Below are 72,089 nucleotides of genomic sequence, written 5' to 3'. Positions count from 1 at the left end.
CACAAGAACATTTTTAATAACACTTGTTCAGATACTCTCAAGTTTTGTATACTACTGACAAACTGCTGTAGCTCTCAAATATCTCAACAGTAATTAAGAGTAACTACTGCCACATGCTGCAGTTCCCAAACTATAGTAGCAATGAGTACTCGATCAGTGAGGAGACCTGTTGCAAAGGGAACGCTATGGAGCGGGGCCTTAGCTTAAATACTATGAAGAGGTTGACGTCACCATCCAGGGCCGTGGCCAGGTTCCCGCCGCGGTCCCTACATAAGGATCAGAGATGGAACAAAAGAAAAGGAAGACATAAGCTGTTTCCATAAAAGCTTACTAGCTGCTGGTTTGGCTGCTTAAACATAATTAGCACTTCCCAATTCCAAAAAAAGCAAATAAATAAAAATATATACAAAAACCCAACCAAATCAACAAATGCTTTTCAGTGTTTAAACCTTCTCAAGATAGTAACTGATGGCGCCAGGTTTCTAAACATTTCTTCTAGTTTCTTTAAAAACTCTAATTATTTAGTTCTAATAAACCTTTTTTTATAGTCTTCCAGCAGTGTTCATCACCATGGTAAAATATCCCAAAACTACCATTTATATTCTTAAAATGTAGCAAACTCCACAATTCCCTTTCAGTTGTAACATTCCTAGTCACCTAAACCTTTAGAGGACTGTGACGGATGTTAAACGGCGCCAGAACACCAGGTGCCTGCGCACAGGGATGCCACACACCATCACCACCGGGCATCCTGAAATAACTAACAGTGATGAGAAAGACAGAAAGAAAGAAAAAAAGGTGAAAGAATCCATCTGGAAATGAGAGGGGAGGGGCGGTGTGTGATCCTTGATTGGGAGACCCGCCCCCTCTGATGTCACTGAGGACTGTGACAGACGTTAAATAGCGCCAGAACACCAGGCATCGCGCGCTGTGCGTCGTGCGCCGAAGGGGCGTGACAAAGGGGCACTCCCCTTTGTGCACCCTTCGTGCATCCCATAGTGTTAGCCATTCCCCATGTTCTTTTATATCCCTTGTTAACAATCCCCATATTTAAATGTTTAATGTATTTGACAAAGGTAACGCATGAGTTCCTGCAAATTTTGTTTAAATGTAAACCGATGTGATATGTAAAATTGAACACCGGTATATATATATATATATATATATATATATATATATATATATATATATATATATGTAAATAAATAAATAAATAAAATAAATAAATAAAATTTATACTTTCCATAGTTTCTGTACTCTTGCACTGCTAAGCTTCCCCAAACTTATTTCCCTATCTTTATTCTCCCTGAGCTCAATGTAGCTGAATGCAATAGCAAGTAGCCAGAATAAAAAAAAACCACTCCCCAGCTTTCTTTGATCATGGTTGGCTATAGCCATTCTAATTAGTCCATGCAGTGCTATAGGCTCTAAGAAGGCAGTCTTTTTATTTCTAATGCAAGGGAAAACAAAGGGAGAAAGGTAATCTTAAAGGCTAACTTAGCTTTAGGCTAGAGTGAAGTTTAGGCATAGTTCTACTTCTGCCTCAGCCATCCTCACTTTCCATGGGTGCTGGGAACAAGAGGCATACCTGCTACATCTCTGTGTATGACACTTGATCTCCCCTCTGTTTGTGTATCTGAAATGTACCTATCAATTAGGGTAATTATACTGAGTCATGACTGAGCTCTTCCCTGCTCATGTTCTCTGGGAAACTAAGGGAAAGGGATTATGGTAAATAATTCTATTTCCTTTAGAAACCAGTTAGATTCTACCTTGTAATTTAAACAAAAAGGTAACTTCTATGCAGGAACTAGTGCAGCTATTGCTTAAGCCATCAAACTCACACAAATAAACAGTTAAACAAACAGAATAAAAAAGACTGGGAGTTTGGAAAAACTGTTCTTCTCTTCAGTCTATCAGTGTGTTTCTGGCATAGTTAGACCACTGCAACAAAGAGAAAATCAGATACAGTCCTTTACCAGTGCCAAATCCAAACGTTTCTAAGCTTGTTTTAAAACTCTGTGAGACATTCTACAATCATGTCCTCCTCTGCCAAGAACTATAGAGGAAATACAGACTGCTTCTTGCATATGTTCAGACTTTAAAGTAGAAAGATGTCATCATCACTTGATCCAGATAGCAACTATAGGCTTGTTTAGAAATATGCTTCACTATGATTTGTCTTCTGCATGATTTCCTTGCCAACTTATCTTTAGCTATGACAAGGATGTGAGCTCACACAGGCAAGAGTTTGTTGCAAACTTAGCTGCTCTACAACCAACAAACAATCAAGGAAACCTCTTGATATGTGGCTTTTTTGTATGGTTGCTAGCTTAGAGTCAGCCTCTTGTTTTGGCTGACCCTTTCAGATAGCTCCCGTGTTTTTTATTCTTTAATTTTCTTTGTCAAACTTCTTTTTCTTTTCTTTTTATATTTTTTGTATGTCAATACTTCTTTAAAACAGTGCCTTATTGTGCTCCCGTTGTGCGGTCAGACCCGTTTTCTAATGTGAACTCTTGAAAAGCAATTAACTTAACTTTGTGTCTACTTAATTATTGCTGCTGCTGTTTGGGTCCGCTTCTGCTTGCCCGACATGGGCCATGTTTCGGCAGAAAATTGCCTGCTTCAGGGGCCACGGGAAACCTTTTTGGTATCCAAATTACGGATTTGCCATCAACAAGCACTTGGCTCCTGCTAAAATATATGAATAACCAATCAATATCATGCTTGTTCCGTTTTGTTAAAACTATACCACTACTCAAGTCTAAAGTACTTACTATTGCTGCGTCTGAACTCGTTACCGTGAGCGGCGCCTTCACTTTGAAATCCAGCGTCTCTCTCTATTCCTGCTCTAATATAGCTTTTCTAAGCCATTCACTGGGCCAATCACTTCGTCTCCCTTGGATCCTGGGTGCTAGCACCCTAGGGTGCTCTACTAATTATGCTAATTTGTGACGTCACCTATCTATTTTATTGTAATGATTTTAACCTGCCTGATTGTGTCTCTTAATGTGTGTTTTATGTTATTTGTGTATTTGCAGGCATGGGTACTTATTTTTAAAGCCAAAAAAATAAAGAACCAAAGCGCTTGTTTTGTCAATCAAACAATATGCAACCACAAAAACAAGTGAACTAGAATATGAACCGTATCTTCAATATGCTGTCATCAACCAAAATTTCAAAAAATCTTATATTTTACTTTGAAATTGAAATTGAAACCGCATCAGCAAGCCAGACAATGGCAGTGAGCTCACTTGCCGTCCGGACTACTCGTCATTTGCGGCGTGATGGTAAATAAGCTGTTTTTTTATATCAGCTAGGTGTAACTGAGAATGCCTTCTGAGTCCCGTATATAAATAATGTGCATCATATGCCCCGAAATGTCAAACAATGACACCCGACAACGGCCGGTGTTTCGTGATAAAAATCGCTTCCTCAGGAATAATTTATGCAAACATTGTCATGGCAGATGCTTTCTGATGGACACGAATGTCTCTGGTGTTTTTTCAGCAAATCGGGACTCAGAAGGCATTCTCAGTTACACCTAGCTGATATAAAAAAAACAGCTTATTTACCATCACGCCGCAAATGACGAGTAGTCCGGACGGCAAGTGAGCTCACTGCCGTTGTCTGGCTTGCTGATGCGGTTTCAATTTCAATTTCAAAGTAAAATATAAGATTTTTTGAAATTTTGTTTGATGACAGCATATTGAAGATACGGTTCATATTCTAGTTCACTTGTTTTTGTGGTTGCATATTATTACTTATTTTTAAAGCCTTGAAAATACTTAAGACTGCTTCACAGAAACTAGCATAAACACTTACTTTTTGGCGGACTTGATGGAGACCTACTGGATGCTCACTTTCTAAAAAATGGGCCTCTTTCCTATATTCTGCGGACCTGATGGGGAACTACCTTATTTGCCTTGATTTTCCCGCGTTAGTTCTTTTGCTTATTTTTAATCGATAGTCGATATGTCGAATACACTTGTTTATCTCTTGACCCCATGTGTTTACACGATGTTACTGCGGTCTCCCCATAATTTTTGTCCGTCTTTCGACCCCATCTATTTAGCTTTTTCTGCGGTCCCCCTGTGTCTATTTGATGTGCCGCATCATTATTTATGTGTTATTGTATCTACCTCTGTAATTACTCCATGTCTGCATCATGTAATGTCCCATTTATAGCGTCTTCTCTGTTTTTAAACCGTTTATTTGCCTAAAAACAGCTTTCAATACCGGGACCGGGGGACAGATTCCTTCAGCCGATTGTATAATGCATGTTTTCTTCACTTTTTTATGCGGCCGTTGATGTATATTGTGGCCAATGTCTTCTTCTTTTCATTGTTTCTTTTTAATGCATTTTGTTATTAATACTTCCCCCAGGCTTTTATAGGTGAGTCATTACATATCTGCTGAAATCTGTTTGTAGTATAGTGATCATGCACTGTATGGCCAATATTCCTTTTAATATGAAAGAGACCATCTTTGATCTCATAAAAACCCAACGGGTTGACAGATATTCACAAATTTATTTCAGCCAAAGATGGACCAATTTATCTCTTGATTTAAACCCTTTGGGGCTACTGTATCCCATGTGTAAATGAACCGTTGCTCCATCTGCATAAGTTTGAGGTTCAGATCACCTCCCCTGGGATGCTGCTTAATCTGGAAAATGACTGCTACTTTAAATTCCTGAATTTGATGTCCCATCTCTTGCCCGTGGACCACCAGCGGCGCCCCTTCTGTACGATTACGTAGGCGACTCAGGTGTTCCTGGATCCTTATTTTGATTTTTCGTGTGGCCTTTCCAATATATATCAAAGTGAAGGTGCCGTTCACGGTAACGAGTTCAGACGCAGCAATAGTAAGTACTTTAGACTTGAGTAGTGGTATAGTTTTAACAAAATGGAACAAGCATGATATTGATTGGTTATTCATATATTTTAGCAGGAGCCAAGTGCTTGTTGATGGCAAATCCGTAATTTGGATACCAAAAAGGTTTCCCGTGGCCCCTGAAGCAGGCAGTTTTCTGCCGAAACATGGCCCATGTCGGGCAAGCAGAAGCGGACCCAAACAGCAGCAGCAATAATTAAGTAGACACAAAGTTAAGTTAATTGCTTTTCAAGAGTTCACATTAGAAAACGGGTCTGACCGCACAACGGGAGCACAATAAGGCACTGTTTTAAAGAAGTATTGACATACAAAAAATATAAAAAGAAAAGAAAAAGAAGTTTGACAAAGAAAATTAAAGAATAAAAAACACAGGAACTATCTGAAAGGGTCAGCCAAAACAAGAGGCTGACTCTAAGCTAGCAACCGTACAAAAAAGGCACATATCAAGAGGTTTCCTTGATTGTTTGTTGGTTGTAGAGTTGTTGTACAAGGAAACGAGGTTGGTTGTTGATTAGTGCAAACTTACCTGCACCTGTTTTGTTACTTAGACAGAGCAATAGACTTGAAAAGGAAACATACGAATAAGACAATTTTTTTTTGTTTCATTTGTGAGACCCCTCCATTTATTTCAGAGGTCCACAAATGAAACAATTATGGACCCATTTGTCATGTTTTACCCATTCATTGCAAATGAATACACATCCATATCAGCTTTGGAATTCATGAGTAGGTAAGCCTTTTGATAGTGCACTAAAAGAAGATAGAGGCAGGCGTAACTTGCGCGTGCCGGCCAACTTCCGGCACGCAATCCCCCAGCCCATCGGCCTTGCAGAGGCCTCTGGCCATGCCCCCGCCTTGCCTCCGGACTGCCCCACCCCCAGACCGCCCATTTTTTCAAGCCCCGGGATATACACACATCCCGGGGCCTTATGCGCACCACCGGGCCTTTTGAAAATAGGCCCAGCACGCGTTGGGCTTTTAAAATCTGCCCCATAATGTGTATGCTAAAATAGGATTGGATGACATTAGTGAGTGCAAATTACAGTGGGCACAAAGAAACTATTGTGGTATGCTCTCTACCTGGATTTAGTGAATTTAGCATGCACTCCCTTAAAACTTAAAATGTAGTATCTGCCTCAGATTGTTTTAATATGTACTCTACTGAAAGAGCTCAACTACCAAAATGCATTGTCGATGAAAGATGAAAATAATATGCAAGAAATGAAATTCTAAATTTTTGCCCATAGACGAGTTAGAATACAAATTTCCACACTTCTCTTTTGAAAAGAGAATTACCAAAACACACTTTTATTTATAACTTCCTACACAAAATCGCATTTATGCTCACTAGAAAAATGTTTTTGCAAACAAATGGTCCATGACAAATGGTGGTGAAGCATTTTTGTACACTATAATGAATAAAGCACAAAGATTTAACTGTTTCTAATAATTCCAGTCTCATATAGAATAGCAAGATTGCAATGATCAATTAATCACTGCTGTTATGGAAGTAGTTAGTTAGTCCAAAGATCCCTGCAGGCTTACTGAGTCTTGCTCTGGAACAGTGGTCTGGGCAGCCATGTATTATAACTTGTCCACAGACCTTTCATGGGACTGCATAGCTCACTATTGAGAGTTTTGTAATCCTGTCTTCCTTTTTTTCTTTATTTCCCCCTCCCCCCCTCTGATGGCCTCAGTCTAAGCTGCAAGGGGGCGTTGACTTCCTAATATCTTCAGGTTGCCCACATAGAGCACCAATGGGGCTGTGGTTGGCCCTAACCAAAGCCTACAGGGTGCTTGTTAAGAATTGATCTTCAGATGCTGGTGCCCTCCAGAATCCAGGGTTGGCAGATTTCCTTCCATGGTGTCAACAAGATGGATGTGGAGGAGCTGGGTTACTTTGGAGTTTACAGATGAAAGAGATGTGGATGCTGCAACAGGAAATATTATGGGTCATGTGGAGTACAGAATAGAGGACAGATGGAAAAAGTGGTAAAAAAAACAACAGAGAAAAAGGAGAAAACAACACACTAGCATTTAAAAAATGAACCTGCATTTATTTACACAGTGCTAATGAATTTCCAAACAAAAGGTTAACAGAAGACATTTTATTCTAACACCTCTATAACAATGTTACAAATTGAAATAAAGGTTCATAGAGTTCTAGAGGCATTATGACATCTACCATTTTATTGGCCATTCCCTTCCTAATTAACATTATGTTTGCTTTTTTGATTGCCACAGCACACTGAGCTGACAATTTCAATCTATTATCCACTATGACACCTAGATCTCTTTCCTGGGTGGTAACTCCTAAGATAGAACCTAACACAAGGAATATTTTTCCATATATATATATATAACACTTTGCTCTTGTCCACATTAAATATCATCTGCCATTTAGAAGCCCAATCTTCCATTCTCACAAGATTCTCCTGCAATTTATCACAATCTGCTTGAGATTTAACTACTCTGCATAATTGTGTGTTATTTGCAAATTTGATTACCTCAATCCTTTCCAGATCATTTATAAATATATTAAAAAGCACTGGTCCAAGTACAGATCTCTGAGGCTCTCCACTATTTACAATTGTCGACTGTGAAAACAGACTAATTAATCCTATTCTCTTTTTCCTATCTTTTACCAGTTTTCAATCCACAAAAGGACATCGCCTCCTATCCCATGACTTTTTAGTTTTCTTAAAAGCCTCTCATGAGGGACTTTGTTGAATGCCTTCTGAAAATCCAAATACACTGTTGCGGTTCTGGCTGCGAGCACCGCGGCCAGGCCCTTACCTCCGGGCTCCCGGACCTGCTCCCGCTTCCAGAGGCCTGGTTTGCGGCCTGTTTGGCGGCATCCCCGCTGGGGCTGTTCCGCTTTGAGGTCTCCCATGGATGCCCGGCGCCTAGGCGCGCGCGCATGCACGCGCCACTTGGGCGCTTTTCTAGGCCGTTTCCCGCCAGTGGTGACTCCGCTCAACTCCTGACATCAGACGCCGCGGCCTTGATAAGCCGCCGCGGCCATCCAGTCTTTGTCTTGCAACGAGTTAGCCTCCCAGTTTCCTGTTGCGTTGTGCCCCGGAGTGACTCGCTTTGCTTCATCGCTCCATTCCTGCTACAGTACCTGCTTGGTTCCCGCCTGCCTGCTACAGTACCTGGTTGGTTCCTGCTTGCCTGCTATAGTACCTGCTTGGTTCCTGCCTGCCTGCTACAGTTCCTGCCTGGTTCCAGTACCCGAATCCTGCTACAGTTCCTGCCTGGTTCCAGTATCCGAGTCTTGCTACAGTTCCTGCCTGGTTCCAGAACCTGAGCCCAGTTACAGTATTGCTACTGTCCTAGTCTGGTTCCAGTTACCTGTCCTGATCCACAACCTGCCTAAGTCCCAGCGGCCGGGCCCCTACGGGCTCCTCCCGGGGGGGGGGGGGGGCTTCGGCTTCCAAGGGTGAAGCCACCTAAGTCCCAGCGGTTGGGCTCCTATGGGCTCCTCCCGGGGGAGTACCAGCTTCCAGGGTGAAGAGCATCTACGTCCTGCCTGAACATCTGCCTCCCGGCCTGCTATTCATTAGAGACATTGACCATCTTTCTCAGTCTCCAGCAGGTCGGCCCAAGGGTCCACTAAACAGAGACTCCCATAACAGATTGCAAGGCCATGGACTCGGCGGATGCACCCGCTCCCTTGGATCTGCCCGGGATGGCACCGTGGCTGCCAAGATACCTTGGCAGCCACGGTGGAATGGCTATCCTCGCGCCTGGAGTCCTTGCCTTCCGCTGGCAGGGCCCCCGAGGGTCACAGCTCCTCTGTGACTCAGCTACCAGCACCCTCTCGTTACGCTGGTGATTTAAGGACCCGCCGCGGCTTCTTGAACCAATATTTTGTACGGTTCTCCTTGTTGCCTCGGCAGTTTCCCTCGGATGTGGTGAAAGTGGCATATATCCTGTCCCTGCTTGATGGGAAAGCCTTAATCTGGGCTTCTCCCCTCTGGGAAAACAATGATTCTTCGCTAACGGACTTACAACAGTTCATCACGAACTTTCGCCATGCCTTTGATGAGCCCGCCCGAGTAGCCACAGCTACATCTGACCTGCTGCAACTTCGTCAGGGGGCTCGCTCCTTGGCAGATTATGCAATGGAGTTTCGGACTTTAGCCCAAGTAGTAGGTTGGCAAGATGGTAGTCTTAAGGCCATCTTCCTGGAAGGCCTCTCTGGACGCATAAAGGATGAAATTGCTGCCCGAGATCTGCTGGAGGACCTCAACGCCTTGATTGAGATGACTGCTTGCATTGACTGCTGCCTACAACAACGGGCCAAGGAGCAACGCTCCTCTCGCCATAGTCCTGCTCGTGGGCCGAGACCTGTGCCCTCATCCAAGATTTCACATCCAGACGCTCCCACCTGCAAACCTATGCAGCTGGGACGGGTCCCGCTTTCTGCTGAAGAAAGGGAACGTCGCCGTTCGTTGAAGTTGTGCTTGTATTGTAGCCAGAAGGGCCACTTCTTGGCACGCTGCCAGGAGCATGCGGAAAACGCCAAAGCCTAGGAGGTCGGGAGGAGCTCCTCCTAGGCTGTGCTACAGCTCCTCAATGTACTGTCCCTGTTACCTTGGAATATCCCAGAGGCTCCTTTTAGACGATGGCGTTCCTGGATTCCGGAGCCGGAGGTAATTTCATCCTGCAGGACTTAGTCTCCCAGTTGCGTATCCCTACGCATAGACAGGAGGTCCCGTTACGAATTACCTCTATCCAGGGGACGCTTCTTCCAGGACCTGTCCAAATGTCCACAGCACATAAGAACATAAGAACATAAGAAATTGCCATGCTGGGACAGACCAAGGGTCCATCAAGCCCAGCATCCTGTTTCCAACAGAGGCCAAAAACCAGGCCACAAGAACCTGGCAATTACCCAAACACTAAGAAGAACCCATGCTACTGATGCAATTAATAGCAGTGGCTATTCCCTAAGTATAATTGATTAATAGCCATTAATGGACTTCTCCTCCAAGAACTTATCCAAACCTTTTTTGAACCCAGCTACACTAACTGCACTACCTTCTCTGGCAACAAATTCCAGAGCTTTATTGTGCGTTGAGTGAAAAAGAATTTTCTCCGATTAGTCTTAAATGTGTTACTTGCTAACTTCATGGAATGCCCCCTAGTCCTTCTATTATTCGAAAGTGTAAATAACCGAGTCACATCTACTCGTTCAAGACCTCTCATGATCTTAAAGACCTCTATCATATCCCCCCTCAGCCGTCTCTTCTCCAAGCTGAACAGCCCTAACCTCTTCAGCCTTTCCTCATAGGGGAGCTGTTCCATCCCCTTTATCATTTTGGTTGCCCTTCTCTGTACCTTCTCCATCGCAACTATATCTTTTTTGAGATGTGGTGACCAGAATTGTACACAGTATTCAAGGTGCGGTCTCACCATGGAGCGATACAGAGGCATTATGACATTTTCAGTTCTATTAACCATTCCCTTCCTAATAATTCCCAACATTCTATTTGCTTTTTTGACTGCTGCAGCACACTGAGCCGACGATTTTAAAGTATTATCCACTATGATGCCTAGATCTTTTTCCTGGGTGGTAGCTCCTAACATGGAACCTAACATCGTGTAACTACAGCAAGGGTTATTTTTCCCTATGTGCAACACCTTGCACTTGTCCACATTAAATTTCATCTGCCATTTGGATGCCCAATCTTCCAGTCTTGCAAGGTCCTCCTGTAATGTATCACAGTCTGCCTGTGATTTAACTACTCTGAATAATTTTGTATCATCCGCAAATTTGATAACCTCACTCGTCGTATTCCTTTCCAGATCATTTATATATATATTGAAAAGCACCGGTCCCAATACAGATCCCTGAGGTACTCCACTGTTTACCCTTTTCCACTGAGAATATTGACAATTTAATCCTACTCTCTGTTTCCTGTGTTTTAACCAGTTTGTAATCCACGAAAGGACATCGCCTCCTATCCCATGACTTTTTAGTTTTCGTAGAAGCCTCTCATGAGGGACTTTGTCAAACGCCTTCTGAAAATCCAAATACACTACATCTACCGGTTCACCTTTATCCACATGTTTATTAACCCCTTCAAAAAAATGAAGCAGATTTGTTAGGCAAGACTTCCCTTGGGTAAATCCATGTTGACTGTGTCCCATTAAATCATGTCTTTCTATATGCTCTACAATTTTGATCTTGAGAATAGTTTCCACTATTTTTCCCGGCACTGAAGTTAGGCTCACTGGTCTATAATTACCCGGATCGCCCCTGAAGCCTTTTTTAAATATTGGGGTTACATTGGCCACCCTCCAGTCTTCAGGTACAATGGATGATTTTAATGATAGGTTACAAATTTTAACTAATAGATCAGAAATTTCATTTTTTAGTTCCTTCAGAACCCTAGGATGCATACCATCCGGTCCAGGTGATTTGCTACTCTTTAGTTTGTCAATCTGGCCTACTACATCTTCCAGGTTCACAGTGATTTTGTTCAGTTCGTCTGAGTCATCACCCCTGAAAACCATCTCCGGAACTGGTATCTCCCCAACATCCTCATTAGTAAACACGGAGGCAAAGAATTCATTTAGTCTTTCTGCAATGGCCTTATCTTCCCTAAGAGCCCCTTTAACCCCTCTGTCATCTAATGGTCCAACTGACTCCCTCACAGGTTTCTTGCTTTGGATATATTTAAAAAGGTTTTTATTATGAGTTTTTGCCTCTATGGCCAACTTCATTTCAAATTCTCTCTTCGCCTGTCTTATCAATGTTTTACACTTACCTTGACAATGCTTATGTTTTATCCTATTTTCTTCAGATGGATCCTTCTTCCAATTTTTGAAGGATGTTTTTTTGGCTAAAATAGCCTCTTTCACCTCACCTTTTAAACATGACGGTAATCGTTTTGCCTTCCTTCCACCTTTCTTAATGCGCAGAATACATATGGACTGCGCCTCTAGGATTGTATTTTTAAACAATGTCCAAGCCTGTTGAACACCTTTAACCTTTGCAGCTGCACCTTTCAGTTTTTTTCTAACTATTTTCCTCATTTTATCAAAGTTTCCCTTTTTAAAATTTAGTGTTAGAGCTGCAGATTTACTTATTGTCCCCCTTCCAGTTATTAGTTTAAATTTGATCATGTTATGATCACTGTTGCCAAGTGGCCCCACCACCGTTACTTCTTTCACCAAATATTGCGTTCCATTAAGAATTAAATCTAAAATAGCTCCCTCTCTTGTAGGTTCCTGAACCAATTGCTCCATGAAGCAGTCATATATTACATCCAGGAACTTTATGTCTCTAGCAAGTCCTGATGTTACATTTACCCAGTCAATATTGGGGTAATTTAAACTTGGGGGACTTTAAACTTTCCCGATTGTATTTTGAATGGAGTTGCCTGATCATTTAGATGAACTGTGATCCTTTGAATTTAAATAAATCACTTTTTTGAATCTTCAATGGGACTATATGTTCTTTCCTGCACCAGTCTAACTGGGTAATTGAAATCTCCCATTATTATTGCATTGCCAAATTGGTTTGCTTCCCTGATTTCTCTTAGCATTTCATCATCTGTCTGACCATTTTGTCCAGGTGGATGGTAGTATACTCCTATCACTATACTCTTACCCAACACACATGGGATTTCTACCCATATAGATTCTACTGAGCATTTACTCTCTTGTATGATCTTTATCCTGTTGGACTCTATACCCTCCCGGACATAAAGTGCCACACCCCCACCAAGTTGATCCTCCCTATCATTGCGATATAATTTGTACCCTGATATAGCACTGTCCCATTGGTTATCCTCCTTCCACCAAGTCTCTGTGATGCCAATTATGTCAATCTCATCATTTGCTGCTAAACACTCTAACTCTCCCATCTTACTTCTTAGACTTCTGGCATTGGCATACAGACATTTCAAAGTGTGGTTTTTGCTTGTTTTAACAACCTGCTTTTCGGTTGTTTGGGATAATTCGGTAATCATTAGCTTTGGTGATTTTTTACATATAGGCATATGAACTATGTTTGCTTTTGATGGAACCTCTCTGTTGGGATGCCCTAACTCTCCTGTTTCATTAGTATCCTTCAAGGATACATTTCTCCGAACCATGCACTGCTGAGTGACTGTCGGCTTTCCCCCTTGTTCTAGTTTAAAAGCTGCTCTATCTCCTTTTTGAAAGTTAGTGCCAGCAGCTTGGTTCCACTCTGGTTAAGGTGGAGCCCGTCCTTTCGGAAAAGTCTCCCCTTTCCCCAAAAGTTTCCCCAGTTCCTTACAAAGCTGAATCCCTCTTCCCTGCACCATCGTCTCATCCACGCATTGAAACTCTGGAGCTCTGCCTGCCTTTGGGGACCTGCACCCATTACAGTCCGCACCAGGGCGATCCATTCAGAGGAGATAGCCTTCCTAGTGTTGGAGAAGGCTGTCCACCCTGTGGTGCTAGGGTTGCCGTGGTTACAGAAACACTCGCCCACGATTCAGTGGGATAAGCTACAGATTGTCAAATGGAGTCCTTTTTGCCGAGCTAATTGAAAGTGCCTAAGACTCCCGCACTTCCCTTGATGCACTCTGCCGTGGGTCCTCCTACACCTTATGAGGACTTTACGGATGTATTCTCCAAGACCAAGGCAGAGATCCTTCCGCAGCATCGTCCGTATGACTGTGCTATAGACTTGCTACCTGGTACTATGCCCCCCCCCCCCCCCCGAGGAAGGGTTTATCCCTTATCCATACCTGAGACCCGGGCCATGTCCGAGTACATTGCGGAGAATCTGGCCAAGGGCTTTATCCGCCCGTCCAAGTCGCCTGCAGGAGCAGGTTTCTTTTTTGTCAGCAAGAAAGACGGCTCACTGAGGCCGTGCATAGACTATTGAGGCCTAAATTCTATTACCAAGCGAGACCGCTACCCGCTCCCGTTAATCCCAGAGCTCCTTGATCGGCTTCAAGGAGCGAAGATTTTCACAAAGTTGGACTTGCGAGGAGCATACAATTTAGTCAGAATCCATCCCGGAGATGAGAGGAAAACCGCGTTTAACACCCGAGACGGGCATTACGAGTACCTCGTGATGCCTTTCGGCTTATGTAATGCCCCGGCGGTGTTCCAGCACCTGATGAATGAGGTGTTGCGGGACCTTCTGAACACCTGCGTAATTGTTTACCTCGACGATATGTTAATCTAATCCCAGGATCTGTCGTCACACCGTTAGCATGTCCGTCAAGTGCTCCAGATACTTAGGGAGCATGGTCTGTTCGCGAAGCTGGAAAAATGTAGCTTTGAGAAGACGTCCCTGTCGTTCCTAGGCTACATAGTCTCTGCAGCTGGCTTTCAAATGGATCCTGAGAAAGTGGCAGCTATTAAGAATTGGCCCCGGACAAGGGGTCTTAAAGCATTGCAACGCTTCCTCGGCTTTTCCAATTTCTACCGTCACTTTATTCCCAATTACTCTCGTATTGTGGCACCGTAAACTGCACTCACCCGAAAGGGGGCTAACGCGGTGGATTGGCCTGCTTCTGCCTGTCAAGCTTTTGAGGCTCTTAAAGAAGCCTTCCTGTTAGACACCTGCCTTCGCCATCCGGATCCCAGCCGGCCCTTCGTGGTGGAGGTTGATGCCTCCAATGTGGACGTGGGGGCCGTACTGAGTCAGTACTTTGATTCTGGACAGCTGTTGCCCTGTTCATACTTCTCAAGGAAATTCTCCCCGGCAGAGAGCAACTACTGTGTTGGTGACAAAGAGTTGCTAGCTGTGAAACTTGCCCTGGAGGAATGGAAACAGTGGTTGGAAGGAGCCAACCATCCGGTTACGATTTACACCGATCACAAAAACCTAGCATTCTTGAATGGCCGCTGTGTCGGAGGCCTCTGGCCTCGCCCCCGGACCGCCCCATCCCCAGACTGCCCTTTTTTTGCAAGCCCTGGGACTTACATACATCCCGGGGCTTTAGGCGCATTCCGGGCCTTTTGAAAATAGGCTGTTGCGCGTAACCTTTTGAAAATCAGGCCCATTATGATTACTATTGCCAAGTGGCCCCACCATCATTCTTTTTCTCCAAATCCTGCACTCCATGAGAATTAGATCTAAAATTGTTCCCTCTCTTTGGTTCCTGAATCAATTTTTCCATAAAACTGTCATTTATTGCATCCCAGAACTTTCTCTTTCTAGCATGTTAAACTCACCCATCAATTCTGGGGTAATTGAAATCTTAATACAATAACTCAATATATATTGGCTAACGGACTGCCCCAGAAAAATATCTCAATACCTCATAAAGGGGAAGTACACAATTAGTTTCAAAAAACACCAAATAATGTACAATTATAAAAGCCTTATAGATTAAATCAAATTAACTATAGTTATAGACAAATGTAAAGAGATTTACATGTATGCTATTTATACATCAAAAACATAGAATATATACATGATGGGGTAGATTTTCAAAGGGTTACGCGCATAAGATATGCGTGTAACCCCCGAAAACCTACCCCTGCGCACGCCAAGCCTATTTTGCATAGGCTCGGCGGCACGCGCGTATATGCTGGGGCTTTCCAAAATGGGTGGGCCGTGGCGGGCCGGGGGCGTGGTGGTGGCCCGCGGCGGGGCCGGGGGCATGGCAGAGGTCCTGAGGCGGTCCCGAGTACTCCGGCACAGCAGCCTGTGCTGGGGCATGGTGCGCCGGCAGCCGGCCGGCACGCACAAGTTACGCCTGCCTCGGGCAAGCGTAACTTCGGAAACAAAGGTGGGGGGGATTTAGTTAGGGCTGGGGGGTGGGTTAGATAGGGGAAGGTGTGGGGGGGGACTGATAAAAAAGTTCCCTCCAAGACCGCTCCGATTTCGGAGCGGTCTTGGAGGGAACGGGGAAAGCTATCGGGGCTCCCCTCGGGCTTGGCGCGCGCGCGGTTTACAAGTGTGCACCCCATTGTGCACGCCAACCCCAGATTTCATAACATGCTCGCGGCAGAGCGTGCATGTTATAAAATCAGGTGTACATTTGTGCACGCCGGGTAGTGCGCACAAATGTACCCCGCGCGTGTTCCTCTAAAAATCTGCCCCATATATACATTTTTGGGTACTTGCCAGGTTTTTATGGCCTGGATTGGCCACTGTTGGAGACAGGATGCTGGGCTTGATGGATCCTTGGTCTGACCCAGTATGGCATGTTCTTCTGTACTTATGTACATAAAAGGTACCAGTTGTCATCTTCCATTATTACTGCACTTCCAATTTGGTTAGCTTCCCTAATTTGTATTAGCATTTCACTGTCTGTCTCATCATTTTGGCCAGGTGGACGGTAGTATACTCCTATCACTATACTCTTCCCCAACACGCAAGGGATTTCTAATTTCCCTATTGAGGTTAAATGGTGTGGCTTTTTTATACATTTGTATGCAAAACTAGCACTTCAGACTTATATGGTTGAATATAGAACATAAAAATAACTTTGCAGTTGTAGTGCTGTTTAAATTGACAACATATCTTTGAAGATTTGATTTTTACTGCAATTGATCTGGTTTCTCCATCTTGCCAGGGTACTATTAACTATCCCCTAGATTCATCAAAATGCCCTAGCTTGATGGACTCTATAACAGGGTACCATCAAGCTAGGATGAGATAACATAGGACAACATTTAATCTTTGTGAGACTTTCCTCACTCCAAATGAAGTCAAATCTTCACTGAGATGTACTGTGCTATTCGTTCGTCTCACTCTGCATGAAAAACGACCGTAAACTCTAAACCACCACCAACACCTCATCTCATCTCGAGCTATTAGATGCCCCTCCTATAATCAGGAAAATTGTTGCATACTGGGAGGGCCTCCTCAGAGGCTCTCTCTCTCTATACTCCACTCCACTGAACTCCCTTTCCCTCTCCCCTCCCAAGCCCAGAAATGGTGAAATGCAATTTGAAAAGTGTATCACAAAGTGTGTTACGGCCGTTTCGGTCATATCACACAGCTTAACACCAGGAAAAAAGGTGTAGTTATTTCTGGCATTAAAACCATGCGATAGCATGTTTATGCTATTGGAAAGTGTGGTATTGCCCCTCATTTTCATAAATCCCACCCAAACTTCTCCCTAATTCCGCCATTTCCCAGATTTGTATTCACGACGTGTGCTAGCATTATTATTGCATGCGTTAACTCATTATCATGTGCGTTAACGCCATAACGCATTTTGATAAATGACCCTATATGACAGTTGCCATCTTAGAAACTTAGAAACATGATGGCAGAAAAGTCCAATACAGCCTATCTAGTGTGCCCATTCACATAACTGCTCAGCTCTACAGCCTTTACCACTCCCTCAGAGATCCCCTGCGCTTGTCCAGGCTTTCTTGAATTCAGATACTGTCCTTGTTGCCACCACCTCCACTGGGAGGGTATTCCATACATTCACCACCCTTAAATTACTCTTGAATCTACTCCTTTCACCCTCATCCCCTGACTCCTTACCTACAACAAGAAGGGTAGATTTTAATTTACAGACTGTAATGCCACATGACCTCAATAGTGAAATTACTTAATTTTAAAAAAAACCAAAAAAAAACTTTTTGCAGATTTATGGTAATTTTTTTTCTAACTTTCAATGTTTCAAATTTGAGAAGTTATATTGTAAGGGATTGCATCCAAACCATGGAACTGGATGATTAGTTCATTACCAAAACACACTAGGTACATCTCCATTTAGCATTCAGTATTTGAACTATGGTGATGATAATTCAGTTCTGATACAGACACATCTTCTAAAGTCAGCTCACGATGTGGGTTAAATTGTGTATATATGCAACCCGGTGTTGAAATATTCTTGTGTCTTTAGAGCAATGGAGTTGCTGCTCTGATGAATTAAATAATCATATATTTGAAAAAATTTTGAATTTTTGGGACTGACTTTATTTTCCTGTATCTCCTTGGTGACTTGGTGTGTATATGCAACAGTCAGACATCAGCAGTACAAACTGTGAAATACAATGAGGTCAATATTCAGCCCAGATAACTTATTCAGCAGAATGTACCTGGAGAAGTGTTCCACTGAATATATTGGATAAAGCTATCTGAATAACTTTAGGACAAATATTTTTCCGCTCCCACTTACCTGGCTAACGTTAGCTTGGTAATGCTGAATATCAGCGCACACCAGCTGAAATCGAGCCAGGCCCATGGAGCACTCCCACTACAGCCTCATTTTATCTGGCTAAATTAAGTATGGGTAATGAGTTACCCAGATAAAATTTAGTCAGAGAGCAGGGGCAAATTTTCAAATCTCATTTTTTGGCCTGGTAACTTCAAAAGGCTTCGAATATTGATCTCACTCTAGATAAGTCAGGGTTGCTTTGATCCCATAAGACTTATCATATAGAGGCATCGCGTCTGGGATAGAAGATGCGATTGTACTAGCTTTTCAGTGAAAAAGGGAAAAGAGTTCATTGTATTGGGAAGAACATAAGAAAATGCCATACTGGGTCAGACCAAGGGCCAATCAAGCCCAACATCCTGTTTCCAACAGTGGCCAATCCAGGCCAGAAGAACCTGGCAAGTACCCAAACACTAAGTCTATCCCATGTTACCATTGCTAATGTCAGTGGCTATTCTCTAAGGGGCGGATTTTAAAACCCCTGCGCGTGTAAATCCAGCGGAGGGAACAGGCAGGCCGCGCTGGGCTCGGCGCGCGCAGGTTGCACAAGTGTGTACCCCCTTGCGCGCGCCGACCCCGGATTTTATAAGATACGCGCGTAGTGTTTGAAAATCCGCCCCTCTGTGAACTTAATAGCAGGTAATGGACTTCTCCTCCAAGAACTTATCCAATCCTTTTTTAAACACAGCTATACTAACTGCACTAACCACATCCTCTGGCAACAAATTCCAGAGTTTAATTGTGCATTGAGTGAAAAAGAACTTTCTCCGATTAGTTTTAAATGTGCCACATGCTAACTTCATGGAGTGCCCCCTAGTCTTTCTATTATCCGAAAGAGTAAATAACCGATTCACATCTACCCGTTCTAGACCTCTCATAATTTTAAACATCTCTATCATATCCCCCCTCAGCCGTCTCTTCTTCAAGCTGAAAAGTCCTAACCTCTTTAGTCTTTCCTCATAGGGGAGCTGTTCCATTCCCCTTATCATTTTGGTAGCCCTTCTCTGTACCTTCTCCATCGCAATTATATCTTTATTGAGATGCGGCGACCAGAATTGTACACAGTATTCAAGGTGCGGTCTCACCATGGAGCGATATAGAGGCAGTATGACATTTTCCGTTTTATTCACCATTCCCTTTCTAATAATTCCCAACATTCTGTTTGCTTTTTTGACTGCCGCAGCACACTGAACCGACGATTTCAATGTGTTATCCACTATAATGCCTAGATCTCTTTCTTGGGTTGTAGCACCTAATATGGAACCCAACACTGTGTAATTATAGCAAGGGTTATTTTTCCCTATATGCATCACCTTGCACTTATCCACATTAAATTTCATCTGCCATTTGGATGCCCAATTTTCCAGTCTCACAAGGTCTTCCTTGTGAGACTGGAAGTACACCTCTGAGGAAAGCATATTGTCCCAAAACACTAGTGTTGGGTTATATGATAGTGACAGTGGCACCATAGACATTTGGATTTCTATAGTAGCTGTGTTTTTTTAAAGTTTTTTTTGAGTATGCAATAACTATGTGCTATGGTAAATTATTTCATTGTGAGACTTGGTACCTGTAAAAGATAGAGCTGATACATAACTCTGTGTATGATGCCATAACATTGATTGATTTGAGTATGATTGTTATATAGCTATTACAGTTTACTTTTGGTGACCATTTACTTGTTTCTGCAATTTTGACTTTATAATTGTTGATATATTTTTTTGCAATCCACCTTTTTGGCATATCATACATTTTTGATGTGGGTTAGAGAATTCTTTTTTTGTGTGTGTTTGTTTGGGATCCTAAACCCCCATATTGTACAGGTTCTCAATCTCAAACAACTGTCTGAAGGTCATGACTCAGACCTTACATTTGAAGCAATGAAGCACATGCAAATTTGTAAGGCAGACTTCGCCATTAGTTAACTCTGACTGGCTGCTAGAAGTTAACCGATAATCCTGGCAATCTACTAAACAAGGCTATTTCTTTCCTGTAGCAGAATTTTAGTGAGAGCCATATAATCTGCTCAGTGTATAATATACTAATGTAGAGAATCAGATATACCCAATCAATTCACAGTGAAATCCCGAGGGCTTCATGCCAAGGACAAAATAGTGTATCCCATGGGTAAATATAGTTAGCACAGCTGCAACTCAGAATTTATTTCTTGTTTGGGATATCATTTTTAAAGTATGGCATAGGGAAAAGCTTTAAAAATGAAATTATAGCATGCAATAAAAAACCTCATAGGCACTGTATTCAAATTATGCAACAATAATATGCTGAGTTCATAAATAAACATTCTCTGATTAACCCTTCTCAACAAAACTGTCTGGCAGTGAAATAAGACTTTCTGGTGCAAACATTAGACTGGAGAAGTAGAAAACCCTTAGTAACAAGAAGTGCTGGTTAGTTGCAAATTTATGATACCTACATCCAAGGCATATATTTTATGAAGTCATAATTATAGATCTTCTTTGATGTACTTTTTGTAAAACAAGCAGGTTAGTAACCTGGCTTTTATGTCTGAAGGATCAGCACAAAGGAAGCTACACAGCCCATATAAAAAAATATGCTACAAAACAAAGGATGAACTAAATATTGTTCACCAACAATTCAAAATAGTTGTAGGCATCATAAAAGCAGGCCAGAATGTTGCTGGGTGGCTGCCCTACCATTATCTACTACAAGGCACCAAAGGACTGACAGCATATGCACTATTACAGTCATTTACTTTCAAGATTTTTCAAAAACATTTTCAGATACACAGAAAAATATTGGACAGTACAAACAGAAATTAACTTTCTCTACAAGCTACAACTTGAATCTAACTTATCCATTTAAGGCCTAATTTTAAATGGCCGGCACACATTAAAACTCGGAGACACAAGAGTGGCTGGGCCACGCACGAGCTGCAGGCATTTTCCAAGGCCCACAGCCACATGCATATCTCCCAGTATGTGCTGAAGACCCGCTTCAGAAAAAAGGGGCGGACCGGGGGCGGGGTCTGGGCAGGGCACAGGTGGGGCATCGCAGTCCCGCGCAACCTACTACTGCTCTGGAGAGCAGGTAAGTGTAAAAACAAAGAAAAAAGATAGCTAGAGGGGTTTTAGGAGTCAGGAAGGATAGGTGGAAAAGGCAGGCATGTTAGGGGGTTTAGGAAGTTCCCTCCCAGTCCATTCCTTTATTGGCGTGCGTATGTTATAAAATTGGCACATCCATGTGTACACACTGGGAACCGTGTGCACATGGACACCCACGTGCGGGTTTTAAAATTTACCCTTTAGTGTTTATTTTTCATGTAAGTAGTTCACCATTTCAAGGTAACAGAAAAAGAAGTAGTCTTTAGTAGAGATGTGAATCGTGTCCTCGATCGTCTTAACGATCGATTTCGGCTGGGAGGGGGAGGGAATCGTATTGTTGCCGTTTGGGTGTGTAAAGTATCGTGAAAATCGTTAAAATCGTGAGCCGGCACACTAAAACCCCCTAAAACCCACCCCCGACCCTTTAAATTAAATCCCCCACCCTCTCGAACCCCCCCAAATGCCTTAAATTACCTGGGGGTCCAGCGGCACACTAAAACATGGCACACTAAAACCCCCTAAAACCCACCCCGACCCTTTAAATTAAATCCCCCACCCTCCCGAACCCCTCCCAAATGCCTTAAATTACCTCCGTAGCGGCGGTCCGTATCTAAATCGGGGGAAGGGGGAGAGCAGGAAAACCGGCACGCTGAATCGTGTAGTCTTCAGCCGGCGGCATTTTGCAAAATGGCCGCCGCAAAATGGCGGCGGCCATAGACCAAAACAATTCGACGCAGGAGGTCGTTCCGGACCCCCGCTGGACTTTTGGCAAGTCTTGTGGGGGTCAGGAGGCCCCCCCCCCAAGCTGGCCAAAAGTTCCTGGGGGTCCAGCGGGGGTCCGGGAGTGATTTCCTGCCGCGAATTGTTTTCCGTACGGAAAATGGTGCCGGCAGGAGATCGACTGCAGGAGGTCGTTCAGACCCCCGCTGAACGATCTCCTGCAGTCGATCTCCTGCCGGCACCATTTTCCGTACGGAAAACGATTCGCGGCAGGAAATCACTCCCGGACCCCCGCTGGACCCCCAGGAACTTTTGGCCAGCTTGGGGGGGCCTCCTGACCCCCACAAGACTTGCCAAAAGTCCAGCGGGGGTCCAGAACAACCTCCTGCGTCGAATCGTTTTGGTCTATGGCCGCCGCCATTTTGCGGCGGCCATTTTGCAAAATGGCGCCGGCTGAAGACTACACGATTCAGCGTGCCGGTTTTCCTGCTCTCCCCCTTCCCCCGATTTAGCTATGGACCGCCGCTACGGAGGTAATTTAAGGCATTTGGGGGGGGGTTCGGGAGGGTGGGGGATTTAATTTAAAGGGTCGGGGTGGGTTTTAGGGGGTTTTAGTGTGCCGTGTTTTAGTGTGCCGCTGGACCCCCAGGTAATTTAAGGCATTTGGGGGGGGGTTCGGGAGGGTGGGGGATTTAATTTAAAGGGTCGGGGGTGGGTTTTAGGGTGTTTAGTGTGCTGGTTTTCCTGCCCTCCCCCTTCCCCCGATTTACGATTTTTTGACGATAAATCGGGGGAATTGGTATTGTATCATGGCCCTAACAATTTTTGACGATTTAAAATATATCGGACAATATTTTAAATCGTCAAAAAACGATTCACATCCCTAGTCTTTAGGAGGTCCATATTGAAAGTCTTTAAATGGTGGTGATGCCTTTGTACAGGTACTTGGCAAGGCCTCACCTCGAGTACTGCGTTCAGTACTGGAGCCCATATCTCAAAAAGGATAGATACATGAAGTTAGCGTGTGGCACATTTAAAACTAATCGGAGAAAGTTCTTTTTCACTCAACGTACAATTAAACTCTGGAATTTGTTGCCAGAGGATGTGGTTAGTGCAGTTAGTGTATCTGTGTTTAAAAAAGGATTGGATAAGTTCTTGGAGGAGAGGTCCATTACCTGCTATTAATTAAGTTGACTTAGAAAATAGCCACTGCTATTACTAGCAACGGTAACATGGAATAGACTTAGTTTTTGGGTACTTGCCAGGTTCTTATGGCCTGGTTTGGCCACTGTTGGAAACAGGATGCTGGGCTTGATGGACCCTTGGTCTGACCCAGTATGGCATGTTCTTATGTTCTTAAGATGGAAACAGTCCAAAGAAGAGCAACTATAATGGTAGGTGGTCAGCATCGGAAGACTTATGAGGAGAGACTGAAAGATCTGAATATGTATAACCTGGAAGAGAGGAGGTGCAGGGGAGATATGATACAGCTCTTCGGATACCTGAAAGGTTAAACCTTTTCCATTGGAAAGAAATCAGTAGAACTAGGGGTCATGAAAAGAAACTCCAGGGAGGACGACTGAGAACCAACATCAGGAAATATTTCTTCACGGAGAGGGTGGTAGATGCCTGGAATGCCCTTTTGGAGGCGGTGTTGAAGACAAAAACAGTAAAAGAATTAAAAGGGGCATGAGATGAACACTGTGGATCCCTAAAGGCTAGAGGATGGAAATAAAGAAGGGAGTGCATGGGGGTAACTTGCTTGTGTGGCACTTACTACACTTAGGGATAGATTTTTAAAGTTATGCGCGGGCGTAGATTTGTTCGCGCAACCCAGCACAAACAAATCTACACTGGATTTATGACATGCGTGCGCTCCCACGCACATATGTTATAAAATCCAGGGTCGGCGCGTGCAGGGAGATGCACAATTGTGCAACCTGCGCACGCCGAGCTGAGCAGCCTGCCTCCATTCCCTCCGAGGCTGCTCCGAAATCGGAGCAGCCTCGGAGGGAACTTTTTTTACGGTCCTCCCACCTTCCCCTCCCTTCCCCTACCTAACCCAACCCCCGGCCCTAACTAAATCCCCCCCCTACCTTTGTTCAGAAAGTTACGCCTGCCCGAGGCAGGCGTAACTTGCGCACACCAGCCAGCTGCCGGCGCACCATTCCCCGGCCCGGAGGATGGTTCGGAGGCCTCAGCCATGCCCCCGGAATGCCCCCGGGCTGGCACCATGTGCACTGCCCTGCCCCGGAACGCCCCCGACACGGCCCCCCAAGCAAAGCCCCGGGACTTACGCACGTCCCGGGGCTTTGCATGCGCCGGCGGCCTATGCAACATAGGCGCGCCGGTGCGCAAGTCCCCTGCGCACGTAAATCCAGCTGGATTTACGCACGCAGGGCTTTTAAAATCTGCCCCTTAACCAATAAGCTTTCATACTATTGATGCAACCAACATTGCTCTCTGCTTCAACAGCAGGGGGACAAGGGGAATTGGATTCAGACAGCAACCAACGAGGCCCAGACATTTACAGTCTGGGGAACAACTAAGCATGGGGGTAACTTGCTGATGCGGCTGTTACTATCATTAACCAATAAGCTGCATAATTTTGAAGGAACTTCAACGGCAAGGGGTAAAGGAGAATTAGATTCAGACAGCAAACCAACAAGGGCCCTGACTTTTACAATCTGGGAAACTGATAAACATGGGGGTGACCTGCATAGCACAGCAGATACTGCTATAAGCTTGCTGGAAGACTGAATAGACTGTTTGGTCTTTTCTGCCATCATTTCTATGTAAATGGATGCAGCTTTATATTTTGACTGCAAGATGGCCTTTATCACAAACCACAAATGCCAATTTGGATGCACAAAGAACATGTTTGGTTGCTCATTTCAGAAGGAAATCAAATCATTTCCAGCCCCTCACCATAATTTATTTTCACAATTTCTAAAACCAGCAAAAATATTTTAATCTGTGAGGAAAACCCATCATTGTATACATTTCAGACTTTGTTAAGTGACTTAACAAAATATCAAAAACAGTCACACAGAGAGGAATACAAGATTATGTAATAGGCTATACAATGAGTACAGTACCTAGTGGTTTTACAGCAGTGGAATATAGGATTTATTTTGGATAATCCTTTGGTATTCAATATGGTTATATTGATAAAATCAAGGTCTACAAAATAGAACTTTTGAGTTGCCCAAGTGTTTTCTGAAAATAGAGCTCCCAAAGACTTACATGGGGCTGTATGGCTGCGATGGGCGGGGGACATTTACTCCTGTCCTGCCTCAGGCAGTATTAATTATATTGTCTTTGGAGTCTACTCTTACTCAGTATTTTTACATTGTTCCTGCTGAATATATTCGGAAAATACAGACAAATATATTTCTGAGAGTCTAAATAAAGCTCAGATCTCAAATATCTGCCCAAGTCCACTCACTTGTGTATCATCTCAATTGGATAGACTTTATGAATGCATGTATGTATGAATGGAGAGGTTGCTACAACCCTAAACATCTTGCTGGGCAGACGGGATGGATCATTTTGGCCTTTTTCTGCTGTCATACACTACGTTACTATGCAGTTTACATGCATTAGTTAAAACAGTGTAGAAGCAAAAATACACAACTAAAATAACAGATTGTTAGACATCATAGAAGCAAAAATACATAAGAAAAATTACATGAATTATTTCAGATTATGTAAACTTGTCATAGTTAGGAAGCTCAGGACATTTGGAGGGAGTAAAAATTCCCAAATCATTTACAATAAAGCATTATTATCAATAGAAAAATAAGAGATAATCTCAGTGTGCACCTAGGCACAGTAGCATAATTATAGTTAGTAGACATTTGCATGAAATTCAGTTCCTCATGATGCAAGATCATCCTACTTTTTTAATAATGGCACTACTCAAACAGGTCTGTTAAATATTGCTAAATTTGATAGAAATGTGGGCATTACCTAGAATGGGTTGGTTCTATGTTACAATGCTCCTATTACACTGAATGCAAAGTATTATTTTGGAATGAACATAATCAAACATTGCATGGGAAATGGAAGAAGAAAGTTCCTAAACGTATCAGATTGAAACCCAATTAGAAAAAAAAATATAATGGAGGGGCTGTAATGACTAGAAATGTCCTGATCCAAAATCAAATGCAAAAAATAATGTGGATAAAAAAATTATTAACATTCAAAATGACATCTCACCACCAAGCCAATTAAAAAATAGAAAAACATTTTTAAAACCTGCTTCAAATATCAGTATTTATATGTATAAAGAACTTCATGAAATCTCTTATCGGTTTGAAAATCATCTCACGCTCAAGTAAGGAAAATTATGTGTTGTGAAAAGCTCAATAGTAAAACAAACAAAACCAGATATTCGAAACATATACAGTACTTCCTTTCAGATCTTGTCTTTGCTAATGAATGCCATCTGATGAAAAAGTCCCAGTATAATCCTCTGATATCAACAGTGTTTCACCACTGAGGCTGCTTCATGGAGACATAAACTGGTACTAATGGTATGTTTGGCATAGGTGGGATCCGATTGTCAGCTACTGCAACTAATGCCACTATCTCTAGCGGGTTTTCTAGTCTGTAAGCTTCCTGGAGCAGGGACTGTCTCTTATGTGCAGCTATATGGTGCTGCATATGCTTAGCAGCCTTGGTGAAATGTTAAGCAGTAGTAGTAGTAGAACAAGTAGTAATAGTAGAAAATGCATTGAAGCTCCAAGAATATAGATGAGTAACATTCTGAACTTCTCACAGAAAGGATGCTGAATGCCTGGACAACTTTTCAGTGGAGGTGGTGGAACCAAAACCAGTAACAGAATTCAAGAAATTCCATGTAGCTCTCACCCTTAGTCCTAGTTGGGATAAGACGATTCTCTTTCAGCTTCCCAGGGATCTTAAGGCTGGGAGGTGAAGAAGATACACATCCTGCATCACTATGCACAGATGCTGGATAATTCAGGGATGGAGAGTCTGGTATCTCTGGAGCCAATCAGGAGAGAGCTATTAGCAATGAGGACAGAAAGCGCATGTTCCATGGATCTGTACAGCAGAAAAGAGGGGAAAAGGCGCAGTGGCAGGACACAGCTGCATGTGATGAAATGAGTGAGAAAAGAGAGAGAGAGAGAGAAGGGAATCCTACAGTTAGTAGAATTATTACATTTTTGACAGCTTACAAAACTGATGACCCCCACCATGGAGCTGTTTTAGACCTAGATTCATCATTTTGCTATAAATATTAGAGATGTGAATCGGAACCGGAATTGGTTCGGTTCCAGTTCCGATTCAAATCGTGCATTTCTTTTCGTCCGGCCCAATCGTTTTTTATTTTATCGGCTGCACCCAATCCGATAAACAAAAATCCCACCCCGACCCTTTAAAACTGCTCCCTTAGCCTCCACCACCCTCCCGACCCCCCCAAAAATGTTTTAAAATTACCTGGTGGTCCAGTGGGCCCCGGGAGCGATCTCCTGCCAGTAATAAAAATGGCGCCGATGGCCCTTTGCCCTTACCATGTGACAGGGTAACCGTGCCATTGGCCGGCCCCTGTCACATGGTAGGAGCACTGGACGGCCGGCGCCATCTTTAAAAATGGGTGGTGGAGGCTAAGGGAGCGGTTTTAAAGGGTCAGGGTGGGTTTTTAGGTTGTGTCCTAACTCCCGTTAGTGTGCACTAACCCGATTAACGATTTTTTCATGATAAATCGGTGGAATTTCTATTGTATCGCACTCTTTAACGATTAATGATGATTTAAAAAATATCGGACGATATTTTAAATCATCAAAAAATGATTCACATCCCTAATAAATATAGCAAAAATAGCACCCGCAATAAAAAAGGGCATGGTTAGGCTAATTTTCCTGGTACCGCATAGGTATTTTACCTCAACGCATGTTAAATTTGCACCTGTGTTATTTTCACATCGCAAACTGAGTTCCTCTGGACCGGCTCTTATTAAATTAGCATTTTGAGTTGCAGGAGAGAGAAAGAGAAATAATGAGAGAGTCTTACATAAAAGTTTGAGCATCAAGCTAGGTAGAGAGAACCTGGTACAAATCTACTCTTCTTTCGCCTTTCATCCCTCCAAATCACATTAAATCTTCACTGATGGTAACTGTGCTGTTTGTACGTATGGCTGTGCATATAAAACTGCCCCCTGAAAGCCAACTCACCCCAAAAACCTCACCTCGAGTGAAGATTTAATGTGATTTGGAGTGATGAAAAGTGATAGAAGAGTACATTTGTTTCATGTTCTCTCTACCTAGTTTGAACTCTATCTCTTCCCGAACCACTTCATGATTAAAATGTTTTGGCTGGTAACGCAGGCACTACACAATTTGTGATGCGGTATTTATCCCGGGCGTTAGGGCCCTAACGCGATTTGATAAATGACCCTCTTAGTTTGTTGGCTGCAAGTCCTAAGGTCAGCAAATGCTAGAGGACCAGGATCTAAGATGAACTCTTGCTACCAGCTATTTTACGGTGTTGTATAGAGCAGAAATTGTCCAGGATTTTGTCTCATGCTGTACTTGTAGGAGTTTTACCCTAAATCTATCTGGGGAAGAACCAAGATGCATTTTCAAACTCTAGTGACTGTCTGGAAATAAAACATAAAGAACAGTGAACTCATGAGTGGGGCTTCGCCCAAAACTGTATTTCAGTTAGTCAGAAAAAACTGGTCAGAAACAAAACATGAGTTGGACAGCTTTGCACTCCAGTGTTGAAATGAGTGCGCCAACCTTTTTTTTTTTTTTTTGCTATTAGAGATCTGGTTCTAGTCACATAATTCTCATTGGGACTAAGTTGTTGCTTTTTTCTATTTCTAACTGTGACTGTCTGCTTTCTGTTAACCTGTTTTACTTTCTTCTGTACATATGGGGGCAGATTTTAAAAACCCTGCTCGCGTAAATCTGCCCAGATTTACGCGAGCAGGGCCTTGTGCGCCAGCGTGCCTATTTTCCATAGGCCTGCCGGCGCACGCAGAGCCCCGGGACTCACGTAAGTCCCGGGGTTTTTTGTCAGGGCATGTGGGGGGCGTGTCGGGGGCGGGGCCGATCGACGCTGCGTTTTGGGGGCAGGCCGCGGCGTTTCGGGGGTGGGCCCGGGGGCATGGTTTCGGCCCGGGGCGGTCCGAGGGCGTGGACACCCCCTTCGGAACCGCCCCCAGGTCGCATCTCGGGTCGCGTCTCGGTGCGCCAGCAGCCCGCTGGCGCGCGTGGATTTACTTCTCCCTCCGGGAGGCGTAAATCCGTGGACAAAGGTGGGGGGGGGGGTTTTAGATAGGGCCTGGGGGGTGGGTTAGGTAGAGGAAGGGAGGGGAAGGTGAGGGGAGGGCGAAAGAGAGTTCCCTCCGAGGCCGCTCCGATTTCGGAGCGGCCTCGAAGGGAATGGAGGCAGGCTGCGCGGCTCGGCGCGCGCCGGCTGCCCAAAATCGGCAGCCTTGCGCTCGCCGATCCAGGATTTTATAAGATACGCGCGGCTACGCGTGTATCTTATAAAATCCAGCGTACTTTTGTTTGCGACTGGTGCGCCAACAAAAGTACGCGAACGCGCATTTTTTAAAAATCTACCCCATGGGCTATGTTTGAACTGTTGAATGCTGCCATAAATAAAAGACTTTGTGTATGAGAAACCTGGTTTTATTTATTAACTTGAAGGGCTGTGAGTGACAGGAAGAAACTGGAAAGGGAAATTGGAGAATTTGAATTTTGAATTGAATTGTTATTAAAACTTATTCTTCATACTCTTCATAATACATTTCAAAGCAAATTACATAAGAAACATACCTAAAATGCCACTGAAAGCATACAGACTCTTACAAATTAGACAAGGTACTGAACAAATTGTCTATACCCAACTCCTCAACTAACGCCAGGTGACATGAGCAGTTTATGACCGATTATCAGGCTTGTATTCTTGCTTGTACAAAAACATCTTTAAGGCTTTCATAAAGGGTTTTTCGCATTCAACAGAGTGAATGAAGTCTGGCAGGGAGTTCCAGAGGCATGGCCCATGACCGAGAAGGCCCTATTTCTTGTAATATCCTGACATGCAAGCATGATTGATGATATCTCTAACAGTAACTTACCTTCAGACCTTAGACCCTTAGCAGGGTGTTAATGCAACAATCAGAATTCCCATATTTAATTCGATGAATCAGTGATGCTACTTATTATTGTGCTCTCAGAGCGATAGGGAGCCAATGCAGGGAAGTGTTAATAACCTGGATTAAAAAATTAAATAATGAAATTAATGGAACAGTTTTGCACAAGAGAAAAGAATATATTTTGCCTTTATGAGCAGGCAAAACAGACCTTGGATGAGAAACAGAAGCAGTTTGTGTAGAAACTTGCTGATACTTCAAGGCCTAGCTACTGAACAGGGAAAGTAGGGAGCATACCAAGATATTTATCAATATTTATCTCACTCCGCTCTGCCACCTACTCTCTGATCTTAATCTTAAGTTCTATCTCTACGCTGATGATGTGCAAATCATCATCCCCATCTACACCTCTATTTCTGATGCGCTGAAACACTGGGAAGCTTGCCTTACATCGATCAACTCCCTCCTCACCAACCTCCACCTTGCCCTAAATACCAATAAAACTGAGCTCTTACTCATCTCACCACATTCCTCTCCCAATCCCTCCCTCTCTTCTGATCCAGCCTTCAAGACCATTGCCGCACAACCCTTTATAAAAGACTTGGGAATTTTCCTCGACCAACAATTGACCATGAAGAAATACGTGAGCTCTATTCTTAAGGAAGCTTTCTACAAACTCAATGTCCTAAAAAAACTTAAACCCCTACTACACACCCAAGATTTCTGTACTGTGATTCAAGCCACCCTAGCTTCGAAACTGGACTACTGCAACTCACTCCTCCTAGGACTCCCATACTTCACGATTAGACCGCTGCAAATGCTCCAAAATGCGACAGCTAGAATCATCTCCAACACCCGCAAAACAAACCACATCACCCCCATTCTTAAAGACTTACACTGGCTCCCCATCCCGTCCAGAATTCTCTACAAAACATTAACTATCATTCACAAAGCCATCTATTCCCACAATTCCAACTGGCTTGACATCCCCTTCAGTGTGGTGCAGTCCAACCGACCTATGAGAACAGCCAATAAAGGAGCCCTTCTTGACCCTTCCCTAAAAATAGCACACCTTTCCTCCACCAGAGACCGTGCTCTCTCAATTGCTGGCCCATCACGCTGGAACTCCCTACTGTCCAATCTCCGCTAAGAGCCATGCCTCTCCAACTTCAAGAAGAAACTTAAAACATGGTTATTTAGACAAGCCTACCCAGACTAACCTTTCCCTCTTCCCCCCTAACCCTTCAATCCCATCCTCCCTACCCTCCCCACCTCCCTCCCCCCCCCTCCCTTGCCTCCTCCTTGCTTTACCTTGCTCTACCTACAGCCATGACTCTACTTTGATTTTGTATATATGATCTGTATACATTGTATTATTGACCTGTATATTCTTGACACAGTTTTTTACTTTGACTTTTGTCACTCCTTTTCTTAACTAAGTTATTTACTCGTCACGTTGCATTTGCGCTGTATTTCCTCACTTTCTTGGTTTGATCCCCTCCCGTTATGCAGCCCCTGTTATGTATTTTTTCAAACCTTTTGTTGTATGTAAACCGGTATGATGTCCACACTAATACCGGTATTAAAAAGTCCTTAAATAAAATAAATAAATAAATAACGGTATTTTGATATCATTAGTTTAGGTAAAGGTTCCCATTCCAAATAAGGGAGGCTTCTGAGTATAAAGAAAAAAAAGAACAAACGTTGTCAGCAATATATTGGTATATAAGGATGTAATGTGTAGCTTAAAAGTTGAGCAGGCGATGGTAGTACATCACGGTTAGACGCTCCAAGCCACTCCCAAGAAACTTGTATCTTTCTTGTATTCTTCTTCTGACTTTTCTTTGCTTTTTATAATAAAGAGTATTATTGAGAAATATAAAGACTGAGTGTTTTCCTATAACAAGCCAGCCCGCGCAGCGAAATCCCTGAGTGCTAAGGGCCTCAGGCAGTAAATTGAGAACTTGTGAGGAAAGAAAGGTAACAACCAAAAAAGTCTCTGACCTGGAGGTGAGGCAGGTAAAGAACTTGGAAGTCGCCGAGACAGCCGCCCTCGGGACTTCAACATAATGGTGCCATGACTCGGATGCAAGGCTGCTGCTGAACTCACCCACAGAATGATGAAACGGCACTTACAAATAACTGGGGTAAGTTTCAGTTTTGTTTTAATATTTTATCTTATTATTATTAATTCATGCGCTCTACTTATTAGTTTACTGAGTTGTTATCTTTTGCGTATTTTCTTTTTCTATTTCTTAACTAAAATGTGACAGTTTTGTTCAAAGAGAGCTGCCCCGTCCCGGCAGTGGTACAAACACCTACACCGGTTGCACAAGTAATTAATTTATATCGCACTAATGAAAAGCAGACTCTGAAATGTCATAATAGCTCGGCTAACACATTCCAGCCCCGAGACGTTCCCTCTCTCCCTATAGTAGAAACCTCGGTTTCTGATGATCACGTTACAGCATACCCTGTTGTTCAGACTCAGACCAAATTATGTGCCCTTGAGATAGCCCAGGAGCAACAGCATAGTGCTACTGATTCACATGACTGTGATACCTTGCCCACAACTCCTGCTGTTACTTACGAAACCCCCTAGAGGAGACCACCTCGAGGCTTTAACCAATGTGGAGGGGAACGATGGCACCCCACCCCCGTTTGGATATCACCTCAGAGGAGAGACCACAAATTGACTCGGCGCTGTGGAGAACAAAGACACTTTTCCCATAGCAGTAGCATAGAAAAAAAACAAGAGCCCAGAGCAGGCAGTTTGATTTAAAGCGTGAAGCAAACATAAAGCTTTTATTTATGACCCAATTCAGCAACAATTTGCTTTGATTAATTTTAAGTTATTGAGGCGCTTATCTTAGATGCATATGTAATCCATCCTTTATTTTCATTTACTTTTTGCTGAATTTTTGATTCATTTCTGACTGTTACGTAGTAGAGATGTGCATTCGTTTATCATGAATTAGGCAATTTCAACAAAATTTCAATGAAATTGCCTAATTCGTCATGGGTCGGGGGCCCCGAACCCCGAGACTGATTTTCCCTGAACTACGAGGAAAATTAGTTTTTCGGGTTTGTACAAAAAACCACCCCAAGCATTAAAATTCATTGTAATACAACCCCCCACCCCCATCTCGATCCCTCCCCAAGACTTACTAACATCCCTGGTGGTCCAGTGGGGTCCCACGAGGGATTTCTCCCTCCGTGCTGTCTGACTTTTGGGCCTGCCTCGATCAAAATGGCGCCAATAGCCTTTGCCCATACTATGTCACAGGGGCTTCCAGTGCCATTGGTCAGCCCCTGTAACATGGCCATCAGTGCCATCTTGTGCTCCTACCATGTGACAGGGGCTGACCAATGGCACCGGTAGCCCCTGTGACATAGTATGGGCAAAGGCTATTGGCGCCATTTTGATTACTGGCGCCGACAGTCCAAGTGCAGGAGGTCACTCCCAGACCCCCGCTGGACCACCAGGGACTTTTGGCAAGTCTTGGGGGACCCTCCTGACCCCCACAAGACTTGCCAAAAGTCCAGTGGGGGTCCGGGAATGACCTCCTGCACTTGGACCATCGGCACCAGTAATCAAAATGGTGCCGATAGCCTTTGCCCATACTATGTCACAGGGGCTACCGGTACCATTGGTCGACCCCTGTCACATGGTAGGAGCAATGGACGGCCGGTGCCATCTTGTGCTCCTACCATGTGACAGGGGTCGACCAATGGTACCGGTAGCCCCTGTGACATGTATGGGCAAAGGCTATCGGCGCCATTTTGATCGAGGCAGGCCCGAAAGTCAGTTGGCACAGAGAGAGAAATCCCTCGCAGGACCCTGCTGGACCACCAGGGATGTTAGTAGGGTTGTATTTAATGTATTAAAGTGAATTTTAATGCTTGGGGTGAGTTTTTTTGAGCTTCGTTTTCCCGCGTCGTTTTTTGGGCCGGTTTCGTTTTCCCCCGTTTAATTTTCCCAAAAAACTAACCGAGGGAAAACGAACTTTATCCCGAAGCGTCCGACTCAAAAAATGACCCGGTAGAAAAAAACGAAGCTCATCTCTATTACATAGTAGCTTAAAGTTGGTAATTTGGTTTTTCTAAAACATTTTTCTAAAACATTCTATGTTTAAATTTATTATATGACAAGGTACAGGATTCAGGATTCAGGATTCCCCAGTTCCCTGTCCCTAATAATTGTTTCCACATGAAGTTAAAAGTATTACTAAGCATCTGGCAGTTTTTCTTCCCAGAATCTCTTCCCTCTCCCTTACGAGAGCAGAGAGCAAGTAAAAGATTTTCTTTGGCCAATTGTCCAGCAGACTTAAAGAAAGCTTATTCAGAAGTGATACTAGTTCATTTGCTTGTATAGAGTTAACTGTGTTGGTAAAGTTTAAAACTTGAAAGGACACAGGCAGTTAAAGGGTTAACAACAGAAACGATTAGTAGCAAAGAGAGTGGGTGATACAGGAAAATGTTGTGCAGGAGAAAAAAGAAGGAATAAATAAAACTACTCCATTCAATGAATCAATCCTTTAAGTTTAGAAACAGATTCATGAAGAATTTAAAGGTATTAAGAATAATAATAGCCTTGATTTAGCAAGAATGTTTAATTTCGTTTACAGTGACAAAGCATTAAAGATTTGGTCATCACACCTATACACCTAAAACATCCCCTAATTTTCTTGCAAATCCAAATTGATTCTATCAAATTGCCTTTATGTCAAAATTACAAACACGCACTAACAATGATTTGCTGTTTAAAAACTAAAGCTGAGTATTAATCTAGAGGCATAACAATAGAAATAAGAAAGTAGTTTAAAATTTCACTTTAACCATTACCTTAATTTTGTTGTATGCCAGATTTTATATTTTCCAGATTGACAGCCTTCCTGCCATGAAAGATGTGAAGCTGACATTTTTCCACATTTTTCCCAGTTTTGATTTCTTTTTATTTTTAAACAGATTTATTTTAAATCTGATTTTTGTTTTATTCTGGATCGATCCACATATTTTCCAAACACTTTTGATTTAATTCTTGAGCTCAAACATGTGTTAAGTGTTGTCTGTCTTGGTGTTATTTCTGAATGAATGAATTTATGTGGCTGTTCAGTTTCTATGTAAATGTCTGGACACTTAAGTTGATTGTGTTCTGACTATCTAATAATAAAGTGGAAATATTATATAGATTAGTAATAGTAGAGTTATAGCCATGATGGAATCTTCTAATTGATTAAAATAAATTTGTGTTGCTCTCATATTAGGTTTTTGATCCATAAACATACACATCTCACTTATGCTTCAATGACAAAAGAAAGAAATACACCATACTAGGAGAACTGTAAATCATCCCATCCTTTGCCATGGAAGTCATCTTGCACCCTTCATTATATGAACTGAACTGTTGCCACTTCTTGCCTGATTTTCTCTTTGTGTTTGTTTTGCTCTATGCCTTACTTAGATGTTGTTTCCCTTGCTTTTATGAGTCAATGTATTAAGATTGCAATCAGTATTATCCTTTATTAGATGCACTTAGTTATACTTCATGGTACCCTTTGCTCAACCTGCAGTAGCTGCTGAATTAGGAATGGCTATTAGAAGATTGCAATCAGTATTGCATGTAGTGACATGAGTTAGGAATTGCATTGAAAGCTTTGCAACAAACTGTTGACTTGTTTCTATGTATAACCGACATGGCTTAGGTTATATGCTTATAGCATAAGGTGGTTTATACATTAATTTAAACAGTTCAGAATGTTGTATTTTGAGGGAAGATTAACAGTGCTCTGGCGGGATGCCTTCTCTTTTCCTGGTTCTCTAGCTTAAGCAGTCATTTGCAAGGCCTTGTTAGTTTTGTCATTTTTTGCCCTATGCTTACTGCTATGTTTCTGTCTCTCATGCCTTTGCTCATGCCTGCAGCAACTCTGACCAAGAATGCCTTTCATTCCCTGGATTATACTGTTGTGCAAACCCAATGTGAAGAGCCATATGCTCCTGATACAGAATCCCTTATGTAAACCCGGTGGTAGAAACAGTATGCTAATGACAGGTAAGATCTGGTGAGCCCACCACTAGGATTGGCAGTGCTGGACAACCTAAGACAGCCAGGTACGGGCCATCTGGAGTGAAGAATTAGTAGTGCTAATTCTTCAAGAGGGGAATGTTAATAACGTGGATGAAATAATTAAATAATGAAATTAATGGAACAGTTTTGCACAAGAGAAGAGAATATATTTTGCTTTATTGAACAGGCAAAACAGACCTTGGATGAGAAACAGAAGCAGTTTGTGTAGAACTTGCTGACATTTCAAGGCCTAACTACTGAACGGGGAAAGAAGGGAGTGTACCAAGATAACAGTATTTTGACATCATTAGTTTAGGTAAAGGTTCCCATTCCAAATAAGGGAGGCTTCCAAGTATAAAGAAAAAAAAGAACAAATGTTGTCAGAAATATATTGGTATATAAGGATGTAATGTGTAGCTTAAAAGTTGAGCAGGCGTTGGTAATACGTCACGGTTAGATGCTCCAAGCCACTCCCAAGAAACTTGTATCTTTCTTGTATTCTTGTTGCGACCATCGCTGCTCGACGCCCTCACTCTGCCCTCTTTACCTCTGTGGCGACTCCCTCTGGGTCCGATGGGCGGTTGGCTGCCACGGTATCTTCTTGCCGTCTCTCTCCGGTGTCCCCGGGACAGCACGACGCTGCAGATCCGCCATGTTGCCTGATGACGTAGGGCGCGTGCGCACTCCGATTGATGTACCAGCAAGGGCGCGAACCTCAGGGGCGTCCCCCTGAAATGACGTCATCCGCTTCCAATATAAAAGATCTCAGTAATCGCTAACGAATTGAGTTAGCAAGGATATGGATTCGGATAAGGATTTGTTCAAGCTACTCTGCCTCCTCGGACTTACCAGGGGTACCCGCTCCTCGGGGGCCTCGCTTTCTTTTCTTTATTTCAGATTGCAGATAGGAACCGGTACTCGCTCCTTAAGGGCCCATGTTCCTGAATACTCTGAAGATTCTCTACTTCCTGGAAGCTATCGCAGATACAGACAATTGTGAGTTACCATCGCTCTCTCAGAGCTTTCCCTGGAACCAGGTACTCGCTCCTCGAGGGCCTAACCCTTTCCAGCTACTGAGCTTCCTAAAGACCTTATGTGAGTTTTGTCATCTAGTTCTGGCTAGGAGCACAGCATACCCTGTCTACTCTCTATCTATAGTTTCTCTACAGCTCAGCACCCTGGGATCGCTTTTCCAGTTCCTGAGGGACTTCACTCCTGCCGGGCATATCAGCTCACTACTGCTACCTCTGGTGGTTCTACTAACCTGTCTAATAAAAGAACTAGCTGTGTCTGTCTCCATACCCAAGCCTAGCCAGTGGTCCCTCTCAGGATATCCTCCTGGGGGCGTAATCATCTACCATCGGCCCAAGGATCCACCTATCTACATTCCTCTACAAGCTGAGTGCCCTCTCCTAGCACTCCGCTGGTAACAGTTTGCTAACTCCTCTCTTCTCGAGGAGTAGTGCATAACAGATTGTTATCTCCTCCTACCTCGGGAGCCAAACCATAACAGATTGCTAAACTCCTCCCTCTCCAGGGGCTAGTTCATAACAGATTGCTAACTCCTCCTTCCTTAGGAGTCATCACTAACTATCTGCTTACTCCTCCCATCAGCATAGCAGATTATAACAATTCTTCTTCTGGCTTTTCTTTGCTTTCTATAATAAAGAGGATTATTGAGAAATATAAAGGCTGTGTTTTTCTATAACAAGCCAGTCCACACAGCGAAATCCCTGAGTGCTACAGACCGCAGGCAGTTAATTGAGAACTTCTTGTGAGGTAAGAAAGGTAACAACTAAAAAAGTCTCTGCCCTGGAGGTGAGGCAGGTAAAGAACTTGGAAGTCGCCGAGACAGCTGCCCTCGGGACTTCAACAGAAGCCAAGACTGGAGAGATATGGTCATGCAGAGGAGTTGCAGTTAATATCCACAATGCAGTATTTTGTACCAGTTGTAGCAGATGCAGAACATAAGGCCCAAATATAGGGGCGGATTTTAAAAGGAGCGCGAATAGGCCTACTTTTGTTTGCACTCAGGCGCAAACAAAAGTACGCTGGATTTTAGTAGATATGCGCGGAGCCGCGAGTATCTACTAAAAAACCTGGATCGGCGCGCGCAAGGCTATGGATTTTGTATAGCCGGCGCGCGCCGAGCCGCGCAGCCTACCCCCATTCCCTCCGAGGCCGCTCCGAAATCGGAGCGGCCTCGGAGGGAATCCTCTAACACCCTCCCCTCACCTTCCCCTCCCTTCCTCTACCTAACCCCCCCGCCCGGCCCTGTCTATACCCCCCCCTTACCTTTGTTGGGGGATTTACGCCTCCCAGAGGGAGGCGTAAATCCCCGCGCACCAGCGGGCCTCCTGCGCGCCAGGCCGCGACCTGGGGGCGGGTACGGAGGGCGCGGCCACGCCCCCGGACCGCCCTGGGCCGTAGCCACGCCCCCGTACCCGCCCCCAAAATGCTGCCGACACGCCCCGAAAACGCCGCAACGACCGGGACCGCCCCCGACACGCCCCCCGACACACCCCCTCCGAAAACCTCGGGACTTACGCGAGTCCCGGGGCTCTGCGCGCGCCGGTAGGCCTATGTAAAATAGGCTTACCGGCGCGCAGGGCCCTGCTCGCGTAAATCCGCCTGGTTTTGGGCGGATTTAGGCGAGCAGGGCTCTGAAAATCCGCCCCATAGTGCATTACAGTTATCGAGTTTACTCAAAATTAAATCTTGGAGAACAGTGTGGAATGCCTTGGATTCTAAAAACAGCTGCAATTGTCTGATCATATTAGGTAACCATAAACGGAAATGGTATCCTTAATGCTACACAAGGATCCGTGAACTCTTAGCACTATATCATTTCCGTTTACGACTACTCACCACTAGTGTATATCGCTTATCATCTTCCTACTGACTGATCATTCGAAGTAACATGATGGAAAACCACTAAGAAGGATAATCTGTACTGTCTATTATTTGTTTTAAGTTATTTTAATTGATGATTGTTTTGTTTTATGATTATGTCTTATGTATCCTGCTCCGAACTTTTTTCAGAGGGGTGGGTAAGAAATGCTATTAAATAAATAAATAAATAAATAAATAAATAAATCTGGGTCACAGTGATATTCGGCATGAGTTTATTATGAAATAACCATTGCTGTATGTAGTCTAAACAGAGAGAGACACATTTAAAGATCTCGGTCCATATAGATGAATATTGTACAAAAAATTGGGTATCATCAGCGAGGTTTAGTTTGCACTTTTATGGGCTGGATTTTAAATCATTTATGTGCGTGGCCGGGCCTTACATGCACCGGGCCAATTTTCAAAGGGCCCGGCCACGCGCGTAAACCCCTGGGACATGTGTTAGTCCTGGGGTTAGCGAAAGAGGCGGTCCGGGGGGCCGAGTGGGATAGAGGCGCCTGGCACATCGGCCACTTGCCGCTGTGCCGGGGGATTGCGTGCTGGCAGGATGCCGGAGCATGCAACTTGTTCCTGCTCAGAAGCAGGAGCAAAAGGTAGGATAAAGAATTTGGAGGGATTTAGGATAGGGGAAGGGGAAGGAAGGTTAGGCTAGGGGATTGGGAAGTTCCCTCTCAGTCCGCTCCTTAATTAACGTGCGCATGTTATAAAAACGCATGTCCATTTGCGCGTGCTGGGTAGTGAGCACATGGATGCGCACGCGCAATGTTCTAAAATCTACCCCTATGTACCTCCAGTCCGGTGATAGCCGAATTGCCCAGCTAATTTAGTGTTGCCACATATCCAGAGGATACTGGAAAAAAATCCTGTTCCTTCCCTCCTACTTGAAAAGAACGTGTTGTGTATAATTACCCAGAGAAGTAACAAATTTTGTGAGCTCCACTACTCCCGACTTAAGTACCCGGACTGGGGTTATACATGGGACAAACATAGATGATCATTAGTTGCAGAAAAGTGAAGGAAAAGCCGGAGATCAACTGTGATCTATGACACTACCACAGGAAGAACATTAAGCAGATTAGACAGACCTTACACTCCTTATCTGCTGCCATATTTTATGTTTTTTAGCTAACAAAATTATTTCTCCTGGTCATGTGACTATGCATACACCCTCCCTGATAGGTTGAACATCAGGGAGCAACTTTCAAACTGCGTGCCCACAGTCACAGACCTTGCACCTAATTTTCAAAGGAAAATTACACACTTTCCCTTTGAAAATTGTCATGGCTGCAAAGTAGCTATAGATTTTTCGCCTGTTTTTCCTACGGATAGAATTTTCATGGGAAACAATCTACACACATTATTTTCCAATATAGCCCAAAACACATGCCCTGGGATGCCTCCCCTAAATGCTTCTAGAAGTAAACACATTGGGGTAGATTTTAAAAGGCACATGCGCGTCCATGTGCACGTGCTTTCCGGTGTGTGCACAGGGACACGCCAATTTTATAACATGCGTGCTCTGGTGCACGCATGTTATAAAATCCCATGGCCGCCCGCACATGTAAGATTACGCGTGGTAATGCAATCGGGCCTCCTCCAGTTCCCACACCGTCCAGTTAAGAAGCGGACTGGGAGGGAACTTCCCTACCCCCCTACCCATTCTCCCTCCCTCTTCCCCTCTTCCCCTCTCCTCCCCACTCCCTAAACCCTTTTGTCTACCTTTCTTTTTTTTGTTTTATTGCTTACGGCTCCGTTGGTGCAGAAGCATCTTGTGTGTACCGGCCCACTGCTGGTGCGCACTTTCCCGGCACAGCAGCAAATGGTCGCTGTACCGGCTACCTCCAGCCCCACCCCTCCCCACCTCCCAGACTGCCCCTTCTGTATGTAACAGGAATTATGCGCGTGGCCGGGCCCCTTTGAAAATGTGCGCGGCGCGAGCAAGGCCCAGCCACTTGCGTAACCCCCATTTTTTATGTGAGTGGCCAACTCAACAGGGATTAATATAAATCTACTATGATTTTCTAATACATATTAACCAAAGGTCTAGGACAGCAGGTTTGTAGTACAGCAGATCTATTTCAACAGTTTTCATATAATAGTCAGTGAGTTGTCTTAAGATACTTAAAATCTCTTCTTACTCATTTACTCATTCTTCACTTATTATCTTTGCTCTTGATATTGTACTTCTGTGCTTTCTGATATTTTTGTTATATGCATTTTTGAATAGCCAAGTTTATAGCTCATGTTTAAATCTCTTTCTTTCTGGCATCAAACCTAACGTACCAGCTAAAGAATTCCACAGCTTTGGGCTCGCTATGGAAAACACACAATCTCTTATTTGCATCAAATGTGTACTCCATATTGTCGGCACAGTCAATAGTCCTTTATTTTGAGATCTCAGTATTCGCTGTGGTGTGTATGGTTGTAGTGTCACACCTATCAGACCAGGGTACATTGCCCACACAATGTCAGCAAGCACCTTACTTGCATCACCATTGTCATAGCCAATCAGGAAAGGCAGTACAGCCGAAGCACTTCTGTGATCAAGCCACTGCATTAACCAGTCAGAAAGAAGAGTCTATGCTGTCTGATGATGAAAACTTTTTCCTTTATGTTCCAGCTGATATTTGTTACTATATGTCCCAAATGAGTGAAACATTTTTTTTTAAACTATTCTAAATGGTGGGGGTTGAGGCTGACTCACTGGCAGCGTGTTCGCCAGAACACAGCTGAATGTATTCGTACATTACATTTCCTTTTTCTCTGGTAGCACAGTGTGACTTTGAGTTATTAGGCAAAGTGCAAAGTGGCCAATCAATTTTGTTTGCATATGCAAGTCAAGACACTGTCATTCCATCAGCTAAATATGTATTTCTCACAATTTGTGCAGCTTCAATAGTTCCATTTAAAGAATGTTTAATCATATTTGCATATGAAAAATAAGATCTAATTATTTTGATTGATTATTATTTTAACCTTAATGACATTTTGAGTATCTGTCCCAAGCAATTGCAATCTGTATTATAAATCAAAGAAGTTTTATGATTTTATCTACTAAAGTTGATTGTGAAATATTTTATTAATACACCAAAATAGAAATGACTTAAGGAAAATTACAGGAATTGAAGGAACAGTCAGATAGATGAGTAGAGTTCAGTGTAAATATTTCCTATGGTATCAAATAATAACATGCCAGAGAGTGCATTAAAGGTTTTAACGTATGTCACATGTGTTATGAGTCATAAAACCTAAAGGTACGTGCACTCAGCATGCCCGACAAGAAGGAAAGATTTTTGGTGCAACATGAAATATGTTATTATACTTATAAATATCCTAGAAAGGCCTTCTGTACTTGACTTTTGAAATTAGAAGTCAACATATAAAACTTGACTTTTAGCAAAAGATTTATGAATGCTGGATCACGTTGGGATGCTGCTGTTTGAAACTGGCCAGTGCCACATGTATCTTCATCATTTTGAGTTCCATATTTACTAAGCACTCAAGTATTGGCAAGCATATGATTGTGATGAAGAGACTTAAGAACAGTTCAGATAGGGAGAAAGCAGGCAGCCAAAGGCATAGAGGGTGCTGTGATGCTGCTTTGCAGGAGGGAGAAACAGGAGACCACTGGGAATTGTAGTTCCACAGAAAGCAGTTAGCAGGAGATTATTGTCCAGGCTGCAGTCTGAGTGATCTGGCAGGCATTTGGAACAGAGCATGGGCTTTGGCCTTCGTACAGTGACAAAGTCTGGCAACTATTAATGCTCACTTTCTCTTAGCCACATAATAAATGAAAACAGAGCTAGCACCCTATTTACTAAGAAATATTCTTAAAAGACATGCTGTGGGTAATAATTCTAATGGATAAACTCTTATAAGCCAAGTGTACTGGGCTGTAAGCAAAACAAATGTTGAAGACACTGGATGGGTTGTATATATATCTTGGCCATTTGCCCATCTATTTTTTCATACTTGCAGAATTTCTTAATGCAAAGGGCACACAAGGTAATAATATTGCAAATTTAGCAAAAAATAAGTACATACATAGTCCAGAGAACTGTGTATTTTGACCAATGGGGTGAACACTGCTTTTCCTGCCTTTGGGTGGCAATAAACAGGCAAAGAACTTCAGCGAACTCTTTGATCTTGGTGATGAAAAATAGGTGATATGTGCTATGATCTACCACCTTCATTAAAATTCTTGTGCTGTGGTTGTGTTGCTGCCATCAATGCCCTAATTAGAAGTTAAGATAATCACACTGGCATAAATTAAATTGGAATAAAGATGATTACCAAAGTAATGTAAGAAATCATTTAGTTAAAACACTGTGGCAAGTTCAATGCTGATCTATCACAAATTTGAACTGCTAATGAGGTCTTAATTAGTAAGTTAGGTGAAAATAATTCTTGCCATTCAGTTTTGAAGATGCTTTCAAGCAGCACTCAATGCAAATTTATCAACTAATGACAACTTAATAAAGTAAATAAATGGCACCAGTAGATTACCACAGTTAACTTTTAACCACTGAATTTTCAAAGGAACAGTAAAGGTTATCTGAAATGTGCAAAAATGAATGCATGCTGTTTCTCAAATTGTATCATCTATAAGGTGTTGAACGAGAACCTACCAACAGTCTGTACCATAAACTCTGAAACCTATATAGCCTGATAGACATTTGCTAGTTTCTTTTATAAGTCAGTCATTGCCTTGGTTCATGATGGCTTTCCTTCCAATCTGTTGTTATGGGAAGAGACCTTGATGAATCAGGCCCCATGTGTCTTATGGGGGAAACAGTAAAATATACATTTAATAGGCTTAACCATTAGACTGAACATGGGAGAAAGTTATCTTTTTTTTCTGTGAAAAATTGAAAGATTGGTAACAAAATGAAAAACTATCATAGTTGCCTAATTAGTTGAGATGAACTTGGAAACTGTAGCCCAGTTTGAGCCCTATTTCACTAATTCATGATCTGGAATGCACAGAGCAATAATGGTTCATCAGTAGCTTATGTTAGCGTATATACTTTGCAAACCAATAGGTGTTCTAAAAACAGGTAGTGTACCCAAAACATTCTTATGTATGTATGTAGACTAAGTAAATATAAATTCTTACTATTATAAAAGTTAAGAGAACAAGAATTTAAAGCTAAGAAAACTCCCATTATATTACACTTCTAATCAGTACCTTATAGGGTGGGAATTTCTCTTCTCCCAAATACACATTAATGTTGCCCAATGAAGCACTCTGTTGTGCTTTGTGAAGCTACTGAACGGATTAAAATTCCCTACATTGATACTTGACATGAATCTGAGGTGTGGTAATCTGAAAGAACTGTATGTGTTGGGGGGTAAAGGGCTGATGTGCACAGAGCAGGAGAGACACGGTGATATCTAAAGCCAGAAGAATGCTAGGCTGCATAGAGAGAGGAATATCTAGTAAGAAAAGGGAAGTGATAATCCCCTTGTACAGGTCCTTGGTGAGGCCTCACCTGGTGTACTGTGTTCAGTTTTGGAGACCGTATCTACAAAGAGACAGAGACAGAATGGAGGCGGTCCAGAGAAGGGCGACCAAAATGGTGGGTAGACTCGATCGAATGACTCATGAGGAGAGATTGAAGAACCTGAATATGTGCACCCTGGAGGAGAGGAGGAACAGGGGCGATATGATACAAACTTTTAGATACTTGAAAGGTTTTAATGATCCATGATCATCAACAACTTTGTTCCATTGGAAACAATTTAGTAGAACTAGGGGTCATGATTTGAAACTCCAGGGATGAAGACTTAGAACCAATGTCAGGAAATATTTCTTCATGGAGAGGGTGGTGGATGCCTGGAATGCCCTTCTTGAGGAAGTGTTAAAAACTGAAGGATTTCAAAGGGGTGTGGGATAAACCCTGTGGATCTCTAAAGGCTAGAGGATGGGAATGAATGAAAAATGTAAAGCCCAGTTGGCTACCTTGTGTTGTATGGAAACCGATGTGATGTTCCCCGAACGAATGTCGGTATACAAAAATTGCAAATAAACAAATAAATAAATAAATAAAAAGCTTGGGGGTAACCTGCACAGAGTGGCAGTTACTACCCTTAACAGAGATGTGGGGATAACCTGCATGGAGCTGCAATTACTACCCTTAACAGAAATGTGGGAGTAACCTGCACGGAGTGGCAGTTACTACCCTTGGTGGAAACGTGGGAGTAGCCTGCAAGGAGTGACAGTTACTACCTTGGGAAACTTGCTGGGCAGACTGGATGGACCATTTTGGTCTTTTTCTGCCATCATTACTATGTTACTATGACATCTCTGGTCCATGGAGGTATCTACTTTTTCTACATACAAAGAAGAAATAATTCTAGTTGCGTGTGCTCAGAGGAACCTTAAGAACATTTATGGGCTTTCTTGTAGAACTCAGTCATACAGAATGTCTAAAGATGGAAGTCTTAGAAACTGGTAGACTCTTTTATACCAGTGCTATACAAAATGAAAATGTTGTTATAGTTCTCTAAAAATGTCACCTTTCCCAGATAATACTTGCTTGAGATCCAGTGACATTTACCTTTTAAGGAATCTTGGGCTTTAGATACAAAGGGACACATTTTCAAAAGTTTAGGCTTCTAAATTTTGGAATTATGATCCTAAATTGGCCTTTTTGAAAATTTACTATGACTAAGTTCCTAAATTTAGGCTCCTAGATTCAGTACGTCCCTAAATGTAGAAGCCAATGGCTATGGGGCAGAAATAGGGAGGGAAGACATAGGTGCTTAGTACTGATATTCAGAACTAGACACCTAATAGGATCTTAAATGTAAGCAAATGAATAGCAATCCTAATTAAGGGTCCTAAGTTTTAGGCCCCTAAATTTATGTGAATTTTCATTCTAAGTTTGGCTGAAGATAGGCATTTAATTTAGGTGGCCTAAATTTAGTAACTCAGTTTTTTAATAATCTGGGCAAAACAATTTCTTATTGAAAGTGAAAAGGAGAATTAATTTTAGGAACAAAACTTTAAGCAGTTCTTAATAGGGATGTGCAATGTTTTCCTCTGAATCAGCGGTACACACGTACCTCACTGACTTTATAGTACATGGAGAAAAATGGATAGTATGCCTCTATCTCATTATCAAAAATATATGCATACTATCCGTTTTTCCCCATGTACTATAAAGTCGGGGAGGTATGCGTGTACTGCCAATTTGGAGGAAATGAATGCACATCCCTATTTCTTAACACAACTTTGACTGGAATAAATGGCACAAAATGTGACACTGAGGATAGAGTTTTCAATTTACTCATTCTCCAGAGCAAATTGTAACCAAAAGTGGTATCTTAATAATCAGAAAATTATTATTGACAATTCTTCACAGTCAGGACTAATTGTCTTCCAAGATTGTAGGTCTGAAGATGATAGAAAGCCAATCCAGGATTGATAGTGTAACCCAGGGGTGGGCAATTCCTATCCTCAAGGGCCTCAAACCAGTCGGGTTTTCACAATACCCCTAATGAATATTCATGAGAGGGGTTTGCATGCACTCTGCTTCAGTTGCATGCAAATCTATTTCATGCATATTCATTTAGGGATATCCTGAAAACCCGACTGGCTTGCAGCCCTCGAGGACTGGAATTGCCCGCCCCTGGTGTAACCCATCTTTAGTAAGAGACAATGAAATCATATGAGATGTGTCACTTGTGATACTGCAGAGCTGAAAACAGCATGCTATCTCTTTAAGAGCTGTACAAACAGGCTATCACAGAGAGTGTGTATTATGTTATGTAATATTACATTTATAGACCATGTACAGGAAGATTACTAAATCTGCTAGCCCAAGACAGAAGGAAGTCTGCACTGATGCAATTCCTAAAAGCCACTCAGGCTGATGCAATATCGGCTTGCATAAAACAGGCGCTCATGATTGTCACTGTCCTAATATGTGCCCAGTCACCTCTCCTGGGCACATGATGCATTATTTAAATGAGGGGTCAAGCTAAAAAGGAAATGCTAGTGATAAAATGTGCGTCCCTAGTGCATCCATGGCATCAGAGACGGAGACACAGGAAAAGTGGCTGTGCGCTGGTTAGGAAAATGGATGCTCAATTACTGGGCATCCGTTTCCCTAACCTGACTACCTTTTAAGGCCCCTCCCCCAGTCTCTGGGCCTAGGGTTGTGGGAAGAGGCAACAGAATTCTTGGGTGAGATGAGGAGCTTGAACGTTGGAGGCAGGTATGCAAGAATTCTCTTTGGGGCCCAATTCCTTCCAAGAGATGAGGTAAAGTAGTTTGTTTCTGAGGCGCTTAGAGTCAAGAATGTTCTGTACATGTCATCTTTGGAAGTAACCTCTGCACTCTTGGGAATAGACTGTGGAGGCCACGATAAGAGTAGAGGTTTGAGCAGAGACATGTGGAAGACATTGTGAGTCTTGAGGGTAGGTGGCAGTTTCAATTGGTACACAACTGGCTCAGTCTGGCAAGTGACTGGAAATGGGCTAATGAAATGAGGTGAAAACTTTGAGGGAAGGAGTCTTCCATCCAAGATTGTGGATATTTAGCCACACCAAATCTCTGGGCTTAAGGTGAGATGCCGGTTGGTGGTTTTTTTTCAGCTTGCCTCTTGTACCTCTCAGCAGCCAAGATAAGAAGTTGGCATGTTCTTTGCCATAGTTTTTCAAGGTCTTGACCCACTACGTCAGTTATGGGGAACGGGACTATCACAAGTATGGGAAGTGGGACCTGTGGGTGCTTGCTGTATAAAATCTGAAAAGGAGAGGACCCTGTGGAGTCTCCAATATGATTATTATGGCAGAATTATGCCCAGGGAAGGAGAGATGCCCAGTCATCCTGCTATTCATTCACAGAGGCTCTTAGAAATCCTTTGAGAAGATGGTGGCATAGTGAGACAGTGGAATGCCAGCTCCCTCTAAGCTTTCTAAAACATTGACTTTTCTTTCTATTATGCCATCAAAGAGGAAGGGAAAGGTGAGGATTTTTCCTCCAGAGCCCTTACCTGGACCCAGTCAGCTGGACATCATGCATTTCCCATCCCAAGTAGTAGCTTTAGAAGGAACTGAGGAACCCATTGCGAGCACTGCGACAGGAGAGCGGGTTGCGTCGCTGGAGGAGGCGTCCCTCAGCCCTGACCTTCGTGCACCCCCGGCACAACGCAATTACACCAGGGGAGCTACTCAGTTGCAACCGGATGATGCGTCTGGAGCACCAGAGTTGGAGGGGGCATACCCTGGAGGAGCACGAAGAGAGGAACCAGGACCGGCAAATACAGATTTTGAAGTTTGTAGAGAAGAGCCCAGTACATTAGGGGAACCCTTGGTGTTGGAGGAGGAAGAGTTTCCCAGGGCCGGAGAGGATATCGAATCATTGGGTGCTCCGGGTGAGTCGGCGTTGATGCCAACGAGTCCGGTGGCCATGACTCTTGAGGCTATTTGGAACCTTGTTGCAGGTCACGGGCTTTCTTTAACTCAGCTGGAAAAGAAAGTTGATTCCTTAAATTATAACCTCCAAGAGAAAATATTGGGAATCCAGGAACAAGGAACTGTCTTGACAAACAAGTTAATTGAAGTGGAAAAAAAGGTTCATACCATTTCAACAGTAAATACTGCAATTATAAAAGAACAATTGTCTTCTTCAAGATGTTTGGAAATATTAGAAAATGGTTTGAGACAGTTAATGTGAGAATTTTAAATTTTCCAAAAATTATGGGAGAAATTCCATGTATTACCTTAAAAAGTTTTCTAACAGGAGCTCTTGGTTTTTCTGATCAGAATATTCTCTTGATAAATTCATGCAGATTTCTGTCTAATAGGACAACTGTTAGAAATGATAATGATAACGTAGATATACTAACTAGGGATGTGAATCGTTTTCCATATCGTCTTAACGATAGAAATCGTGTGGCAGGGCAAGAAAATCGTCTTAGGCACGATTTTTTAGTTAAAAAATCGTTAAAAATCGTTTTTTCCGATTAGTGCGCACTAACTGGGAGTTAGTGCGCACTAACTGAAAATGATACAATTTGACACTTTTCAGGTCAGTTAAGGTCAGTTTAGGAATGAATATGTATTCCTATTGGCTGCCCTCTTATTTATTCATGTTACCAAGTTTCCTACTGACAGTATATGGGGGATGGGAAATGGAAACAGTTGGTAGCTTGACAAAACAAGTAATGTGATCAGTCAATGTGACTAGAACTTGTGCCCTAACCCTGATACCAGGGGTATTGTGATCTTCCTGCACACAGTGCCCTATCCCTATTAATACCAGGAGTGTTGTGATCTTCCTGCACATAGTGCCCTATCCCTAATACCAGGGGTGTTGTGATCTTCCTGCACACAGTGCCCTATTCCTGATACTGGGGGTGTTGTGATCTTCCTGCACACAGTGCCCTATTCCTGATACCGGGGGTGTTGTGATCTTCTTGCACACATCCCGATATCAGGGATAGGGCACTGCATGCAGGAAGATCACAACACTCCTGGTATTAATAGGGATAGGGCACTGCATGCAGGAAGATCACAACACTCCTGGTATTAATAGGGATAGGGCACTGCATGCAGGAAGATCACAACACTCCTGGTATTAATAGGGATAGGGCACTGCATGCAGGAAGATCACAACACCCCTGGTATCAGGGATAGGGCACTGTGTGCAGGAAGATCACAATACCCCGGAGGAGTGAGGGTCAGGCAGCTCCCCCCTGTCTGTGAAGCCAGCCTCTCACTAGTAATGCAGGGAGGGAGCTGTCTCAGACTTCACCATCCACCCCCCCCCCCTCACCCACACACCATTCACTAGCTGGGACATGGGGGAAGTCAGGAGTGAGGGACAGGCAGCTCCCCCCTGTCTGTGAAGCCAGCCTCTCACTAGTAATGCAGGGAGGGAGCTGTCTCAGACTTCACCATCCTCCCCCCCCCCCCTCACCCACACACCATTCACTAGCTGGGACATGGGGGAAGTCAGGAGTGAGGGTCAGGCAGCTCCCCCCTGTCTGTGAAGCCAGCCTCTCACTAGTAATGCAGGGAGGGAGCTGTCTCAGACTTCACCATCCTCCCCCCCCCCCCCTCACCCACACACCATTCACTAGCTGGGACATGGGGGAAGTCAGGAGTGAGGGTCAGGCAGCTCCCCCCTGTCTGCGAAGCCAGCCTCTCACTAGTAATGCAGGGAGGGAGCTGTCTCAGACTTCACCATCCTCCCCCCCCCCCCTCACCCACACACCATTCACTAGCTGGGACATGGGGGAAGTCAGGAGTGAGGGTCAGGCAGCTCCCCCCTGTCTGCGAAGCCAGCCTCTCACTAGTAATGCAGGGAGGGAGCTGTCTCAGACTTCACCATCCTCCCCCCCCCCCTCACCCACACACCATTCACTAGCTGGGACATGGGGGAAGTCAGGAGTGAGGGTCAGGCAGCTCCCCCCTGTCTGTGAAGCCAGCCTCTCACTAGTAATGCAGGGAGGGAGCTGTCTCAGACTTCACCATCCTCCCCCCCCCCCCTCACCCACACACCATTCACTAGCTGGGACATGGGGGAAGTCAGGAGTGAGGGTCAGGCAGCTCCCCCCTGTCTGTGAAGCCAGCCTCTCACTAGTAATGCAGGGAGGGAGCTGTCTCAGACTTCACCATCCTCCCCCCCCACCCCCTCACCCACACACCATTCACTAGCTGGGACATGGGGGAAGTCAGGAGTGAGGGTCAGGCAGCTCCCCCCTGTCTGTGAAGCCAGCCTCTCACTAGTAATGCAGGGAGGGAGCTGTCTCAGACTTCACCATCCTCCCCCCCCCCTCACCCACACACCATTCACTAGCTGGGACATGGGGGAAGTCAGGAGTGAGGGTCAGGCAGCTCCCCCCTGTCTGTGAAGCCAGCCTCTCACTAGTAATGCAGGGAGGGAGCTGTCTCAGACTTCACCATCCTCCCCCCCCCCCCCCTCACCCACACACCATTCACTAGCTGGGACATGGGGGAAGTCAGGAGTGAGGGTCAGGCAGCTCCCCCCTGTCTGTGAAGCCAGCCTCTCACTAGTAATGCAGGGAGGGAGCTGTCTCAGACTTCACCATCCTCCCCCCCCCTCACCCACACACCATTCACTAGCTGGGACATGGGGGAAGTCAGGAGTGAGGGTCAGGCAGCTCCCCCCTGTCTGCGAAGCCAGCCTCTCACTAGTAATGCAGGGAGGGAGCTGTCTCAGACTTCACCATCCTCCCCCCCCCCTCACCCACACACCATTCACTAGCTGGGACATGGGGGAAGTCAGGAGTGAGGGTCAGGCAGCTCCCCCCTGTCTGCGAAGCCAGCCTCTCACTAGTAATGCAGGGAGGGAGCTGTCTCAGACTTCACCATCCTCCCCCCCCCCCTCACCCACACACCATTCACTAGCTGGGACATGGGGGAAGTCAGGAGTGAGGGTCAGGCAGCTCCCCCCTGTCTGTGAAGCCAGCCTCTCACTAGTAATGCAGGGAGGGAGCTGTCTCAGACTGGTATCAGGGTTAGGGCACTGTGTGCAGGAAGATCACAACACTCCTGGTATTAATAGGGATAGGGCACTGTAAGAGATGACTGTAGTAGATTGAATAAAGATCTGATGTTTCTGCTCTCCTCACACCAAACAAAAACAACACACAAGCAGAGAAGCCCTTCTTACAAAGCTGAGCTAGTGAGTTAAGTAGGAGGAAAAGTAAACATACTGGTGCCAGTGTGGCTACTTAAAAAATACACTTACCAACAATCAATTACATATATTTGAACTGTGTACAGTTCCAGCCAGGACCACCTTTCTAAAATGCACAGTGATTGGCAAATTCAACATGCACTAGCATTTCAGGTGCCTGCTAACAAAAATAATAAACAAACAAGTTCTAGTCACGTGAGTGCTGATCATTACATTACTTTTTTTGTCAAGCTTCCAACTGTTTCCATTTCACATCCCCCCAACCATATTGGTAACATCAATAGATAAGAGCACAGCCAGCCAATAGGAATACATACATACATATTCATTCCTAAGTGACCTTTACTGACCTGGGAAGTGTGAACACTTTGTTTCATTTTCTGTTGGTGTTCGTTAGTTTCCAGTTCCATTTCCCATCCCCCCAACCATCACCTCAGTGGTAACCTTGGTAATATCAATAGATAAGAGGGCAGCCAGCCAATAGGAACACATATTCATTCCTAACTGACCTTCAGTGACCTGGAAAGTGTTTATTTGTATCATTTTCAGTTAGTGCGCACTAAATCGAGTTAGTGCGCACTAACGGGGAGTTAGTGCGCACTAACTCGAGTTAGTGCGCACTAACACGATTTAACGATTTTTAACGATAAATCGTTAGAATTTCTATTGTATCGTGTTCTATAACGATTTAAGACGATATAAACATTATCGGACGATAATTTTAATCGTTGAAAAACGATTCACATCCCTAATACTAACTAACCTGAATAGTTTTCTTGAGAGTTCCAATATAGATATCATGAGAGAAAGATTTTATTAGTTTCCTTTATAGCAACCCAAGATGTGAGCAATGTGATGCGCAACTACTTTAAAAAATTTCCTGTGATTTTTTTATGATCAGAAAGTCATGATATATCCTGACATGGCTCCAGTAACGCAATTTAGGAGAAAATAATTTTTGTCATATAGACAAAATGCTACCTCTTTGGGGTTTTCTTTCTCATTACGATACCCCTGTAAATGTATTTTAAGGAAGGGGGAAGAATTTTTGTTTGAGTTACGGCAGTTTATAGAAGCTCGTAAACCTGTAACTTCATCTCCCAATGCTTAAGAGGAAGAAGATATATATATATATATATATATATATATATATTGCTGATAATCTATGCATAGCTCATACCTAAGCTCACTTTTTGTCTTTTAACACTCCTGGCTATAATATGTTTGCCCTCTTTATATTTTCTTCAAGGATTTGTTTAAATGTCCTTAGTACAATGATTGATTGATGGCAAAGGAGCGAGTCTGAAGGCAGACTGCGTTAGAATAAATGGACGCAGAAATAGCCATTTGAAATTACGCTGATGGAACAAACATAGACCTTTGCGGATGTCACAAATAAGAAGTTTGGAAAAAGTTATTCCCCTGAAGCAGGACCTGGGGGTCTGAAACACGATCATGTCGGGACTGAGATTTAGACGCGTTTTTGCGATTATTATGTTTTGAAATTATCTGTGATTGTGACTTGGCATTTTGCTATTTCAACATTGCATTCAACATTGCGTTGGAACGTACCATGCTAGTTGACATTAGTTTGTCATAATTTATAGTTCATCAGCAAGTCCAAAAGTTTGGTTTTAATTTAAACAAAAAGATATAAAAATGAACAAAATAGAGTGTAATTAAATAAAGTAAAGTGACCCTATACCGTATGAGACTCTAGGAGTAAGGGTCCTACAAGATCTAATGGCTAATTGACATGATATGAATGGCTAATTGACATGATATGAAAAAGACACCAATTTAACCATTGATTAGATTTTGTTGGGAAAAAATATAGCCCAGGAATGGTAGCTCCCCTTGCTCGCAAGTGCATTTCTCAAGCTTGGCGTAGAGATATTTCTCATGGAGCCTCTGAAGTACCTGTTTGACATGCTCACTTTGCTGGGTCAAGGAGTGTAAGAAAATGAGAATATCGTCCAGATATACTAGGAAGTGAGAGTAGATGAGATTTCTGAAGATATTTCATTAACAATGTGTTGGAAGACAGCGGGTGCATTGCAAAGGCTGAACGGCATTACTAGGCATTTATAATGCCCATTATGGATATTGAATGCCATCACATTTATCCCCTTCACATACAGACGAGGTAATAGGTTCCCTGAGATCCAGCTTGGTAAATATTTGTACTCCTCGCTGATGATCAAAAAGTTCAGTTATTAGGGGCTACAGATATCTGTTTTTGTGAGTTATGGAATTGAGGCCTCTGCAGTCAATGCAGGGTCTGAGGGACCCATCTTTCTTCCTTACAAAAAAATAAGCCTGTCCCTGCTAAGGAGGAAGAAGGGCAGATAAATCCTCCAGGTTTTCCTTGATGTAGCATGTCATGGCTGCCATTTCAGGAGTGGTTAGAGGGTACATCTTGCCCCTAGGGGTCATCTTCCCTAGGAGTAGATTGATAAGATAGTTGTAGGATATGTGAGGTAGCAGTTTCTCTGCATGCTTTTGGCTAAACACATCCACAAATGCTATGTATTAAAGGTGTGCATATTTTTTTTTCTTGCCCATTTCATTTTCAGATTGGGGGTGGGCCATTTCAGCCCACCCCCAGATTGGAAATTGTTTTGGCAAAATTTATTAAAAAAAAAAAAACAAAACACACCCCAAAACCTGCCCCAACCCTTCCAATTTCATTAAATATAAAGCCCTCCACCCTCCCAACTCCCTCAAGACTCACCCAAAGTCCCTGGTAGTCCAGCGGGGGTCCCGGGAGCAATCTTCCGCTCCCGGACTATTGACTGTCAGTTATCAAAATGGCACTGGGCTCCCCACTGCACTACCAGGGACTTTGGGTGAGTCTTGGGGGAGGTCAGGATGCTTTATTTTTAATGAAATTGGAAAGGTTGGGGTGGGTTTTGAGGTGCACACTCCCCCCCACCCCCCAAAAAAATGCTAGGAAAACCACACCAAATTTTTTGGGTTTTCCTATCGGTTTTTTGCTTCCCAAAATGCAACAAAAGAGGAAATATCTTTATTTCCTATTATGTTGCAAATGACTGCACATCTCTATGTATTATTGAGGAAGGCCCAGAAAAATTAATGCCAGTCCTGGGAAAACCCAGGAAGGCATTGCTGCTGGCAGGAGAGTTCCCAGCAGGAAATTTGCAAAGCCTGCCAATCTATGGTGGAATTGTGTTGAATTAACCAGGGTAGAGCAAGGCTGATTGGATTGACCGCCTTTGCTAAGATATAGAGAGTTATATGTACCCTGTACAGGGGCCCAATGTGAAGAGTTAGTGGCAGGGTAATAGAGGACAGCTGGCAGGAAAGAGGTTCTAACTAGACTGAGGAAATTGTAGCTGGGTTCTCCAGGGTTGCTATGGGAAGTTGTACTGGCATACCAATGCTTCCTCAATGAAGTTACCCCCATCGCCAGAAGCCAGGCATGTCTCTACCTGAATTTCTATATTATTGGAGATGAGGTTGACTGGGATGAGTAATTGAGGAGAGGCTGGGGGCTGACCTAGCATTGCCTCTCCCACCAATCCTAGGCACAGAAGTCTCCAGTCTTTTCAGGATATTGGCCAGCAATGTGCCCCTGAGGAGCACAGTAGACAGAGGTTGAGCTTCTGACACCTCTGTTTCTCTTCTTCAGTGATCCAGACCCTGCAAAGTTGCATAGGTTCTTCAGTGGAGGAGGCAGGCATGGTGTCCATGGTAAAGGGTCAGAAGATGCTGGAATTTGGATTGCAGCTTGATATGCCACCAAGAATCTTCCCTCTCCCGGGCCCACTCTTGGAAACATAAGAACATGCCATACTGGGTCAGACCAAGGGTCCATCAAGCCCAGCATCCTGTTTCCAACAGTGGACAATCCAGGCCATAAGAACCTGGCAAGTACCCAAACACTAAGTCTATTCCATGCTACTGTTGCTAGTAATAGCAGTGGCTATTTTCTAAGTCAACTTAATTAATAGCAGGTAATGGACTTCTCCTCCAAGAACTTATCCAATCCTTTTTTAAACAGTTACACTAACTGCACTAACCACATCATCTGGCAACAAATTCCAGAGTTTAATTGTGCGTTGAGTGAAAAAGAACTTTCTCTGATTAGTTATAAATGTGCCACATGCTAACTTCATGGAGTGCCCCCCAGTCTTTCTATTATCCGAAAGAGTAAATAACTGTTTCACATTAACCCGTTCTGGACCTCTCATGATTTTAAACACCTCTATCATATCCCCTCTCAGCCGTCTCTTCTCCAAGCTGAAAAGTCCTAACCTCTTTAGTCTTTCCTTATAGGGGAGCTGTTCCATTCCCTTTATCATTTTAGTTGCCCTTCTCTGTACCTTCTCCATCGCAACTATCAACATAGATGGCAAATGCGATGAGATACTTCAGTCAGGTGGCATATCCCAGCCAGCCGGCTTAGACTTGATGCATTCCACAAGGCCCTGCCAAAAAAATGGTGATCAAACTATCTTCGCCCCAATGGAGTTTCAAGGCTAGTATCTGGAACTGATTGATGCAGTCTCCAATTGTCCAAGTACCTTGCCTAATATGGAGTAATTCAGTAGTGGCTGAAGAAGACCGACCAGGATCATCCAAGATTCACCAGAATTGCTTGAGGAAGTCATCCAGATTTCTCATGAGGGACTCCACCAACAACAGGTGGACATGTTTTTACAAGGACTAGGTCTAGGGCAGGGGTGGGCAAGTCCGGTCCTCGAGGGCTGCAAACCAGTCGGGTTTTCAGGATCCCCCTAATGAATATGCATGAAATAGATTTGCATACAACTGAGGCAGTGTGCATGCAGGGCTCTCTCATGCATATTCATTAAGGATATCCTGAAAACCCGACTGGTTTGCGGCCCTCGAGGACCGGAATTGCCCACCCCTGGTCTAGGGCTTCACTTATACCAGCCCCATTTCCCACATAGGTTGAGCCTTTGGTTTCAAGGGCCCAGTAGGGTTTAGGTGAGGGTCCTGTAAGGGACAGTCAGACAAAGTAGCAGGCCAAGGTCAGGGTGGACAGCAAGTAAGTGATGTCACGGTCCTGAGGTCAGGGCAGGCAGGCAGCGCCGAGGTCCAGTCTGAGTTGGGGCAAGCAGATATCAGGCTGTCTTCAGGTCCAGGCAGAGGTCAGGACAGGTGGTGATCCAGAAGCATAGTCAGAGTCTGAGGCCAGGGTAAGAACTAGAAGTTAGGCAGAGATGGATAGACAATACAAGGACTGGGCACAAGAGACCAAGGCATGACAGGAATGAACAGTGCAAGACAAGGAAGAGGCAGAGTAAGGAAACAGCAAGGTAAGAAAACAACAAGGCAAGGCAACAACAAGGCAAGGCATAGAGACAGCAAGCAACATACACGGCAAGATTAGGAGGATCTATTGCTGAGGTGTCAGCAGGGGGTATTTATACTGGGGGTACTTATACTGGAGTGTTGATGATGTCATCTTCTCGCAGGGCTAGGAATCATACATTACTCCCCCCCTTCACCCCCCAGCCTCCCCTTACCTCCCTAGCCCACCCTCCCTGCCCCCCTATCTCCCCCTCCCACCTCTTCCTTCTTCTTCCGCCTCCCTCTCCCCCCTCCCCCTTCAATCAATTAATCATACAACTGATCTATTGTAAATGAATACTTCGCCTTAATTTATAATTTTAAAACAGTTACAATTATGTTCCTTTTATTATATTTATCAAGTTGTTTGTTCCTCTCTCTCCTTCTGCCCTATTCTTTCTTGCTGCTCTTCCCCTGCCCACCTCTCACCTTTTTCTTGCCTGCTCCCCTTCTCCCCTACCCTTGTTCATTGTATTTTCTACCTGCTTCAGTTTTTTGTAAACCGGCATGATATGCCCTATGAATGTCGGTATATTAAAAGTTAAATAAATAAATAAATAAATAAATTACGTTTACGCTGATGACATTCAATTAATCCTACCAATAGAGGACACCATTGAAAAAACAAGTTTAGCCATTATGTATATTGACATAATAAAACAACTACTGAACCAAATGGAGTTGGCAATTAACATTGATAAAACTGAATTCATACACCTAGAAAGAAAAAATATGAACATAACGCAAACCCCAATAATAGTCAACAGCAACCAAAAAATCGATTTAGCAGAGAAGGTACGCAACCTTGATGTCATAATAGACACAGAACTAAACCTCAAACAGCACATATCACTAAAGGTTAAAGAAGGGTATGCTAAACTTATGGTACTTAGAAAACTAAAACCATTACTGTCTCTTCCAAACTTTCGCACTGTACTTCAATCGCTAATATTTGCAAGCACTGACTACTGCAACGCACTGTTGCTTGGTCTACCTTACATGACAATAAGACCACTGCAAATATTACAAAACTCCACAGCGCGAATTCTCACCGGCAAAAGCAAAAAAAATCACATCACAGATACACTAGCCGAAAGGCACTGGCTCCCCATCGAACAAAGAGTTCATTTCAAAGCACTTTGCACAATACACAAATTGATTCATGACGAAAAAGCTGAATGGCTGAACACAGCACTTCGAGTATACGTACCACACAGAAATTTAAGATTAGCAAATAAAGCTCTCTTAACCATTCCATCAGTTAAAACAGCAAGACTAACCAGGTTAGGGAACGTGCACTATCACTGGCTGGTCCCATTTTATGGAACACTATGCCCCTCGATCTAAGACTCCAGAGAAATTATAAACTATTTAAAACAAACCTCAAAACCTGGCTTTTCAAACAGGCCTTTTACAAAGAGAACGGCGCAAATAAGTAAGGTAGAGCAGGCATATAGCACCTAACACAAAATTTCCAAGTGCCTATCTGGAAATTATTTTTATCACCCAGATAATCATAGTCAATAACCCATAACGCCAAGAATGAACCACATGTTATTTCCTATGAGATATGCATCAGTGGAAAATCCATGTAATAAACCAGTCTTTATGTTTATTTGTTACCGGACACTATTGGCACCCCCCTTTGTAAAGTATGAACTAATCTCCTCTATATGTGCCTTATTGTAAACCATTATGATGGTAAATAACTTAATGATGGTATAGAAAAACGTTTAAATAAATAAATAAATAAATAAAATGGTGGTGTGGCTCTATTCCTGCCATGGAGCTTTTAACAGAGGAAAGTTTATGTGTCCCCACGAATATGAGTGCGTGCAGGAGTGGTGGCATCCATGCCGTGATGAAGAAGGCATAGCATTGGGTGGGCCAGAGTTATCTTGCAATAAGTGTGGTTGATCACAGGGCCATCCTGCAGGTGGCCAAATGTTACAGGTATAAGTAAGTAGATTTTCAGCATTTTTTAACAAAGGAGACCCTGGCCACGTAAGGCAGATAACTGATCCCACTATCTCATCCTTCCCTCTGCTACAGAATAAAGGTTGGGGAAGAGTAGAGTAGAAAAATATTACAGTATTAATAAAGTAAGATAGCTAGCAGCAGAGAGCAGGACAGAGAGGAATGAGAGGTAAGGAGATCCAGCAAGGAGAATAAATGAGGCTAAAGATGAACCCATTCACCCAGCATAAACTGACAAGTGCTTTTGGGAGTTGGGTAAAAAGGAGGGGAGGAGAGGGAAGGGGAGGGGAGTCAAGACTTAGAAGGGTTATCAGGTTAGGTAGTCTTTTCAGGATGTCATATCTTGGAGGGAACTTCCCATGGGCAACAGGTCAAAAAAAGGAGAGCTCAGGCCCAAGGTACATAAAGAAATGGACCTGGGTTTGTTATTGTTAGGAAAGTACATGGACCCAGCAGATCCGGATTTAAGATGACAGTGCCCATAGGCTGAGGATTTGGAGCAAGAGGTTCTCTCTGTCTCCTCCCTCTAGAAATCAAAGAGCAGTAGGGGAAGTCCCAGATTTTGGGCACCTTCAGAATAGGGTACCCAAGGCATGAGCTTATGTTACCTATTGATAAATCCAGCCCTGGAGCCCAGCACAATCCATTCAACAGAGGATGAAATTGCAGAGAGCAAGCTAGCTGGCATTCTACAGCAGCATGAGCATGGTGCTCCCAATAACAGGTGCCTGAGCTGACCAGCACAGCCTTGATATACTGTCTCCTCAGGTTTTATATAGGGAAAATCTGAGGTCACCTAGCAGGACAGCCTTGCTACACTTCCAGGTGATTCTATGGGGAGAAGCGGGAGGACAATTGACTTGTACAACTAGACAGCTTGGCTAATCTCCCAGGGGAAGGCGAGAAAGGATATGAGCAATCTCCTGCATGTGGTCAAACTGAATGACTGGCACTGGCAGCTGGGAGATCTCCCTTGAGCATAAAGTATAGAAAAGTAGATTGGCATTGTGAGGGTCAAGTAAACTGCTGGGGGATTGTGAATTGTTTATTGTCTGCACAATGCTCTTTACTTCTGCAGTTAAACTATGCATGCATATAAAACAGAACTGCAGCCTTTCTCTTTGCTACTAAAGCACTGTATTTGGATAATCATCTATTAAAGACAAGGACAGTGAGGGTAGGGGGAAAAGAAGTGGGAAGGGCACAGATATATGGAGGGACACATTTGTGCTGAAGACTGCTAACGATTAACTATTGAAATAGTCATATCACTAATTCCTCAGCACTTGGTTCCATCCAGTGCAGCACAAGTGCTACATACACAGGTGTGAAATCAGTTAGGCTGCACTTGTAGTGTAAAAGGGGTTAACTATTAGGCAAGAATATAGTCCTTTTAACTACCAATAGACTTTGATAGTGCCATACTAGTTACTTCACTTGCAGATGTTTATGAATGAATGTCAAATGGCAGAATTCATGAGTATCCACACATGGTTACATATATTTTCAGGTTGTTCTTAGTCACCAGCTATTTTTTTAAGTTTCAAATATTAGGCATATTGACTCAAAATGTACAGGTAGATCTTACAGAAAAGAGCACAAAAAGACATTTGCAAAATAAAGAAATGTTGTTATTGTTATGGAAGTCTCTGTTTAGTGGACCCTTGGGCTGACCTGCAAGAGACTGGGATAAGGTGTTCTAATGTCTCTCGAAATGAGCAGGTCGGGAGGTGGATATCTGGCAGGAGGTAGACGAGGCTCTTCACCCTGGAAGCTGGTGCTCCCCCGGGAGGAGCCCGTAGGAACCCAACCGCTGGGACTTAGGTGGCTTCACCCTTGGAAGCCGAAGCCCCCCCAGGAGGAGCCCGTAGGGGCCCGGCCGCTGGGACTTAGGCAGGTAGTGGATCAGGACAGGTAACTGGAACCAGACTAGGACAGTAGCAATACTGTAACTGGGTACGGGTTCTGGAACCAGGCCGGAACTGTAGCAAGACTCGGGTACTGGAACCAGGCAGGAACTGTGGCAAGACTTGGGTACTGGAACCAGGCAGGAACTCTGGCAAGACTCAGAAACTGTAGCAGGAACTGTAGCGGAGACCGGAGCCCCCCCCGGGAGGAGCCCGTAGGGGCCCGGCCACTGTAGCAAGCAGGCAAGTAGCAGAAGGCAGGCACTGTAGCAGGCAGACAGGCACTGTAGCACACCTCGGGGCCTGGAGCAACTAGGGACCGCAGTGGAACCCAGGTGCAAGGCCCCGAGTGAGAGCAGACGCCGGGGTTAAATCCCCCCCACAGCATCTGACGTCCTCGAAGAGAGCGGAGCATCGCATGGCGGGAAGCGGGCTATTTCAGCCCCCTTCCTGCGCGCGCTCGCGTCTAGAGAAAGGGCGTTCCCCCGGAGGCCTCCAGGGGAACGCCGAGGCCCAGGAAGGGAAGGTAAGGCCCCGGTCGTGACCAAGACCATAACAGTACCTCCCCTCTTACGCCCCCTCCTGGGAGGCCTGGGTTTACCAGAGTGAACCTGGGGAAACTGCCGTAGTAGTTCCTTCCCCATGGTAACGGAAGCAGAACTCGGACTGGGATCATGGCAAGGCTCTGAAGCGGGAACCAAGTTGGAAATGGCACAAGAGACGGAAGCAGGATCCTCGGACTTCTGCAAGCAGGTGGAATGGCAAGATGGACTCCACTGGGTAATTTGCAGGGTATCCCATTGAATCGTGGGCGAATGCTTCTGCAGCCACGGCAACCCTAGCACCACGGGGTTGACGGCCTTCTCCAAGACTAGGAAACCATCTCCTCTGAGGGGATCGCCCCGGTGCGGACCGTAACGGGTGTCGTGGACATCTTGATATGCCCTGGAAGGAGCGTGCCTTGGACAGAGGTGATTCGTAGCGGGGTCTCCCGCTCTTGTGTGGGAATCTGCAACTGGGAGACTAACTCCTTTCGAATAAAATTACCCCCTGCTCCGGAGTCCAGGAATGCGAGGGTCTCCAGTGACCCTCCTGGGAACTCAAATGTAAATGCATTGAGGAACTGAGGCACAACCAGGAGGAGCTCTTCACGACCTCCTCGGTTCTGGCATCTTTCCAAACGCTCCTGGCAGTTGACCAGAAAATGACCTTGCTGGCCACAATAGAGACACAAGCCCTGAGTGTGGCGACGCTGTCTCTCCTCCGTGGAAAGCGGGGAACGTCCCAACCGTACCGGTTCAGTAGGAGTAGTCTCCAGACACTCAATCGTAGGAGAAGATGATGCCTCGGAATACGCGGAAACCAACGGGGAATTACTTCGGGTAGGTCGTTGCTCTCTCACCCTCTGCTGGAGGCGGCGGTCGATGCGGCCAGCCATGTCTATTAGTGCATTGAGGTCCTCCGGGAGATTACGGGCCACGAGCTCATTCTTGATACGCCCGGATAGTCCTTCTAGAAAAATAGCCTTTAGGCTGCCATCTTGCCAACCAACCTCCTGGGCAAGAGTACGGAAATCCATAGCATAGTCTGCCAGGGAGCGGACCCCCTGGCGTAACTGGAGCAGTTCTGTCGTAGCAGTGGCCAAGCAGGCCGGTTCGTCAAAAGCCTGTCGGAAGCTCGAGATGAACTGCTGTAAATCCTCGAGCGAGTGATCGTTATGTTCCCACAGCGGGGAGGCCCACAATAGGGCCTTTCCATCGAGCAAGGAGAGAATGTAGGCCACCTTCACCGAGTCAGTGGGGAACTGCTGGGGCAACAGAGTGAACCGTAGGAAACATTGGTTCAGAAAGCCATGGCAGGTCTTTGCATCCCCGGCGTAACGAGAAGGTGCGGGTAACTGAGTTGTCGAGATAACTTGTTCCTCGGGTGCCGACCCATCGGTGGGCGGAGGATTCGTGGGTATCTTGTCTAGGCGGGCCGCTAGTTGCTGCACCGTAACTGTCAACTCAAAGCAAAACCGTAATTGCTGCACTCGTTGGGCCAATCCTGGGATGGCTCGAAGGCCCGACAGATCCGCTGAGTCCATGGCCTTGCAATCTGTCATGGAAGTCTCTGTTTAGTGGACCCTTGGGCCGACCTGCAAAAGACTGGGATAAGGTGTTCTAATGTCTCTCGAAATGAGCAGGTCGGGAGGCAGATATCTGGCAGGAGGTAGACGAGGCTCTTCACCCTGGAAGCTGGTGCTCCCCCGGGAGGAGCCCGTAGAAACCCAACCACTGGGACTTAGGTGGCTTCACCCTTGGAAGCCGAAGCCCCCCCGGGAGGAGTCCATAGGGGCCTGGCCGCTGGGACTTAGGCGGGTAGTGGATCAGGACAGGTAACTGGAACCAGACTAGGACAGTAGCAATACTGTAACTGGGTACGGGTTCTGGAACCAGACCGGAACTGTAGCAAGACTCGGGTACTGGAACCAGGCAGGAACTGTGGCAAGACTCGGAAACTGTAGCAGGAACTGTAGCGGAGACCGGAGCCCCCCCCCCGGGAGGAGCCCGTAGGGGCCCGGCCACTGTAGCAAGCAGGCAAGTAGCAGAAGGCAGGCACTGTAGCAGGCAGACAGGCAGGCAGGCAGGCACTGTAGCAGGCAGGCAGGCGGGCAGGCAGGCACTGCTGCAGGCAGGCAGTCACTGTAGCACACCTCGGGGCCTGGAGCAACTAGGGACCGCGGTGGAACCCAGTTGCAAGGCCCCGAGTGAGAGCAGACACTGGTGTTAAATCCCCCACGGCGTCTGACGTCTTCGAATAGGGCGGAGCGTTGCGCGGCGGGAAGCGGGCTATTTCAGCCCCCTTCCTGCGCGCGCGTGTCTAGAGAAAGGGCGTTCCCGCGGAGGCCTCCGCGGGAACGCCGGCGACATCTGCGCCGCCGAGGCCCAGGAAGGGAAGGTAAGGCCCCGGTCGCGACCGGGACCGTAACAGTTACCTTGTATTTCTCAGGCTTAGAGTCAAAAAAGGTCCTCCATATTTGATCTTTGCTAGCATAGATCTTCCTCCTTTTCAAATATATATATTTAATACACTCACCAGGAGCATTACATATTGAATATTGGTATTGCATTTTTTTATTTTTTTTTTACCATTTTCTCCAGTGAAGCTAAAGTCGAACCCAGTGAGTGCTTAAAGTGAGAGAGGTATCTGGACGTGGGCGACAAATGGAACTACCTCAGAAACTGCAATAACAGATTTGCTGTTTTCCTGCTTAAACATAATTTTTCCATTCCTTACAGGGATGTCCCAGGAGACCATTTTCTTCAACCTGTCTTACTTTTCCTGCAGCATTGCCAACACAGTTTCTGTTGTTCTAGGATTTCAGCCTAGTCCTGGTTTTCTAGTGCCTGATGACAAGAACCAGAGTACAATAGTACGGGGAGATGGGGAAACACAGCAGGACTTAGAAAACAGAAAGTTCTGTTATTAATACTGGTTGTGTGTGACACATTACTGAGCGCTGCTGCTTATTGTCATGCATGCCTGTGCATGCTTTTCATGGTCCTAGGTAATGCTGAAGGTCATATTGTTAATGCTGCACACATACATTGCTTAAAAACCTGTTTTTCACACGCGCATGTCGCAGTAGTATTCATTCATAGTCACTTTGAAGTTCCTTTTTAGAGGTTATGCTGCTGGCTACATTTAATCGCCTACATTCAGAAATTAGGTACATTTAACTGTGCAAAAAAGGGCAGCTCCAGGAGTCTTCCAGGGGCATGACTTTGCTGATTAGCGTTGATTTTCACTGGTAACCAGCTAAGTTTTGGAGGTTGACGCCACTCAAATAGTAGGCCTGTATCTAGCTGGCTACATTTTGACCAGTTAGATTTAAATTAAGAGATCGTTCAGCTGAAAATTTAGCCAGCTAGGTTCAGCTAAACTTCCTCTCAGTGGATCTTTGAAAATTGACCTTTTGGCAAAAGAACCCAAAAACCCTCAGTCTCACATTCAATCATTGTCTTTCTGTAACTTTAGAGTTTTAGTTTTGGGTTTATTTTGTTCTGTGCTACTATTATTATTATTATTTATGAAAATTGCCTTTTTCAATTAAAAAATATTGGAAATAAGAAACTGAAAATACCCTGAAGAAAACCTGACTGATATGCAGGATACATCATACATTGCCTGGGGGAGGAGGAGCCTAGTGGTTAGAGCTGTAGTTATACTAGGGAGCAAGGTTCAAATCCCACGACTGCTCCTGGTGACCTTGGGCGAGTCACTTTACCCTCCATTATCTCATGTCCAAAGCTTTGTGGGCCCCCTGGGGACAGAGAAGTACCTGAATGTAATCTGCTTTGAAGTGCTAAAAAGTAGAATATAGAAATCAAATAAATAAACTCACTATGAGGGTAATTTTCTGCAGCCTGGGTGTGATTAAAGCATGGAGGTACAAAGAACCTACAGCCTGAATTTTTAAAGCAGATTATGTACATAAACCTGCATTGAAAATTCCTGGGTGTCCCCAGTACGTTCGTACACATACACACAGGACGTTACTTCTGAGCAGGTGTGACATTTTCTAGGCAGATTTACACGTATATTTTCAAAAATTGAAAGTGTGCATGCAAATGCTTTTCCTGCTCCAAATCTGCCCCTAGAATGCCTACTGCGAGTGGAGGGAGACGTACCCTCGAAAGCACATTATGTGAGTACTCATCCCTGCGCAATCCCCTGGGGAATTTTCTAAACCCACATGAACTGGGATTTATGCGTGTAGCTCCTTTTTAAAATCATCCCCACCCCAAATAAGAAGTGGAATGCAATATAGAAAGACTTTAAGAGTTGCTTGTAATATAAGATAAACGTTCACAAGAATAACAGAACCATAATATTTATATAATATTCCATCGGCAGGCTTTATCCTTTAGTAAAACATGAATTTCTGCAGAGTAGAGGCAAATTGTTAACCACTTCCAAACCAGAAGAAACCAAAAATCAAAGCCGTTTAAGTCATAGGGAGGGTAATTTTATAATTGCGTAAGTAGGGCTAAAGTCTGTACATGCAGACTTTGCCCAACATTTTCAAAACAAATTTAAGTTTGCTTTCAAAATGCTTGGGTAATTGGCTTGGTTCATGCAAAGATTAATTTGCAGTTACGCCTCCTCTTTAGCAGGAATAACTTGTGCAGGTTAACTTACAAGCATGCTTTTTAGGCACCTAATTTCCAACTCAATTCCAACCCTACTCCCCTTCTCTACCCCCGAAAAGCCTTTGTCCAGTATGAATAAAAGTACATGCGTAACGGGGTTATGTGCCTACATTTTCATGCACAGAGCCCAGGACTATTTTGTGACATCACTTACACAGATTAAACATGGGTTTATGTATATAAAAGGCTTTGAAAATTCAGGCCTAAAGGTACATCTGTTGCCAAGAAAATTAACTAAACAAAACAGAGAGAGCATTGAGTGCTAAAAGAAATAACCTCTTGGTGCATGGAAAGAAATTGTTTCATCATAAGAACATAAGAACATAAAAACATGCCATACTGGGTCAGACCAAAGGTCCATCAAGCCTAGCATCCTGTTTCTAACAGAGGCCAAACCAGGCCGTAAGAACCTGGCAAGTAAAAACTAAGTCTATTCCATGTTACCGTTGCTAGTAATAGCAGTGGCTATTCTCTAAGTCAACTTAATTAATAGCAGGTAATGGACTTCTCCTCCAAGAACTTATCCAATCCTTTTTTAAACACAGCTACACTAATTGCACTAACCACATCCTCTGGCAACAAATTCCACAGTTTAATTGTGCATTGAGTGAAAAAGAACTCTCTCTAATAAGTTTTAAATGTGCCACCTGCTAACTTCATGGAGTGCCCCCTAGTCTTTCTATTATCCAAAAGAGTAAATAACTGTTTCACATTAACCTGTTCTAGATCTCTCATGATTTTAAACACCTCTATCATATCTCCCCTCAGCTGTCTCTTCTCCAAGCTGAAAAGTCCTAACCTCTTTAGTCATTCCTCATAGGGGAGCTGTTCCATTCCCTTTATCATTTTGGTTGCCTTTCTCTGTACCATCTCCATCGCAACTATATCTTTTTTTAGATGCGGCGACCAGAATTGTACACAATATTCAAGGTGGGGTCTCACCATGGAGCGATACAGAGGCATTATGACATTTTCCGTTTTATTCACCATTCCCTTTCTAATAATTCCCAACATTCTGTTTCCTTTCTTGACTGCCGCAGCTCACTGAACCGACGATTTCAATGTGTTATCCACTATGACACCTAGATCTCTTTCTTGGGTAGTAGCACTTAATATGGAACCTAACATTGTGTAACTATAGCATGGGTTATTTTTCCCTATATTCATCACCTTGCACTTGTCCACATTAAATTTCATCTGCCATTTTGATGCCCAATTTTCCAGTCTCACAAGGTCTTCCTGCAATTTATCACAATCTGCTTGTGATTTAACTATTCTGAACAATTTTGTATTAGCTGCAAATGTGATTACTTCACTCGTCGTATTTCTTTCCAGATCATTTATAAATATATTGAAAAGTACGGGTCCCAATTCAGATCCCTGAGGCACTCCACTGCCCACTTCCTTCCACTGAGAAAATTGTCCATTTAATCCTACTCTCTGTTTCCTGTCTTTTAGCCAGTTTGTAATCCATGAAAGGACATTGCCACCTATCCCATGGCTCTTTACTTTTCCTAGAAGCCTCTCATGAGGAACTTTGTCAAATGTCTTCTAAAAATCCAAGTACACTACATCTACAGGTTCACCTTTAGCCACATGTTTATTAACTCCTTCAAAAAAGTGAAGCAGATTTGTAAGGCAAGATTTGCCATGGGTAAAACCATGCTGACTTTGTTACATTAAACCATGTCTTTCTATATGTTCTGTGATTTTGATATTTAGAACTCTTTCCACTATTTTTTCCTGGCACTGAAGTCAGGCTAACCGGTCTGTAGTTTCCCAGATCGCCCTGGAGCCCTTTTTAAATATTGGGGTTACATTAGCCACCCTCCTGTCTTCAGATACATCTCTGTATTCTCTTGCAGAAATCTGGAATCTAAACTTTCCGACTCCCCTGCCCCTCCAAGAATCTCATTTCTATAGCAGAAAAAGTCTTAAGTTCCAGTCCTCATTCAGCTTCAAGATGAAAGTAATCACAAGTGTAGCTTTTATGGATTCTTTTTCAATTGATCTTTCCAAAATCGGTATGAGTCTCCGATTATCCATTGATAACTCTCCCCCATTCCCCTCCTCAAAACCAATTTGCTTTTTCCCCAGATAAATAATTGCTTCTAGTGGTCAGATGGCTTAACTTAGATGGAAATTAAAGAAATTCATCACAAATATTTGCCACTGATTGAAAGTGAATACTTCCACTACCTATTTTCTAAACAAACGTATATATTTTAAGTGCGGAAAAAATACTTGTTCATATAAAACCCTGATTTATAGTTTATAATTTTTAAAAAATGCATGCATATTTTAAATCACCAGTTTGCTAATACCTCCATCAGTTCACCCAGTCCATCTCCAGTTCATTGAGCCCTCCTGGTTCTTCATCCTGAACTCACCCCCAGTTCATTCACCCAAAAATAGCAGACAAGAAATGAGTCTTAATATCAAATGTGCTGGTCAATTAGCAGGTGTAAAATTGCACGAATACGTTGCCTAATGATTTGGTGTAAATCTCTCTTATAAAAAGAAATTTGCATGTTTACCTCTTGGACCTACCCTGGAATGTCCCGTCATGATGCAAAGGTGGTGACAGAGGCTAGACAGCTGGCCAAGAATGGAGTCTGGTCCTAGCATGAGATGAGAAATGCAGTAACAAGCACCAGGGCAGACAAGGGCAATGGAGAGTGGAACAGGACTCACAAAGAGAAGACAGGAAGGAGGAACAACAGCAGGAACACCGGAAATGCACAAGAACACATCAGGCAACTAGCAAAGCTGGAGACCTGTGGCAAAGGCATTGGGTAGTGGTTCTGAGCTTCCCTTTATACAAGGCAGGATATGATGTCATTGGAGTATGTCACAGGAAGTCCTGCCAGCAGGACCCATAAAAGAGCTCATGAGCTGCAGGAAGTTCAGCCATGTTCCTTAGATGCATCATAATGCTGGAGGCTACTCTGGAGGTGCTTCAGACCAGAGGTGAAGGGCATTACAATAAAATAGCATGTATGAAAGTACAGGCTGTTTACTTGCATATATATGATAATTTTATGCAAGTAACTCCTTTGAAAATGCACTCCGAAGATTGTATGCCTTGGCTTGACTTTCAAGTGCCTCCAGTTTATTGAAGAGGTTCATTCCAACTTTGAGTACAGCTAATCTGGTAGCATGGAAGGAGTCAAACTTCTAAAACAGCAATTTCTCCAGAGTGATTCTTCTGGGCTGCTCCTTGGCTCTGAACCATAAATTGTATATCTACTGAGTAGGTTGCCTATTCTTTCTCACACTTCGTCACTGATCAAACCAGTAAAGTGATATCATTCCAGATAACTTCCAATATGACCTCAGACTAAGTACCACAGGTCCCCTCTCTGCCAGAACTGGAAACAGTTTAAATGGAGAGACTGTAAAGACCCAGTAAACCCAGTGCAATTACTGACTCTATTTTAGATTGAATCACCTAGGTGGACATCAGCTCAGAGATGTGTCCAATGGTTCCACTTGCAGTTAATATTCTGTGGATAGGGGCATTCAATGCACTAATGAGCATGCTGATGGTCAACATTGATTTTGTTTATTTATTTAACATTTTTATATACCGGTATTCGTTGTGACATCATATCGGTTTACATATAACAAGAGAGAAATCACATTGAACAGGGGAAAAGCAACTAGGAGGGGGAATGACAGGGCATTAGAAAATAACAAAGGCAACAAATATTTACAAGATTTACAGTTGGCAGGCAATAGACAGAATGCAGTATCTATTTTTTTAATTTTTTTTTTGCTGGCATAAGGGTGGGGGGTGAAAGGGAGGGAGAGGGAGGAAGGGCGGGAGGGGGTGCAGGGAGGGAGGAGAGGGTTTGGGGGGAAGAAAGATTTTTGGTCCTGTTATGGTAGAAAAGTGGCTAATCTGGGAAAGCTTGTTTAAAAAGTCATGTTTTTAGCTTTTTTTTTGAATTTTTGCATACAGGTTTCAAGACAAAGGTCCGGGGGCATTGAATTCCAGTGGGTGAGTCCTGCTATAGAGAAGGCTCGCTCTTTTGTGGATATCAGGTGATAGGTCCTGTGGGGGGGTGGGGATGTGTAGGGGGCCTTTATATGCTGCTCTGGTGGGGCGTGTGGGGGCGTGTAGGCGAAGGGAATTATCGAGCCAGTTCATATTGTTATTGTATATGGTTTTGTGTATGGTAGAGAGTGTCTTGTAGAGTATACAGGAGGAAATTGGGAGCCCGTGTAGTTCTCTAAGGATCGGGGAAATGTGATCTGATTTGCGAGAGTTGCTTAGAATTCTGGCTGCTGCATTTTGTAAGATTTGTAAAGATTTGATGGAGCAGGCGGGGAGGCCAAGGAGTAAAGAGTTGCAGTAGTCAATTTTTGTGAGGATCGTGGCTTGGAGGCAGTGCGAAAGTCATTAAAGTGGAGGAGGGGTTTTAGTTTTTTAAGGACATGGAGTTTGAAAAAGGCGCCTTTTATGGTTGCATTGATAAATTTTTTAAAGTTCAGGTGGGAATCTAACATGCTACTCATTCTGGGGGGAGTTCACGATGAACCTTAATCCTCTCCTAAAACCCCAGCAGCGGACACCTCTGAGGCAGCAGACAGGCAGCAACTCCAGCACCCGAAATAGTGAATGCCGTGGTGGAACTTTAAGAAAGGACAGGAGGCTCGATGGGGCGAACTTCTACCTTTACCCTCCCTCTTAACCATTTTTGTAAGAATAAAGCAGAAACAGGAAAGGCACAAAAAGAAATTCAGCCACCTAAGCAAAGCTTGAATGCAGGCTCCTCGTGAGCCAATGCCATTTTGAATCCACTTGTGCTATTTTTAAAGGTAGTTTAAGTACACCACATCACACAAAGCAAAGTCACTGCAAAAATGCATCAAAATGAGAAGAACATTCAACACCATTTCTTATTTTTCAAAGGCAGCCTTGGAAAGATAAGTTGTGTTAAGTGCTCTTCTCTTTGTTATAAGTACGCTACATTTCAGGCCCCAAATAATACCATTTTTCTGTGTGTAGCACAGTATCATGTGTAAATGGATGGGAGTCATCAAACCAGCCCCAGACCTACATAGATAAGAGAAGGAGAAGTAAGGCTGATGTCCTTGTTCATGTGCATCTTCCACAGAATGGTTCCATGCAGAAAAATAAAAAAAATAGCTTTAATGGTACTATCTTCCTGAGCAACTCTGTTATACACGCAGGTTCCCTTTCTGTAGGGTTGGAGAGATCACACATATCTTCTTGGGAGTTAGAAGAGAGAGACCACAACCTAGGAGACTCCTAGCACTGCAGTGGTTAAAATGTTATCACTTTTATTCTTGTAATAGAGACGGAGTTCATGCGCCTTCCAAGTGCATCAATCTAGAGATTTATTAACCAATTTAAAATACTATTGTCTTTCACTTCCATGTGAGATTGAGGTGTGTAGTTGGAGGAATATAAAGCTACAATCATCAGTGAGCCATGCTGCCTGTAGATGCCGGTACCTGGAACTCAATAGATATTCATGAACATTCTCGTATTTAGTGAAGGAAATAACTTAATACCGACAGTGTCGATGGAATAATAGCCATTTCCTGGCTGACTTGCAGCCCTCAGAAAATGAGATTGTGCCTGCCTTCATTTTTCTTGTCTTTCCAGGGTTTCTTGCGGTGGCGTGCAGCAGCTGGGACGCCTCCTGCATTCCAAATGAGCTACGGGACCAGCTCTTCATTTTCCAAGGGGCGTTCTCCGCACGGCGCGGCAGTGCTGCCAAACCCGTGCCCCGGCAAGGAAGAGCACCCCTGTCACATTTATTCCTCGCATGTTCCGATTATAAATATTCTAATTAATATTCCAGCAAGGGAAAGGGCACATGCTGCCATTATCTCCCACTTTCTCTATACACGCGTTTAGCACATAAATATTCATAAAACAATTTTATACTTAAATTTTCTATTTCCCATTTACATTTCTGCTCTGAAAATGTGTCCAGAGTGCTGTGCCATGACTCAGACGGAACTGTGGAATCATTTAACATGGCATTTTCAGATTAAATGCAGAGACTGAAGTAAACATCT

General features: G+C 43.8%; 1 long non-coding RNA gene across 1 annotated transcript; it reads right to left on the bottom strand.

The window, feature by feature from the left end:
• Nucleotides 1-24,855: 24,855 nt before the first annotated feature.
• LOC115073463 lies at nt 24,856-68,663 on the bottom strand. Its single transcript, XR_003852020.1, has 3 exons — nt 68,570-68,663; nt 29,943-30,077; nt 24,856-26,941 (listed from the first exon to the last, which is right to left on the bottom strand). It is a non-coding gene; the product is annotated as an uncharacterized LOC115073463 (long non-coding RNA).
• Between the last annotated feature and the right edge of the window lie 3,426 nt (nt 68,664-72,089).

Source organism: Rhinatrema bivittatum, chromosome 11, assembly GCF_901001135.1.
Source record: "Rhinatrema bivittatum chromosome 11, aRhiBiv1.1, whole genome shotgun sequence".
NCBI lineage: Eukaryota > Metazoa > Chordata > Amphibia > Gymnophiona > Rhinatrematidae > Rhinatrema > Rhinatrema bivittatum.
Note: the sequence above shows the minus strand (reverse complement) of the source record. Positions and strands in the feature narration are given on the sequence as shown.